At 43.3% G+C, this 72,089-nt stretch overlaps 2 protein-coding genes across 2 annotated transcripts; both read left to right on the forward strand.

The window, feature by feature from the left end:
- The first annotated feature begins 8,685 nt into the window (after nucleotides 1–8,685).
- Nucleotides 8,686–19,999, forward strand: LOC119655062 (sodium-coupled monocarboxylate transporter 1-like). Its single transcript, XM_038060755.1, has 10 exons — nucleotides 8,686–9,297; nucleotides 17,541–17,700; nucleotides 17,773–17,838; nucleotides 17,928–18,047; nucleotides 18,315–18,469; nucleotides 18,539–18,679; nucleotides 18,734–18,842; nucleotides 18,901–19,281; nucleotides 19,339–19,541; nucleotides 19,608–19,999. The coding sequence occupies exons 1-10, from the start codon at nucleotides 9,077–9,079 to the stop codon at nucleotides 19,915–19,917; spliced, it is 1,866 nt and encodes a 621-aa protein (XP_037916683.1). The 5' UTR covers nucleotides 8,686–9,076; the 3' UTR covers nucleotides 19,918–19,999.
- Nucleotides 20,000–29,420: 9,421 nt separating this feature from the next.
- Nucleotides 29,421–47,288, forward strand: LOC119655063 (sodium-coupled monocarboxylate transporter 1-like). The gene is made up of 10 exons (XM_038060756.1): nucleotides 29,421–30,027; nucleotides 45,058–45,217; nucleotides 45,273–45,338; nucleotides 45,396–45,515; nucleotides 45,601–45,755; nucleotides 45,816–45,956; nucleotides 46,016–46,124; nucleotides 46,197–46,577; nucleotides 46,635–46,837; nucleotides 46,897–47,288. Exons 1-10 carry the CDS (start codon nucleotides 29,807–29,809, stop codon nucleotides 47,183–47,185), a joined length of 1,845 nt encoding a protein of 614 aa, XP_037916684.1. The 5' UTR covers nucleotides 29,421–29,806; the 3' UTR covers nucleotides 47,186–47,288.
- The last annotated feature ends 24,801 nt before the right edge of the window (nucleotides 47,289–72,089 follow it).

The following is a 72,089-nucleotide window of genomic DNA, read 5'->3' on the forward strand; positions in this document are numbered from 1 at the left end:
TGTAGCAACCTAGGATTCGTAGTATATTTTCAACATATCGCTGGAATGTCTGAGCCAGATTTCTCAAGCCGCAACTAAACGTTGATGCAATGAGTGTTTGATATAACCTTTGAGATAGGTTGGTGTCTCATCCGACGCTATATTCAAGATGGTGCGGAGCGTAGAATTGATGCATTCCAGGCGGCGACGTTCTCTCTAGAAGCACTACTGAGACTTTAGCATCCGCATTGATAAGGAACCTCCAACCGGAACTCTTGTTAACATCCCCAGGTGTACGGCGGGTATCCATAGTTTTGATCCAGGCATTTGGGACGCCGAAAGTCATGAATCAGTCTTCGTTCTGGACTTTTGTTCCAAATCTATTAGGTAGTAGAAATTTCGACCACTCACTCGGATGTTTTGAATGCTATAGGCTTCCTTGCGCCGGATTGGTTTCAGCTCGTTGTTCATGTTCCTTGATGAGAGCTCACTTTTCGGTAGGTTGCTTTCACTGACAGTAACTATGCGGATCTTACCGGCATGTGTTATTGGAAAATTTTATGCATTATAGCTGCTTGTTTACAATATTCTATAAAAATCTATCTGTATTTTAGCTGTGAAAATAACCTTAAGTCGGCAAAGTAATAATTTTAGAGGATTATCTCCTCACACCTTGCATCGTTCTGCTCCAAAAAAAACGAAGATGGAACTGCTCTTAAAGTGCAGAAAATATAACTTCCTTCGAGCCTTAATCAAGGTTATTGATTCGGGAGTTATTTCCTGCTTTAGCGCATCTTCGTTACCAACAACCAGTACATATTAACTTTTCACGTCATATGATTCCCAAAATTGCCAAATCTATTTAACTTTCTAAGCACCTTCGCCTAAAGTTCATTCGCTTCTTTCGTAATGCAATTACTATTTCTTTCTTTGTTTTCTTTTTTGAGGTCGGAAATGTCTTTATTATACCAAAATGATAGACGTTTTCACCTTATGTTTTGGGTAGGAGAGTAAGTAAACAACTCTCAGATGACTTTCCAACCCCTCAACCTCGTTGCACAGGCTTGTTGAGCCAGCTCTATTCAATGTCTTATGGTAATTTTCTTCCCAATTACAATAGAGCATATTTTGTATGTCCTAGAGCTGGCTATTTGCTCTTTTTTCGAATTTGGCTGTAATTAGCTATTTGTCTTAAACCTTAGGAGATGCAGATCAAGGAAATCTGGGCTTCCTCCTCAGCAAGTTGACCTGCTCCTTGCTCGTTCCTGCCCTTTCGGAATCCATAATATTTTCAGTTTCTTCAGGGATTTCGAATGACTTTCCACTCAATGTATTCTCCGAAGGATCTTTCTGCGGTTTATCCTTGTGCGCGCGCATTGTTATTACTGAATCTTCATTGTTATGCTCAGTTATTATTTTTAGTTGCCTCCAACGGTTCCATCCCAATAGTTCGCAATTTTCTTTAACCCCCAACCTTCCCAACCTTCCCTTCATAATCGCTTATGCTCATTTTGTGTAATCAGGAGGTTTAGGTGTTCCTTTGTCCTTCATTGCAGCTTTCTGACGTTAGATTGTCACTTTTCATTCCCTTCCACCCTGGCTATTTAGAGTTCATTACCCCAAACCTTCTGCCGCGTCCTTCATCGTACAGTCTACCAGTATCAAACCTAGTCCCATAATGTATGTCGCAGAATAAAAGCTTAGCACACCATCCTTTACACATCTAATCCTTTTTTTCATATTTTAAAGTTTTCTAAACGTTTGTTCGAAGAGAAGATTGTGAACAATGAATAAATCTTTTGATTTCGGTGACCTGACTTTGGGCCAAAGCCTAAGCCAAATTAATTTATCGTTCTGTTCGGTGGAAATTGCAATAGACCTCTCCATTGCGCTCTGATGATGCCACAGTCATGATTTATATGATTTGCTCATTCCGCCAATTTCTTTCTCAACTAAGGGTATCTGCAGGTCGTTTTCAATGTTTTCGCTTTTGACGTATTAAAAGAATCCCTGCGGTCGTTGTAACTGTTTGGAATTACCAACATTGCAGGGTAAGGTTCTTAACTTCTCCGTCTTCCCCACTTCTGCTCCAAGAATGATCAGATTATAATAGTTAGACGAATATTACTGACCACAGTACCATAGCTGACGACGGGTCTCCTGAATCCTTCATTCGCCCTTAATCTAATCGAAGTTTCCTCCCTCTAGTTTTTGGGCTTGATTTTCCCAGGAACATTTCCCTCTTACCGGCTAATCTCCGAGCTTTCCTCTTCTCCCACTTTGCTTACGTTGCTTGTGAGCCACCTTAAAGACGTGAGGGTTGCAGGCTTGCTTTTATATATTGCGAACACTATTAAGTTTTGCACCACTGAAACACATTGGACATACTCTTACCCTTACTTCTCTGCCTGATTACTGACATTTGCTGGCTATAGTGGCAAGCCTAGGTTGAGCTTCACTCCGTTCTCTGACTTTTCATTTTTTCCTAGGACGTTGTTACTTGGTAATTAGTGCAAAAGAGATGTTCATTATATTTATTGACGTTTTGATCAGTTCCTTTATCCATTCCTTGACCCCTTAGTTTAAGCGGGCCAAAGTACCAAGTTTCTTAAAAAGACATTTGAATTAGGTTGTGTTTTCCGTCAACTCTTAAATGTGGCAAAAATGAAAAGGGGATGAAGACGGCTTACGGCTTCGTACTAGGGCAGAGACAACTTATCACATGCTGTCTCCCTCTGCCCCAGGAACAGTGCGACATAAGCAGTTTGCAGGTGTTATACGCTCCTTTTTAAGGTTTTGTGTGAAACAAAACCTTATAAGAATCGAGACGGTGTCTGTCTGTCCGTCTGTCTGTCTGTCTGTCTGTCTGTCTGTCTGTCTGTCTGTCTGTCTGTCTGTCACACCCGATTTATTCGGAAACGACTAGACCGATTGTCACGAAAATTGGTGAGAGTATGTAATCTGGTGATCCCTTCATATGCAGTAAGTGGCGCCATCTTGTGTTAAGTTTAAGGGGGGGCTCCCCATACATGTGAATGGAGGGTGCACATTTTTTTTCACAGAATGTAGCCATGTGGGGTATCAAATGAAAGGTCTCAATTAGTACTTTTCGAATCTGGTTCAATATTTGATATTAGATGAAACATAGGGGAGTGAGGGTTCAAAATATGACCCACAAAAAGTGTAACAGGTCTCGTTCTCCGAACTTATCCAACCGAAAAATCTGAAAAAAATCACAGTGGTGCATCTCTACGAAATCTAGGCCTCAAAATATATCCGGTTCCGATATATGCACAAATAAAGTTAATAATAGTATATTTCCACATTTTAGAAATTTACCCGGCAACCCCCCTTATGTTCATCCCAGAAGTACAAAATTTGGCATGCGTGTAGTGAAGAACATAATGCACAGTTTGGTTAAGTTTGAAGAAAATCCAACAATTATTAACAAAGTTATATGGGGTGAAACTTTACAATTTTTTGTGAATTTCGTGCACTCTACAACCTGCATGACGTCATCATCACATATCAATTCGTCAATACCACAACGAAATGAGTTCTTAGGAATTGGGTGGCTGAGAATTATTTTGTTTTAGTTTTTTAGTTATCTGTCAACCAGACATGTGTATATGTAGGTATATAATATATGCGTGCTAATGAACTTTGCGGGTAGTGCCTAATTCAAATAGATATAAGAAGAAAATCGGAAATATGGGTACGATCCATTTATATACGTGCATATATATGTACAGTATACGGAAATAGACAGTTTGTTTGTTTAGGGTGAGCGGAATATCTATGGATGTAATATGTACGTATGTCTCGTAGGTTGGAAAAATATATTTTGTAGTTATACACGGATAGAAAAATGTGCGTTGAAATTTTTTAGATAAGATGAACACAAAACCTTTATACCCGAAGCACGAGCTTCCGGTATTCCGACTTGTTATTATTTTGCAATATACAACATGGATACGAATTATATCGAACGTAAATCCGCCCACACTTCAGACCGAAGCTTGGCCAGAGCTAGAAAATTTTTGTTTAGGTATTGAGGAATGCTAAGTCCGCTTCCACTTAATGTCAGGCCGTGAAACAGCGTCGGATAAGTTGCCTCTGCTCTAGTACGAAGCCGTAACCTGTCTTTGTCCCCTTTTAATTTTTGATACTTGGGTGCTAAGCCCGAGAAGAGTCCGTGGACCAAAAAGAGTGGGATTAAGTTGCTCTCCTGTCAGTCATCAAGTGCATGCGTATGCCAGGATTCCTCAATCCCTAAACAAAAGCTTAAATGTGGCGAAATCATGTAACGAGGAAAAATCACTAAAAGAATCTTTACTTTTATAGTAAAGATGTTTCCTTTGGCTTCCTATTAAATCTGGGGACATTTAAATCACTTAACAACAATGAAGCCAATCTAAAGTGATGATATATGACCTCGATTCATTAGCATCTCTACTATGAGTACGTATTGGAAAATGAGAAATTGTTTTCACAGAATCCAATTTGCACTCTCGACTTCTCATCTGATAAAACTAAAACGACATCATCGAATTACCTCTGACACTTACAATTGCCATCAATTGTCTTTGTAAGATCCCCCAAGCCAGTCAATTAGATGAACCCCATAATGAAATCTTCCCTTTTTTCTTGCGGTTCTTTGTGATGCATGCATGTATCTATAGTATACATGTTCGGAAAAATGCTTATCCACTTAATCTTCAATCTACTGTATTGTCTGTACACCTTATCTAGTCAATTTGTAACGTTTTAGATACATGCATCTACGTTGACATCAGTCAGCGGACCATGCTTAGTATTAACACACATGCCTGTGACGAATCCATGAAATAATCACTTTTCAGATGGTCAAATGAAGGTTAATAAAATTTAATTTCACGGGCGGATGTAACTTGGCGAATTTTTAATCTTGCGTCACTAATCAGATATAAACGGAATGGGGGAATTTCGTATCCAAGAACTGAGAAGATCGGTGAAAGCGCTCTTGCAATGAAGGCCACCTACTACTTAAGATGTTATGGAGATAATCTCTGTTGAATGGTCCAAATTTTCATCAATTTTGTTCATAGGATGACGTTCAGAAAAAAAACAGGACAATATTTTAAGGTGGTTCCTTGCACAACTTTTCATATACCCTGAAAAATTGAATGTATCCTCACCATCTGGTGCAATTTCAGGTTTCAGGTTTCAGGTATGAAAGGTTTTGTTTGCTTCTTGTGTAAGTATATTTGAGTGTAGAACTACCCCATTTATAAATAGCCCATTAAGAATATGCATTTAACATGTCAGATTTAGTACTTCGGGTTGTAAATTTACACGGTAAAGACAACTTTGAGCTACTGTAACTTTGTTACTAATAGTATGATTTTGATTAAACTTGGATAATATGCTTCATATTATATTTTATACTACTATCAACTTTCATAACTCTGGGATAAACTTAAGGGGCTTTTATTCAATTTTTACAAACATATGGTAATATACTATTATTAACTTATTAGAACGGGTCCGTTAAAGAAATCATCACTTTCCACCCGTCCCACTCCCCGCCTTTTTAATAAATCTCAAAACTAATACCGCTCTTCCCCCCGGATAAAGGGGAGCGCAAACAACACAAGCAAGCATTTGACATCTACATCATACCTGCGGTAACTGAGGAGGAACTTACGCAAATTTGCCGGAGAATTGGTTATAACAAAGCACCCGGTCTGGATGCTGTTCCCAATAGAGCCCTTAAACTCGTTGTTAAGGCCAGACCCGACTGGTTTATCAGCGTGTTTGAAACATGTATGATAGAAGGAGTTTTCTCCGACCGGTGGAAGAGGCAAAAACTAGTTTTGCTTCTGAAGCCGAATAAGCACCCAGGGCACCCATCATTATACCAACCTATTTGCCTTATCGACACGACAGGAAAGATGTTCCAAAGGGTCATCTACAACAGACTGCTCCCTATCATCGAATATAACGATGGACTATCGGAGCGACAATTTGGATTTCGTCAAGCCCACTCAACGATCGACGCTGTAGACGTAGTTTTGAAGCTGGCTTGAGACGCGATGTCGTCTAAAAAATGCTGTGCCGTGCGTTCAATTCCGCAAGCTTGTAGTGGATCAAAAGCTCACTGGCTAAAACGGGTATCCCTAGTTATTTGAGTAAGCTCCTCAACAGTTACCTTTCGGAGAGGACACTTTGGTACGATACGGATGAGGGATCCAAGCAGTACACCATCACCGCAGGAGTACCACAGGGCTCAGTGTTGGGTCCTCTCCTGTGGAACGTCATGTACAATGGGGTCCTTGTCCTTCCCGCGCCAAAGGAGGCCACGATAATCGGTTTCGCAGATGTCGCGAAACAACCTGAAGACGTTGAAATGTACGCTAATTAAACCATTAGCGCCAAAAAAGTGAGGCTGGAGATGGTTCAGCTTGACCTTGCGGAACAAAAGACAGAGGCGGTCTTGATTACCAATCGTAGGGAGAGGAATACGGTTAATATTCGTGTTGGTGGTCACGTCATTACATCGAAACCGGTTATCAAATACCTAGGGGTGATGATTGACGCTAAAATAAATTTCAAGAGACATCTGGACTATGCCTATGAGAAAGCGGCAAATAACAGCGTATCATTAGCACGGATGATGCCTAACATTGGAGGCCTAAGATACAGTCGCAGATTACTTGTGGCCGAAGTGGTTCACTCCATACTATTCTACGCGGCACCAGTTTGGGAGGAACCACTAGTGTGTGAGAGTAATCGTAGGAAGGTAAATATGACTTACCGCTTAGTGGCGCTGGGGGGGTGCAGCGCCTTCAGAACAATATCAGCCGAGGCAGCGTGTATTATTGCGGGAATGATCCCGATAGACATTATGGCTAGTGAGACCCGCTGCCTGTACGAGACAGGGAAAATGAATACTCCTGAAAAGGATGCAGAATACCGAAAGGGCGGCAAGGCGAGAGTCGCTGGAGAAGTAACAGAAACGGTGGGACGACTCGCAGAGGGATCGCTGGACCTACACCTTGATTCCCCGTATTGAGGAGTGGATCCAGCGACGACACGGTAAAATTATTATAACTACCATCTGACGCAATCCCTGTCAGGACATGGTGGTTACAGGAAGTACCTGCACCAATTCAGGCTGGATGATTCTCCCTTATATCCTGAATGTGGTTGCACACCTGAGGACCCGGGGCATGTTATGTTCCACTGTCCACGATTTTTCTCAGAAAGAAGGAACCCACAGAACATCGTCGGGGAAATGTTGAAGTCAGAGGGAAACTGGTCTGCGGTGAACTCCGCAATCAAAAAATACAAGAGGAACTTGGAGGATCGGAGCGCGCAAGGAGGACGCAAAGAACGGAAGGCTTGGTCGCTTAAAGCGTAGTCCACCCGCGGAGTAATGCTTGCGGCGGTCCCGCGGAGGAGGAAAAAGGAAAAAGGAGAAAGTGGGGGTGGTTTTAGTAGGTGAGAATCCCACACGCTGCTGCAACCTGGCGCGCCGGTGTCTTTGTAAGATTTCCACCTCCCTCCATAAAAAAAAAGACAGACAGACAGGCAGACAGACAGACGGAAAGACAGACAGACATCGATTTTAATGTTGCAAACAAAACCTTAATAATACTCGGCAACTTTCACGATGAATCAGATGAGATCACGCTATAGATAAAGGCAATAAATGGATGTGCGTTTGTCATTATCCAAACAATTACCATATTGTGAAGTAATCAATCAATTTAAAAACCTCAGCACAATTGGAAAATGTATGTTTTGATCTAGAAACCGTTCTTTCTGCGCCTCTACTAAAGCTCTACCCCACATGTGGACAATAACCGAATGGTCGCTCGATCCTCAGTAAAGCTACAATGAAAGTAAACTCATGCATAAACTGGATAATGAGACCACGGGAAAACCTCCCCCATTCTTAGGCTCCATACGTAAACCATAACAAAGGAACCATGAGGCTGATTGCGTCATATATGCGATCAGTCTGATTTGTTTAGGTCGTCATCCAGCACTTGCTCGTTTTTGTCCCAACTACGTATGCACATACATCTAGGGTAGTTGCGTCGATCTGAATTACAACAAATTTAAAGATACTCCAATTATTCAATACAGGTTACTTAGGCAAATTTGTTGTTTATGGGTTGTATCTTCAATGAGCGCCCCTTGAATAATACAAGATACTAAATTTGAAACATAAAAACGTCTACCATACGCAATCTCTGGCATAACTTCTCAAAATCATCGAAGTAAGGCGTCCATTTCAAAGATACAAGTTATTCATGAATATTTTTTTAAATCGAATATTTGCATTTTAATAAGAAGATATCTTAACTTGAACCCCTGTTAACGTAAATTGTAAGAGAACAATTTTATGGGAAATATTACCTCATTTCCATCTAACAAAGTTGCTTCAATGAAAAGTATCTTCCTCTTGCATTTACTCTAATTAAAAGAAATTGTAAATGGGCACTAAATTAAGCCCCACTTGCTTTGATCGGCTCCACTCCAAGACAAAATTCTCACGGGATCACTACGTGCAATGCCATAAACGCATATGTAATAGACGAAACGCCTGGAAGAAAGGTTATCTGTTGTGCGAAAATAATAAAGATATCCACGTCTATCAACATGGCCATCAGATGCGCTTAACAAGATCGGTTGGGGTCTTGCTGAAGAAGGTACTCGACCATAGTGTCACAACTGTCCCAGCAGGTCTAGATAGCCAATAAGTGGATGGTTTGACACTCCACTAATTTAGTGAGCCGGGGATGGCTGACCAGTGACGATCTAGTAGTTCGCGAAAGGCTTACGCACAGAAATGCTGCAGTTGTTCGCAGTGTCCTATTCTACCAGATACAATGAAATCCTTTTAATTCTCACTTGAACTTAATAAAAATTGAAAAAAATTCAATTCTTAGTATTACATTTGCATCTGGTAGCCCATAAAAATCATCTAATTTCGTCGTCGACTATATCTTATAGATTAGTCCTGTGATAAATAACTCCTCAGTGATTTTCATCTTTACTTCCGATTTGTGTTTTTCCTTTTGATCTGTGAAAGTCAATAACAGTGAAAATGACGGGCCCGAATGTTGATGATGTGAAAGTATCCCTGCAGCGGTTCGGATGGCCCGATTATGTAGTTTTTGTGCTGATGTTGTGCAGTTGTGCCTTAATTGGTGTTTATTTTGGCTTCATAAAGAAGAATCCTAAGAAATGCAAGGAAGCTGAAGCGAACTACTTGGTTGGAGGAAGACAGATGAGTATATTTCCAGTGACGATGTCGTTGATAGCGAGGTAAGATGATTAGGGAATATTTGACCAATATAAACTATAGCTAAATAATTTGGATTAACGTTGGTTTCCATTAGTATTTTGTAATTCCTGTATCTAGAAATGAGACCGTGTTGACGAATTCTGGGGCTTCCCATAGCTCTTTAGATTTCCTTAACGGTGAGGCGTGCAATTTTCCACAAATTATGTTAAGAGCAAACAAATTTGAGAAAAATATTTATCTTTTTTTTAACACATCACCGTATTTTCGCTGCATCATCAGGATTTCCTGACATTTCGTCAGTCTAAACATTTTCCTTAATCTTTTGTTTTACTTCAAATCACTATGTTGAAGAAAATCAAAATAAAATTAACAACCTTTTACCCCAAAAAATACTCTTGCGAGTATGCTGGAGCTATCCATTCTATCTACTGGGTCTTCCGGAATTTTATTGTAATAGTTTTTGGTTCGTTATATATTCATCGTCTAAATTTTGACTCCTGTTATGACTCCTTATATATCCTTTCTTGGACTCTTATTAGGATTTCTTTAATGGGCGTCAGCAGTTTTCCGAATATTGTTTAAATACAGGACGTTCTTGTCTTGTACAACCGAGTATTACATTTTATCGGAAAACTATACCATTTGTTTTATTTTCTCCACCTCACATGTGCCTTTTTTTGTGTAAAACAAAATTTTATTAGAATTGTTTTATTGTTCTTTTTAATGGGGAGCAAAAGGCGCTCGAAGGCAGCAGTGGCTCCTTTTCCTTCCACTCTCTTTTCTTTCTGCCTTCTCCGGTTAATCTATTTTTCGACTTTGGTTTATATTCCCTTCGACTAAAATGTTTTGCTTCCTTTGTAATGATCAGCCATTCATATTTTCACTGGATGATTCACAGATACTGCACGGCCTATTCGTTGCTCCTACCCTGCTATTCAGCGATAGATTTGCTTCGTACCAACCGTCGCCAATTGACAGAAAATTCTCCGATGATACACTCGATAATAACGATGTTGTCCTTACATCAGAATATTATTCTGGATCGTGTTTGAGATGCTTTGGTGGTATGCAGTTTTTATTGATCTTCTGCTTGTGTTTTGTAAGATTTTGTGTAAACCAAAACCTTATTAAAATCTGGATACTGCCTGTTTGTCTGAGGAGATGGAAATTTTAAAAGACACTGGCGTGGACACATGCGGAATATTTAACCACTAAAACCACCGACGACTTCCACGACCCATACCGAAATACACGAATACACGAAAATACCATAAGGTATTATACCATGGGGTTCCCTTTAGCTTTGTCACCTTTGTTATCTACGTAACCACATTTCTCTCCTCCCCTCTGCCTTTCGCAATTTGCAGATTTTCTGGTAGCAACCCCTCTCCTGGAGTTTCCCCTATGTTCTTCCTTTTTCCACGAATTTTGAATAGTCGAAGAATATGTGCACGGGGTCCTCTAGGACAATTTGGACAATCGAGCGAGGTATCTAGTTTAAACGTGTACAGGTCCTACCAATGTATTCCATGCCCCGAGAAAAACTGGGAAAAACTGCAATTAATCTTACTATGCCGTCCCTCCAATCACTTCTTGATGACAGAGATAAGCCTGTGTGTCCACCGACCCTTTGCCCGGCGTCCCCAATGTCATCTGTTTATAGATCTCTCCCTTAAGACGTCTTTCGTCTGCGACAAAGGAGACACTGACTTCGTATTGTATATGTTCGCCATCCCATCCGCTAATCGGCATCATTCCGGAGATGACGCGGGCAGGATCACCTGAGACAGTCGTGAAGGTAAAGGCTCCGTCCATATTTCAAAGAGGATTCGCTGGTGGTCGCTGTGGGTGCAGTCCTCTCTGATGTACCAGGACCTACCACGTACCAGTGTAGGGCTGACGGAAGTTAGGTCTACGATTGAGGCAGCCCCTCCCTTCCGAAAGGTGTTTAAATCACTCTCTTTGGCCAGTACTACATCCAACTACGCAAAAGTCTCTAATAGACTGCACTTCTTCGCATTTGTTTTTTTGCTACCCCCCTCCCGTGCCCAAATATTGAAGTCACTGTCAATCACCTTTGGACTTCGTCCTTTTACGCGAAGAACAGATTTCAAGCATTTCCTCGAATTCAGGCAGTGTCTGGCTTGGTGGAGAGTAGCAACTGTAAACATATACACTACTAATTTTCGTCCGCAAAAACCCACTGGCTGCTTGATTCATAGTACCTTGTATGGCTTACTGACCGCAAGCCCAGATCGCCGCTCCACTAGTTAAATCTGTAGTCCATACGCCGCAGTGACGGTTTCTATAAGGTTCCCTTAGAATGACAATTTCTATCTTCGATTTGTAGGTGATCTGCTCAAGCGAACCCTGAGGGACTCCGCAATGAGAGGGATTTGTTTGAACAAACCTCATTTTCTTATTGCAGTCAATGTGTTCTGAATTAGTATCCGGCTCCTTCTTTTCTTCATACAACAGGCATTTGAGGTCACTATTACACTCCCTGACAATATGGCCTTCTCCCCATATCTGATTGGATCGATCAATTACGCCGGTGCATGTCTTCACGTGCTGTGCAAACATGAAACATTTAGAGCACTTCTCAAACGGCAATCAACCCATTCAATACGAATTTTACCAGCCGCCAATAACTTCTGCACTGCCTCCACTGGTGTGGTGGTTGTTTGAGCACTGGCATACGCTCTTGTCAAACTGACAATAGACTCCTCCGCAAGTTCTTGCAACTTGAATTGTTAAGGCACGCCAAATTTCACCTTTCGACGCATTTCATTGATATCCTTATATTGTATGTAGATCTATTGTTTCTGGGCATATACTGAAGCATTTTCCCCAAGTGATTTTCTAACTTGAGTGTGAAAGCTGTCAGTTTTGTCGATGCTAGATCTTTTCAGCTCGAACATGAGATCCCCTTTCTGGATTCTGCGGATTTTGTTGACATTTGCGCTCAAATCTTTTAGGTTGGGATCAACTTTGATTCAAAAACGTCAGACCGGGTATCTCTGCAGAGACAGTTTGCCCTTACTAGAGATAACTATAGTCTCTGAGCGCGAATTCGCCCTTTTGCGCTCCTCTTTCGTCTTTTTCCCTGTACTAGCCGACGATCGCACTTTAGCCATATGTTTTGCCCCTTCTGAGCTCTTTCGCTTTGTAGACTATTGATTTGGTGGTTCCCTCCTTTTCCCTTGCTTTCTTATTTGACCGTAATTCGATGGTAGTACGGTTAAGCGTCACTTGAGTCGCCTGTGACACTGTTGGACAGGAGGTTTAGACTGCCGTTATAAAAGGCGCTTCTTTATGTCTTGTTGCACGTTCTGTTTGTTCCTGATAAATTCGGACAGCTCAACTAGTTTTGCCCCGAGCTGGGTGAAGGGTAATTCCCCTGGACCAGGGCTCTATTCCGTATGTGCCCCGACGAGATTACTCCTTTTATTCGATCCTTTACTTTTGGCTTGTGTAGACCTTTCCTGTACTCTTTCTTTTACAGTCTTTGGCATTGGTGGAGATCTGAGAGTTGACAAGCTCCTCCTGAATGAGCCCTTTTCCTGGTTCTGAAGGACCTCCTGCTTTCACCTCACTTGAACAAATGCGGTGGATGCTGTTGTTGCGGTGGGAGTAGTCACTCTTCAGATAGGGAGCGGACTGCCGTGCCTTGGGCTATGTCTATTTGGTGACACTCTCGTGATCAGTGCTTCACTGTTATATACTTTTGTTTATTCAAACTTCAGATGTAGATTGAAATGTAGACTCTGGTTGACTATCACCATTACTATTTGGGGGCAGGCTGTGAAACCCATTAAATCTACGTAGCGATGCTATTTTTCCACTTAGTGATAAGAATTGCCATTCTGCCATTCGTTGCTGCATGGAATAAGTGTCAGTACAATATTATCCGCGCAATTAATGGTGATGACGCTGATATGGAGATCCAGCGTCAGTTTTCCGCGATACTTACATCATTAACCTCAGGAATAGGCCAAGGACTGATCCTTGAACGAGTAACCCTTGATAGCCTACTTTGAACACTTGAGAAATACATACGACACATTTTCACTGCACATACAATAAAACAAATAATTATATTTGAAATTGAAACAAAGGCCTACGCATTTTTTGCTCTAAAATATAGCTTCTGGCGGAGAAAGTATCCCCTCCACCAGGCACTTCACGAGCAGTTCGATAAACATCTTTTGCCTTGACTTGGCGGGCAAGACTTTGTTACACCGTCGCGGTCCCGGTCTGTGTTCTCTCTAATCGTGTTGCAAAATTCCAGTATTCCTTATCTTATTACCGTGGGAAGTATTTAGGTCCAGATCTCGCGCCTAATCGTCCAAGAGAACAACCTCTGAACCAACTTTAAGATTTTCGAATCTCATCGTAGACACTTCTTCACGTGTTTAAATCAGATTCTGCGGAATTGTTTGAAGCTGTACACTTTGCTTCGCAGAAGCTACATTGAGGTTCCAGTGTACTTCTTTTGATATGTTTTTTAGCTTCCTGGTCATCATCATCAATGGCGCAACAACCGGTATCTGGTCTAGGCCTGCCTTAATAAGGAACTCCAGACATTTCCGTTTTGCGCCGAGGTCCACCAATTCGATATTCCTAAAAGCTGTCTGGCGTCCTGACCTACGCCATCGCTTCATCTCAGGCAGGGTCTGCCTCGTCTTCTCTTTCTACCATAGATTATAGACTTTCCGGGTGGGATTTTCCTATCCATATGGATTAAGTGACCCATCGTAACCTATTGAGCCCGATTTTATCCACAACCGGACGATCATGGTATCGCTCATAGATTTCGTCATTGTGTAGGCTACGGAATCGTCCATCCTCATGTAGGGGGCAAAAAATTCTTCTGAGGATTCTTCTTTCGAACGCGACCAGGAGTTCGCAATTCTTCTCGATAAGAACCCAAGTCTCCGAGGAATACACGAGGACTAGCAAGATCATAGTCTTCTACAGTAAGAACTTTGACTCTATGGTGAAACGTTTCGAGTGGAACAGTTTTCGTAAGCTGAAATAGGCTCTGTTGGCTGACAACAACCGTGCGCGGATTTCATCATCGTAGCTGTTATCGGTTGTGATTTTCGACCCTAGATAGGAGAAATGCTAGTAGATACGCAAAAGTCGTGGTCTTCCCCATCACCAGATGCAACAACACTTAATAGTAGCAACAGATCACACGCCCATAAATACTTATGGTTGCAGGCAAGTAGACATGATGCTTGGCTTGCGTGGAATCTTTTCACGACGCTTTGTTTAGTGGACTTGGGTGTCCCGATATTTGGAGCAGACTTTATGTGTCACTGTTGACTGCTGGCGGCCATATGCTTATTTTTGGGGGACGTTGTTGATGCACGTACGCAAATCCACAGCAATACTGCGGAATGTAGTACCTGTGAGCCAGTTAAGCATGGTATTCAGCACCACATCATTAGTACTGACTCACCATTCTATTCGAAGGTGCGTCTTTAACCACGCCACAAGTACGTTGCTGCATGAAAGGAGTTTGAAAAATTTCCTTCAGAGGAGTATAATGGCGAATTACAGGCGCCTAAATGCGCAAACGACTTCGGCCCGGTACTTCATTACTCTCATTCAAGCCAGCCCATTATTTGGCAAACTGTTATATTTTTTTTACCTTGGATTTCATCAAGGCACAGCAATGCCTGTAACTCCCAAAGATACCCCAAATGCAACAATTTAGACATCTTTTGAATTTTTCTCGTTCACACGGATGACTTTTATCCTGTGCTACGCGGGGTAAACATTCTAGAGATTCGATTTCGATTTACTTTGGTTATTCAATATGTATCTGATAAAGATATCGTAGTCGGTTACTTTTCATCACGTATCTTAGAGGTCAAAATCCTAGCCACAGTTGATTTTTTGGCATTCGCTCCAGCTCGGAAAGATAACCCTGTCCTTCAGAGCCTGTAGTCAGAAATACACGTTCAAGGAGTTTTCTATTTTTGGTTCACCTACCTCTATTTGCTGCAAAATCTCTGAAAAGGGAACTTCGCCATATATTTCGGCCGCATTACTTATGCAAGTATTTAACTCAGTGCACGATCTTGCTCACCCCGACATTCGGAAAACGAAGCGGCTAGTCACATGCCAGAAATGTAAGGTCAGTACGTATGTTAAGAAGGAAGTAAGTGGATTCCCTAGATCAACAAAGTTCCAGCTAGCTCCACCCAATATATCTCAATATTGTAGTCCCTATGCGAACATCGTATTATAAATGTTACGTCACCATCATTGATCGGTTTATGTGGTGGCTTGTGGCAATACTTCTGGAGTCCATTAAAACGCAGTCCTGTGCTGGAGCCCTCTGTTGAAAGCGAATTCCGCGCTTTAGTATAACTGCCATAATAATCACAAACCAAAGAATGCAGTTCGAATCTTCTCTCTTTTCAGAGCTCTGAAAGTCACATACGAATCTGTGCCAACAATTGGGTAGCATTATTAGCGCTAATCTTATCAAGCCAATTGATGTCTAGTATTGTGGTTGCCGATAGGCCGGCTTTCCAAGTGTCTGAATCTAGAATGGTTGAACCGAAGACAGCATTTAGCATCGGCTACCCACTGTCAAGTCCACCCCGAAAAGTGAAATTGCAAGAATTCATTCAGTCAAATCGAGAAATCTGAATTCCTGCTAATGTGCTAAAATCTTTTTGAAACAACCTGGTAGGGTGGTATTTCCATTGTTCATTAAGAAGTGCCTCTGGTGAATGTATTCAAATAAGCGAAAGCCCGCAAGCCCCATAGACAGCAGGCTACTGATTAAGCGATTTTAGGGAATCGAATAATAAGGCTGACAAAAGGCCTGAGTCCTTAGAGCTGCGGCTCTTTCGATCAACTTAACTAACCCCATGGTAGAACAGAAATGGGGTTCTACCTCTTTCTCAGTTGGTGACTTACCCAAAGCCACTTCTGGAATCTAATCCGATGAACCGATGAATTGCTTTATTTGTTATTGCTTCAGACCAAAATGACGTAGACATGAGTTGATGAAAATTTGGAGTTGGCGAGTAAAATCAAGCCGGGCTCCACATTACATACCCTTCCTCCGAGATGTTACCTCGATGCAATACACGACAGTGAAGTGCCTCCCCCCTCATACGAAGTATATCTGATTGACCCCCTGTTGACGCTGTTTGTAGTTTTCTCCAAATCAATGAAAAGCTGTTGAAGGACATACTCCTGCACAATGATCCAAAGGATGTAGATGAAGTCAGTACAGGATGATTCAGAGTGAAAACTAGCCCCCTTTTTGCTGGCTATCTATTTTCTGATGCCTTTAAAAATGATTTTAGCAGTTATTCTCGCAATAATAGAAAGCACGAAAATACCCCTTGCTCCTACCCAAATCGATGTCAAATTGCTGGCATTTATTCATGTGCTGGTCATAGTAGATGGGAAGTCTGATCCTAACGTCAGTCACAGGATGATGGTCTTTTTTATGATCCGGGAGGCAGTAGTTTGAACGTTATTATTTGCAGTAGCTCTTGCTTCCCTGATCAACGCAGTGGCGTAATTCATTTTGCTACGACGTGTGCTACCCTGCACTTCTCGTACTTTGTCATTGTAATGCAGCTCTTGCACATGACGCTCATTCCTGCTCGCAGCGACCAACTGAGTTCTCAGTTTGTAAGCTACTTTCATCGATGTGCCTCCACGTTTCCTTTATTAGCCAGGTCGTCTGATGCCCTATTGGGATTTAACCGACAATTTCACCCGAGCCATAAATAATGGGCCTTTAGACGATCTGTCGGGCTGTTCAGAGTACATATATGTCATTCGTGCAGGGAGAAAAATATTCCCCTGCTGGATGACAGCCGGATCCAAGACCATGCATTTTAATCATACGGACGAGCAAGGTGCCACCAAAACCCACTTTGACAGTCAGATCGGCTAACACAACCAAAATGTTACCACCACGAAAACATCCTTTTAAAAACTGAAAATAGAATCAAAATTGTGTGCATAGGTGAGGAGCAGGGAGCAACGTCGTCTGTGATTATTTGGGCTAATTTCTATGGTAGTTTTTCCACTCACTAATTCCGGGAGACTACACTTAGAAAGCTGGCTGTATTTCAGATACCAGAGATGATGATTACCATTGATTTGATGATGAGATAAAGTCTATCTTTACAGGAAAAAAGTAAAAAATTGTTAAATTTTAAAAGTGTCTCCTATTAGGAAGTGTAGAAGGGATCAATTCATTATTCCGAAATGTTAGTTTCATTTCCGGTATAACCCTGCTTGGAACACCAACCGAGATTTATCTACATGGGACTCAGTACATGTTCATCATCGGAGGAGTCCTGATAATGGGGGTAGTTATGACTTACGTTTACTTGCCTGTCTTCCACGATTTGAAATTAACATCGACGTATCAGGTGAAATTTTGGAATCACACCGAACATGGTATCTGATTTACGAAAGTATTTTTTGTATTTGCTTGACTTTAGTATTTGGAAACAAGATTCGACAAAAGGATGCGACTTTTTGGGTCAATTTTATTTACATTTGGGACTGTAAGTACAGAGTTTCAGGTGAAATTAAAGTCTTCTTTCTGTCACTTAATCTGTCTTTGGATATCTTATCTTATTTATTCTATTTTTAGATGGCCTGGCTACCTATTGTAATTTACGTCCCTGCTCTAGCTTTTAACCAAGTTACAGGAGTCAATGTTCATTTGATAACACCCATAGTTTGCGTTGTGTGCATCTTCTATACTTGCGTTGTAAGTAAAAGTTTGTTTACCTTTTTTGAATTTTTGGATTACTCAAGGTGAAAATCTCATTTTGCCACTGTTATAATAAGTCGACCAAATAAAATTATAATTTTCGACAGCTATCCTAGCATTATTGCTAAGATATTTATTTTGTAGAGAAAGGTCCTGTAAAAACCCTCTTAATTGAAAGATTTCAAAAAGGATCCAAAAATTCAATATTTCCCAACCCCAAATTCCAAACCATTAATCGAAACCAAAATGAGATCTTTCCAATAGGGAGGTTTGAAGGCGGTCGTCTGGACCGACGTGGTGCAAACTATAATGATGTTCGGAGCAATGGGGTTGATCATAATCAAGGGAACTTTGGACATTGGCGGAATCGAAACTGTCTGGACAAGGTCATGGGAAAGTGGACGAATTGAAGGACCAGAGTAAATAAATACTTATAACACAGATCTCTCTGGAAAAGATATATTTTAATGGTCGATCTTAACTTGCAGTATGGAATTTGATTTAAAGTCGAGGCATACACTGTGGTCTGTCACATTTGGTGGATTTGCTTATTGGCTGAAAAGCAATGCAGTGAGTCAAAATATGATCCAACGATATTTGTCTTTGCCAACACTTCATAATGCTAGAAAGTAATTCCGCTATATAAAAAATTGGCAAAGCATCAACTTTTTCCCTCGTTGCAGAGCACTCTGGTTTTTCATATTAGGAGTACTTTTGCTGCTGGGAATATGCTGCTACAGCGGACTTCTGATCTATGCAACATATCATGATTGTGACCCTCTTTCTACTAAGGTACACTGCAGATATCCTTTTTGTGACATTGTAAATAGATGAAAATACATCCTTCCAGCTAGCGAAAGCCAAGGATCAACTATTACCTCTTCTTGTTATGCAAAGTCTAGGCGACTTTCCTGGTTTACCAGGATTATTTGTTGCAGGTGTTTTCAGTGCAGCTCTTAGTTCACTTTCAACTGGTCTCAACTCGATGTCAGCCGTTGTTTTGGAAGATTTCTTCAAAGGATTCAGCAATCGTCCCTTGAGTGATCGGCAAACTGCTTTTATAATGCGAGGAGTCGTGGTTGTTTTTGGAGCCATCTGTGTTGGTTTGGTATTCGTAGTGGAAAAACTAGGTGCTGTTCTGCAGTTATCTATGAGTTTGGGTGCTGTTTCGAATGGACCGCTACTGGGAATATTTACGATGGGAGTAATGATACCATGGGTTGAAGGAAGAGTAATTTAAGTTGATTTTACCTGAACGTTATAGAAAGTTAAAATTGAAATCTTGCAGGGAGCAATAATTGGAGGTTCAGCTGGACTTGCTATTATGGCATGGATATGCGCTAAAGCCCAGGCAGCAATTGCGATTGGAGAGCTGTCCTTCCCAAGTAAACCACTTTCAACAACTGGATGCAGTTATACTTTCATGCCATTTAAACCACTCAGCATGTTGGCTATTAACGCCACTGAACCGCCCACAATTCAGCCGGAGTTGTAAGACTTTTGTTTTCACCACATTACAGAGTGAAATTTTTATCACTTTACTATATCCTTTTCTAGTGACCCATCTGAATTCAAAATATACCATATCTCATATCTTTGGTACACACTGTTTGGAGCTGCTATCACGATCATCATCGCGCTCGCTACTTCATATATCTTGGGCCCTAACAAGCCAAGTGAGTTGAACCAAGATCTTTTGGCGCCGTTTGTAAGAAGGATTATCAGACGGATGAATAAGACAGAAGCGAGAAGTGAAAAACGTTTGGACCCTGTTGGAACTGAACAGGAGAACATCTTTTCGAGTTCAATGGACTTGAAAGAACTGCGGAAGATAGTTGGCGAAGAAGAGGATTGCGAGAATCTATAAGTTGCCTTAAGATACTCTTATTTATAAAATACATTTCTAAAACCAAAGAATTTTTACTAAATAAATAAAAGGAAGCAAAAGAGATAAGGTGTTTGCACAAATCTCGCTCATATGTTAGATAGTGAGGAAGTATTTCTGCCTTGAGGACACGAAGTAAAATCTGAGGAATTCCAAGGGAACTATTTTTTAGAGCAGGAATCCTATCGGCTCTTTTGTCGGATATTTCTCTTTCTTTTTTCTCCCCTGAAACACAAGGAAAAACAACACTGATCCGGTATTTTTAGCTGTTCAATTCATTTATACTGACTGAGATTGATTCCCTTTGCAATAACTGAAGGTGGTCGGACACCCAGTGCTTGGGGCCTTTGGATCTGGGCAAACATCGCTATATTCCTCGGTTGCAGGACCGATATCCTTCAACTACCAATATCCTTCGATTGCACTGTTGCTGTGGAAAAGAAGAAGCTGAAGGCAGGTAATCAGGTAAGTCCTCTGAGGTTGAACGAGCTCTGAAAGAGCCAGCAGGTAAGAATGTTCAGAGTAGCCCGAACGAGGAGACTGATGCATCTGGTGAGGAGGAGTTCGGAGTTAGTAGGGTGAACCTGAGAGATGGCTGAGGGCAATCAGATAACTGGGGAACGTGTTACAGTCTGATGGGGAGTGGAGCTTCAGCAGAAGTAATGGTTGAAATCGCTTGCTCACTAGGATGGCCAAAAAGGATGCCAGCTGAATGGCAAAATGGAGGCTTTTAGTGGCCGCCAAAAGTGCCCATATGACTCCTGCGTGGTTGCTCCAGTTGTGGCAGATGGTAATAGAGTTGGAGCAGAAGCCAGTATTCCACCCCTGGCACAGAAACTGACGGAAACGTGGTTGGTAGTGGTGAAGAACCGCAATCAAAAGAAGTCGTAGAGGTGATAATGCGTGAGGTACCTCCTGTACTGAGAGTTAAGGTTCACACTCTGAACCTATTAAACTTTGGTGGATGGCCTTATGGTTGCCATCCGAAAAGGGGCGGAAGAATGTATTGGAACACCCAAAGTTCTCCGAACTGTGGCTCGGAAGCTTGGACTGAGAGTCACACTGTATGACTATGTATGATTTGCTGATCAGATGTCCCCCGGACGGATTAGGAATGAGGGCAAGGTTGTTAGGCTCTGAGGCAGCTAGCCACGTTTTCATTTAGGGTACATTTTCAGTGATCGACAAGCTGGCGTCAACCAATAGGCTATATCCTTCCGGTAGTCAAATGGTTTAACTATAGGATCTGGTCGCACAATCTTTTCTCTGCTTGCTTTAGGTTTTTAAGGTTTGGTCACCGGGCAGCTGTCTGCTGTTTGCTCGCAGAGTGGCTACATGACCTCTTTATGCAGCAATGCTGATATGAATAGTGAGTCTACACTCAATATAAGCCATGACAGCTCTGTTAGATATGTCCGGGGTCTGATCGTGGTCTCCAAATCAATCCGAAAGATTGAATCAAGTGCTTCCAGAAATGTTTACGAACAGTATACAAGATAAGTATTCGCTGGCTTACGTTGGGGACTTGCCGAAAAATATCGGAGGTTGAGAGAAGTGCAGTAACTCTGCTTTTTCATAAGAGGCAACGATGGTAAAAGAGGAAAATCATGGGCACTTCCTGAAAACTAAATATGAAGGACAGAGAATAGAAAATACAATAGAGAGCATGAGTTCAGATGTGGACAGATCACTTTCCATTCTGTCGACAGGAAAATGATGAGGTTGCTCGGATTTAGCGTAGAAAATTACAATACGCAGGAGCTAATTCAAAAAGTAACTAGTGTTGTGAAATTCATTACGCAGCTGATCGACCTTAGTGACAAGGGAGAGGATCAAGACAGATGATCCATCAAATCTATGTAAATATAATGTTACCAACAAGATGGCCTTGTTCTGTAAGGACAACTTAGTCGATGACAATTTTTCTAGGATTTCCGAGATCAATATTCCAGCTGCAGTTGATTTTTCGGCAATCACTGTAGGTGAGAGGGAGGATGAAGTTCTGCAGAGCCTAAATTCCGACTCCAAATATAAGTTTAAGGAGTTCCACATCTCTGGCTCACCTTCCTTTTTTCTATGTACTGCGAAATCACCGAAAAGGGACCTAGACTGGAAGTATTTCGCTTCATGCAAAAACTTGCGCACCTCATCATTCGGATAATGAACCTGCTAGTCTCCAGCAAATATTTCTGGCCGTCCATGAATAAGCACGTGAATTCTTGAGCCAGAGAGTATAAGGTCGCTAGGTATTCTAGGGAGACAGTAGGTGTATTTCCTTAGTTAACAATGTGCTTCCACACCATACATTTCGACATTGTAGCCTTTTTGTGAGGCTCGCAGGGCTACAGGTATTGCCTAAAGATAATTGTTCGCGATTTACGTGGTGGCTTCAAACAATATCTCTCGAAGACCATTAAAACACAGTAATGTGCTGAGGACCTCTGTCGAGGGTGGCTTCCGCGCTCTTGAGTTCCCGGCGTAAGCATTCCAATTCGAATCTACCTACTTCTCAGAGTTCAGAAAACTCGTTGGATTAAAATGCCAGCGGAAAGTGTCCTACCATACGCATTCCAATGGTTAACGACAGCCATTATGGCTTGCTTGGATCTTGCCTCTCATTCTGCTTGGTCTCCATACATCCGTCCGAAAGGAGCTTGCCGCCAACCCTACTCATCTGGTATACGGGGAGAACCTACCTACCTCACCGGCTACCAGGTGCTTGATGAGAAAGACTTTCTTGTAGAGACCGGATTGTTACACCTGATACAGGAAGCCCAAATTCAAACCACCACCGCCATCTCGTCAGGCACAGCCAGTGGTCTAAGCTCCAATGGAGCTTGAAGTCTCGACCCATATTCTGATGAGATCCGGTGCTACCCGAAAGCCGCTGCAGCTACGATACAGAAGTCCCTATAAGGTCTTTTAGCGTGAGAAGCGTGAGATATTCCCACTAGACTACCATTATCGAGGTGTTTCCCAAAAAATCCGAGATTTCGTTTTCATTTTCAAGACTCAGAATTTATGAATATTGTTCAATTTTCGTTGGTTTTTTGTACACTCTTCGCAGTGCAGTTGCGTTACTATTCTTGCATTCCTTGAATCTCGGCCGTATCCCCCATTTGAGCAAGGTATCGCTAGCAAGAATTTGGTTTCTGCAGTAAATATGGGCCAAATTACCGAAGCCATTATTATGGGTCATCATCATTATTATTTATGTCTTTGAGGGAAGTTTTCAACATGTCTCATAAGTACGCACCTTTGCCACTGGAAGCTGAGAGATTGTGATTTCTGGGAACAGTCTTACCTTGCTTCTCTTTAAGAATATTTTCATAACCTTTGGCACTGGTTTATTGTTTTCTCCCTTTAAGAAGAAAGAAGCTAAGAGGTGTGTATTAGTTTGGCAGTTGGTAGCGAGGTGCTATCCTAGCGACCCCGAATACTTCATTATTTCATTACTCTCCTTGTTTTACTTCAAATAAGAAAGATTAAATTGATTCTCTTCGAGTGAGAGAGTGAATAATTTTAAAACACTTGGTTGACGGACTGGTGTCCCAGCGAGATACTGCATCCGCCCGTCCCTAATATTGAGTGGAAGAATGAATTCTCGGGTTTCTCTTTTTATAATAATAATCGTTGGCGCAACAATCCATGTTGGATCAGGGCCTTGAAGTGTGTTAGAGTACTTAATTCAAGACCGTAACGGTACACTAGCAGGCAATGCGGTCTGCATTGCGCTCGCCCGAGATTATTACCCTGATTTGACTCAGGTACTCATTCACAGCTGAGTCGACTGGTATCTAACGTCAAATCACGTTACAAATTCCACTACCACCAGTGAAATTTGAACCGCGACCTTCTGTACGACAGTCTTGTGCTCTAATCACTCAGCTATCTGGACACTATCCCTATCCTATCCCTTTTTGCATTTTCTTTAATTTGTTCCCTTATTCCGCGCAGTCCATTTTGCTCATGTTCTGTTTTCTGGTAGAACACTGTTTACTTACAAAATTACCACGCAGTCTAGTTATGGTATACTATGCAAAACGGTAGTGACAGATTATTCTGAGGCCAATGAGACATAGGTCAAAGCTTCTGACCTGAAATGGTCCTTGCTTATTTCCGAACTAAGGTCGCGTACACCCTCAGATAGTGCTCTCGGCCGGTTACCAGCTAGCCTAGTGATCAGTGACAATGACGGTTCACATGATATGAACATGACGGGCCTATTCTGAAAATGCAAGTTTGTTGGGAAAGCATACCAATTCTACAAACAGTTGGCAACGAAAGTTATCTCTAGAGAGGTTGTTTCTCACTTGGAGGGCAAAAGCAGGGGAAGAGAGGTTACTGTACAAGTGCAGAGCCATTTAGAAGAAAACGAAGACTGCCACCATCGTCCATCAATAGGTCAATATCTGTGGTAGGAAAGAAGACGTGGCGGATTCTGCGTAGGCGGTGACGTAGGCCAGGACAACAAACAGCTTTTAAAGATGTTAAATTGGTGGGCCTCGGCGCGCAACCGGGATATGTGGAGTTCCTTACTAAGGCAAGCCTAGACCGGATACCGGTTGCTCCGTCGTTGATGATGATGAAGTGTGGTAAACTTAACGATGAGGTGATGATTTGTGTACCAGAGGGATGGTGTGCTCTGCGCAAAAAGCATGGCATGAAGAGAGAAGACGCAGCTCACATTCCAGTTTTGTTTGTGCACAAACTGCCGGTCATGTTATCGCTCATAGATTTCGTCGTTATGTAGGCTACGGAATCGTCCATTCTCATGTAGGGGGCCAAAGATTCTTCTGAGGATTCCTCTCTCGAACGCGGCCAAGAGGTTGCAATTGTTCTTGCTAAGTTTGGACTATACCAAGTAAAAGAAGATGTTTCTTCTTTTTTGAATAAGGGAACCAATTTGCGAAAAATCTTTGCCAGCGATTACCTGGTACCAAATCAGCTGATACCTTTTTTTTGGAAAAGCTCAATATCTTGGAAGATCGGATCCATAATACGGAAAACAAAAGGGGACTTAAAGACGAGAATGCTTGAAAGTGGCATGACTCAATTGCAATCTCCTGGTATGCGAACCTTAGAGATCGCCGCCAGGATAGAACCTAATCGGTAGCATGTCATCTCTCTTGTTGCGAGGATACCCTCCATGATGTGGCCGTTGCAACAAAATCCATTGAGATCTTTTAGTGCCAATGGTCTTATACTAGAAAGCACGGTGAAGATTACATCGTCTGTAATTACCAGTACATTTTCTTCGAAAAGGTAAACTGTTCCTTACAAGGATAGGTTACGGAGGGCAACTAAAATTGTTAGTATTCGAAAGAACTGCCTCCAGTTAGATTCATAAAATACAGAACAGCGAAGAAGGAGCTATGTAATCAATTAGCAAAAGCGTCCTGCATGGCAGAGGGCAGTCAGTTATACTAGCAGGGACTCATGTAATCTTGGATATAAGTTAGCTACCCAAATATTTGGAGCTCATCTAACATCCTGTTTCGAGAAAGACGAAGAAATTGTGCGGATATTTGTCCCCCCTACTTAAGCCGAACTACTTGCGCGCGTTCGAAGCATATTTGGCAGTCGGTGTTTAACTCCAGAGGAAGGTTATGAAGTTGGAAATGGGGAATCTGAATTGTAGTTATCATAGCGTGGTTTCAGTATGTCGCGTGCAATTTTCAAACCGTTGTAGAAGGACACTTTCCGCCAAAACTCCATGATGTCAGAGTGGGATTCTAAAAGTGGTCCACGCCACCAGAAGACTAGAAGTGCAAAGTTGTCAATGCCGACGAGTGACGCTTCCCGTAATGCGAGTGAAAGAAACGCGTTCTAACGTACTCCTCTGTTTAGATTTCTGGAATATTGAGTTATTTAATATTGAGTTAACTATTGAGCATAAGTGGTAGTCCTATCTAAAAGTATAATCCTCGCAGTCCTTCCTATACAAATCGGTGATAGCGCAATCGAACACAAGTCGAAGGTGTTTAGAGGAACCCATCTTAGTCCATCCTTCTCCGTCACTCTGAAGTGTGGAATGATTTCTTTGGTAATCAGCTGTGTTGCAAGCGCTTAACGTATATGCAAGGTCCTCAAGTCTTGTAAGTAGCATCCGCCCACCCCACTGTTTTATAGCCAGTGGTATTGCTGTTAACAGAAGTTATTTTATTGTATTACACGCTAAACGGCGAGTGAGCTCAAACCTTGGAAGACCGAGTCGTTTATTAGGCACAACTAATAAGGGACGTGGGACCATGCTTCGGCCAAAAGCACAGTGATATTGATTACTACGCAATTCAACTACTTGGGCAGTGGTGTTTTGGGTCTTACGTTACGGTTTGCTCAAGATGCCATATACCCCCTTCCTTTTCTGTAAGTGTCAGTGGATAGAGAAGACTTTTTCTTGAACCAGAGGTTGCGTCCTTCTCAACAGGATGGGCCTAGCCAGATATAATGTATTAAATGATTCCAAATCAGTATCCTAGGACCAACAATAAAACCGGTAGCGCTGATACTTCAGCACTTATAACACTCCCCGTAGAAAAGTATATCACCTACTTTTCACAAAAAATATGCGTCTTTTTGGCGACTGTTATGAAGAAATCGGAGTTTGATTTCGTTAGACCGAAATCTACTAAATAGATCCTCTAACCAGCCACAGCCGCCTCCTTTGACAATGTTCACCTTAACTTATCCTGGTACGTGACAGTTGAAGAGGCAGATTTCAAAAAATGTTAAGTTGGTGCAGATCATAGCTTATCAATAGATTTAAAGTTAATTATAATTTATTTGGATCATTGAATTACTTCTGCTATTTGGCTTTCGCTGGTTCAAAGTGGCTGCAATTTGTAATCGTTTATTTGTTGGCGAGCTGTATACTCCGCCAGGAAGGGTAAGATGGACGTTATTGAACCCTTGATTCGCTGTTTGAGCAATCCTGTCCTTGCTTTCCGAGTAAAACACAATTTTTCCGAGTAAAACACAATTTATTGTTGTCAAAACTTAAACTAACAGAGGAAAAACGCGGAAGGTGATTAAAAGAAGACAGACAGGAAGGAAGACTTAACGTGCTAAAACTTATCTAAGTATAAGATAAACTAGTCTAATTAAGAATACATGTATAACCTAAAGCAAAAAGAAGAAAAGAGGAAAGATCACTAAAACCTCTTATGGCTAAAAGTCCTTAAAATCTAATTGCTGGCCTTACCATGGTAAGGCCAGGTAATTAACTCCTGATCAGGAGTCGTTAGTAGACTGCTAATGAGGGTTCAATCTTTGCAGATTGACACCACAAAAGCAATCATTGGCAGCCTTTGTTCCCAGATGCCCTTGGAACTGGACAGGGATGGAAGAAAAGTTTTAAGTTGGCGACTGAGTTCCGGCAGGGTGCACTTAAAGAGCTTCTGCACCTTGCTGTTAATTACATCATGTGCGTTTGAGGGTGGTGTTTGACGCACTTCACACACCTATAGGGCATGCTACAATTAATCGTTGCTTGGCCGACTCGTTGGCAGTTCTTACACTGCGTCACCTCCTTGTTGCAAACAGGCTCGAATTTAACGAGCGTGTTCAGGAGTGCCTTGACATGGGCGAGCTTCACCGTGTTGAAGCCTGGTTGGAACGTGACTAACCAGAGGTCGAGCGATCGATTTTCTCGTAGAGAGCGTTTCGTTGCGTATTCTCTGACGTCTGTGGCCTCGGATAAGCTGGCCTGCGCGATGGCAGTCATCACGTCGGTTCTTGGATGGAACCTGTGCAAGTCCCGGATAACCATATTAACCGGTTTTAGCTCTTCTCCTTTCTTGCCAGATAATCGCTGGTCTTATTGAAATCATTTAGTGAATTCACGAGTACTTTGGTTTTGGCGCCACTTTTCTTGAGGATATATTTATCTGGGAGCGACTTGAGGTGCTACGAGATAATGGTGGGAAGTTCTGCTTCATCCTCACACAGGATGATGGGCGGAATTCTTACCATCTTGTTGGTTGATGTGGATGCTCGATTCGGCAGCGGTGTTCGTTGACGTAGACTTAGAGGTGCACGGTGCGTTGTGGTCAGGATGATGGGTAGATGGAGTAGTCCGATCCGTAGCGTTCGTTGCCGGTTGTTCTTCCTTTTCCATGGTGTCGATGTACTCCGTTGCGTCATTTTCAAGCGGCGCAGTTGCGCGCTTCTTCAGCTTCACTGTCACCCAGTTCGACATTCTGGGGAAAAATAAAAAACAATATATGAAAAATTGCCCTTCCGACTAACGTCGGCCGATAGCGTTGAATTCCGTTGGGCACGTGGAAGTCCACTGGTTGCTGCGGCTTACTGCCGACCGAGTCGGCTCCAGTTACTAAGGACTCAGTCGATGTTATTTTTCTTCTTAGTCTCGAAGAGTCACGTTCGCACGTGACTGCTGCTGCGACTGAACTGATCTTGGGTCCTTCTTTTCCGTTAGGTGTTTAAACCACATATAGTGTGTACTCGATCTCAATCCAGGACGAATAGCACCTTTGCGGGAAAGCACAGCATAAAAACCGGAGGAGAAGGTTGCACACCACGCCCCTCTAGGTTTTCAATTAATTTCTCTCAACATGTCTATACCCTGCATTTTAAAAGGATAGGGGATGTTAGAAAGAAATTGTCATACAGCACTTGTGTTGGCCTTTGGACAGAATATAAAAGCAGGTAAAATTAGTATCAAAATAAAGATCTTTTCACCCAGAAATTTCACCTCATATCGAGAGTTGTCCCTTGTAAGTTTGATCCTTGCTTTGATTCCGGTGCGAACTGAATTCATGCGAGATTTTCAGAGTAAAAGCATAAAATTAAATTGGCTGTACTAATTAGTTCAACTGATCTCCAACCAACTTTTATGTAGGCATCTGTAACCAACTTTTATGGAGGTACTACGTTCGTTTCAAGCTTGTGTCCAATTCCATCTTTGATTGGACAATAAACGAAATTTGAAGATTAAATTAATGCGCGTTTATAGCTACTTTAACAATTACCATATTGCGCGGTAAGCAATCAATTTAGCAATTTCAGTTTATATACGAACGTCTGTACCTTTGGAACCACCGAGCATACATTTATTACGACATGAATGCAATTGTCCCGATTCATGCCGAATGTATTATAACCATACAACACTCCATCCAATAAAAAGATTTAGAATGGTGCCAAAAATAGAACATCCATTGTGTCTTCACAGAACGGATCGGAAAAAACCGCCCTCACGCTAAATACAGCCAAGAAACCCGGTAGATACAACAAATTACTTATTGCGGCAGACATACGCGTCCATGGTCTTTGTCCGCAGACCACGGATAATCATTGTTTGCATGCCCTGGACACTGGGGTCTTCTCCGAACCTCCATACGTAGCAGCCAATTATCCAATAGAGGTCTGATGTTACTAATTTGATAGCTTACTCGTGTAATCATGAGCTATGATATATTTGCATACAAGGAAGCTGGATGTCTGTGGACACTGATTTTGCTGTAAAAATCAAGACGGTTCTCTCGGAGCTACTGGCCAACACGGGTACGGTTAATATGCTTAAGTGATCTTGCTAAAGATGCTATTTAAGTTAATTTCACCACCCCCTGGAGAAGCTCAAATGGGAAATGCATAAGTATTCAGATCAGTTGTTTGCTGGATCAGTGTGGCGTGAAGTGCGAGGAATAGTGTTTGGCATGGTTGAATTGTGATAAGGATCGAAGTCTGCTGGACGTTTTATATCCTGTTCAGGATCGTGATCGGGATCCAAAAATTGGAGTGTGAAGTATCTAAAGAAGAGCTAAGATAAAAGGCTCCGCTGGTAGCCACTCATTCGAGAAAGTATATATTTTTACAGTGAAGTGTGAAGAGTTGATCCTTTCTCAAAATGGGGGGACTTAATGTGGACGATGTGAAAATATCCCTGCAGCGTTTCGGCTGGCCTGATTATGTTGTGTTTGTGATGATGTTAATAAGTTGTGCAATGATTGGTATATATTTTGGTTTTGTGAAAAAGAATCCAAAAAAGTGCAAGGAAGCTGAGGCTGATTATCTGGTTGGTGGTAGGAAGATGAAAGTATTCCCAGTAGCAATGTCGCTGATAGCAAGGTGAGTATTCTTTTTCAATTTATCCAAGTAACCATATCGTAATATAAAGACACAATTTACGGGATTACCAAAGCACTTGAGTATTCGCTTACCTAATAGATAGTGTTCTGACTCTGGTCCTTCGAAACAAATATCGCGGAAAGGCTCATTTTGACATTAATTGGATTTTGGAAGAATTGGATCAAAATCACAAATTTTTGTGATTTCATCGTTCAATCTTTTTTCATGTGGTGTAAAAACAGCTCCTGAGTGAGTTTAGTACAGTTACCGCTAATAATTGAAATTAATATACATAATACGAGTTCTAGCAACCTTTTCACTCGGACCTCCTTTCAAATACTTTTCTTCATTATTTCATATTGTCAGCTTTCTTGGACTTGGACGTATTATCGTTCGCCTTTCTGCTCAAACAAAGATAGCTTTCGAATGCCTGAAGTAAGGCTAATACATGTCCTGTGCTGTATTTTCCGTTGATTTTAAGGAGGATAGCGAAGTAGGCTCCAGTTCTCCATGGAAAATCTATTTAGCAAAAAAAGCAAGAACATCTTATCCTTCATGAAAAAATTAAGGTCTCATCCTTACGTTTTCTGAACGGACACCAATCTGACCTGATTAGTTTAGTTTCAGAGACCTGAGGCAGAATTTCGACCGCATCTTGCCTAGCATAACCCGAAGAGGTGCGATTGTTCTGGAATCGCTAGTTAACTTCTTTCAGTTGACACCGTGACATGCTCATTGTGGTATCCTGGTAATCCATGGCTCTCGTTGTAAAAATTGTTGTCAGATCTTTCACACAGAATATGTGCTTAGCCCCTGCTTCCACCACTTGAATGATTGCAAAGGATTGAACACTGTGAAACATTGTTCAACACAATGGACCTCGTAAGCAGAAACTAAGCTTTGGCGGACGTCGGTAGTGTATAGGTCTATGTCAATTTTTAGACTGAAGTAATGCTCCGCACATATTTGTCAAATTATTCTGCCTATTTAAGGATTAGCATCAAGCCCTTGGTTGAGTTCCTTGAAAACGAGATCGTATACTGTAAAGCGAACAATTTTACCTAAATATCATGGAAATAAACCATCCCAATACTGGATCTTTTGATCTTTGATCTTTTTGAGTGATTGATGGGGGTAAAAAAATTAAGCATAAAATGGATGTCACCTGTACCAATAACCCGCCTTTGCATCTCCACTGTTCGTATTTCCATTTCCATCGGCAGCGGAAGGACGATCCTATAGACCGCTCAGTGAGCGCGGTCTCTGTTGGCAGTTTTAAATCTAATCTAGTAACACCTTCATTGAACCGCGCTCCCGCCACGAGTAAGTGTAAGTGTGCTGGCTTCAGTACCTAAAGATGTCATTTATCTGATAGGGGATACAACGTTATACAATAAAGAATGATTTTCCAAGAATATTCTGTGATATTTAAGTCCGCATAAGTCAAGCTCCCTATGGATGACAAGCAAGGTGCTTTTTCCTTGGTGGATGGTGCTGTTAAATAATACGCTGTTGAATCAGTCTTAGATGATGATCCTAGCTACCAAGTTTTCCTCAAAATTCCGGCTATTCTGAACAAATTAGCGTCGTTATCTAAGCGTACTGTCTTTGGTTTGGTTTGGTTTGGTTGGTTGGTTTGGTTCCCTGGCGAACCCAAACCCTTTGAAAGGCACTTAGGTTCGCAATGGAACTTAAGTCAAAGCAAATGTTTAGATGAAAGCCCTTGTCATTCTCAAACACTACATAAACGTTTTTCACTTGGACAAATGATCCCTCTATGATTTGGAATGGACCGCATAAGTCAGTGCCAATATTTCTTAACACGGAATTTGATAATACTCATTCCTAGGATGCATTACCAACAAATCCTGATCAACTTCTTTACCCTCTATTGCAATATCACAATTATAACAAGCGCATACCCCATAATGGGCACTTCCTTCATATATTTGCCGGATAAGCAGATTTGGTAGGATGTATTTCACTAGGATGCTAGGATGTATCTGGCTATAAGGAATTAGTGTCTGAGCATGCCATCTTCCCACTAGCAGCGGAGTACTAAAATACTCGTTAAAACAATTGAGATTGTTCAACCAATGACACGTTTGCAGGCAGACGTACTCGGTCTATTGCAATAGCAGGACTATTTAGGGTACTGAAATTGTCGTTTTCGACCTTAGACACCTAACAATAGTGTTTATCAGCTGCCTTAATGACAATAATCGGATAATGAATCCTCACCACCATGAACATACTCCGCAATGTAGTTTCTACCGTAGCAAACGGAGCCATTAGGAGTTCTTCCTAAAAAAACACAGTTCATAATCCCTTACTTGCAATCAAACGTTGACTTTCACCCTGTCATAAATTACTGCGGAAGGTTCATAATGTCGGTAGGATTGCTACATTTGATCCGTTTTAAAATTCACATTTCGTTTAGATACCTTAAAAAGAACACAGCTTCGTAAACACCTCTTGAATGCTTTATTCTTTCTGCTGGGGCCTCTTAATTGCAATACGAAGCTTTATAATGGGGTAGTAACCATCCGATGGGAAGCTCCCATACCTCTAAAACGTCAAAGAGGGTTATATCCTTTTTCGCTTACAACAGATCTATGAAAGTATTTATATCCTTGAAACCGGTGATCCAGCTAAACAAGGGCAGACTTGTCCATCCAAAAGCATTGTTCGTAGTCGCCTGATAAAACGTCCTTGTAGCCTGCCAGGGGGAGCAAACTACATCCTAATGGTGGTTTTCAGAAAGTATTTTTTGATAGGTTAATAATAATAATAATAATCGTTGGCACAACAATCCATATTGGATCAGGGCCTTGAGGTGTGTTAGAGCACTTCATTCAAGACCGTAACGGTACACTGCAGTACACTGTAGGAGGTAATGTGGTCAGCATTGCGCTCGCCCGAGATTATTACCCTGATTTGACTCAGGTACTCATTCACAGCTGAGTCGACTGGTATCCGACGTCAAATCACGATACAAATCCCACTGCCACCAGCGAGATTTGAACCGAGACCTTCCGTACGACAACCTTGCGCTCTAACTACTCAGCTATCCGGACACGGATTGATAGGTTCCTTGGTGTTAACTTTTCACAAAATACGCATTTTGAACTGATCCTGCTGTAGAGAATTCGCCGATATTGTTTTGTTATGTCATGCTTAAATTCATGGATGCGGAATTCCCTGGGTAAGGCTTCGTAGCTTCGATCTCTTCCATCGATTCATTTGGCTCTGTCTTAAATTGTGATTCATCGTCTGTCACTTGCGCCTACAACCGCTGGCACATCAATCTCAGCTTGGTGTTAGTGCTGAGATATCTGCAATTTCAAATTTATGGCAAAAAGAGACTTGGGGTGATGCGAATATGAACAGAAATAAAACTATCCAGTAAACCAATTGACCAATGATCAATGCAGATGGGAAAAGTACGATAACCGGTCAAGCTCAAAACCTGTCTGTTTCTCCAAATCTAGAGTCACTTGGTCAAGATTCGTAATTTGGTGGAAGAACAAGGAGATCTCATCAGTGTAGTCGAAGTGCTTGAGTAAGTGTGTCATGATCCATTGAATTCCTTCATGTATTCCAAACAAACCAGCATGAAGAATGCCACTAATAGCGATACGGAATAGATCAATGACAGAATACAAGTTTGTCGCATTCGCCTTTCGGCTATGAACTTTTTCGAAATTTTATCGTGATACAGCACAGCAGTAAATGTTCTCCCAGATGCCTCGACCTACTTCGCACAAGTGCCGGACACTGTCCCAAGACGTGTATAGAGGTTTCGTTCTCCTCCTCACACAACCTGCAGGCAGTGTCCGCAGATATCCCTAGCTTCCCTAGGTGATAGTTCAGCCAACAATGACCACTGAGAATTTCCACTATGATTCGGAGGTTCTTTTTGGTGAGGTTTAAGCAATCCTTTGTGCGTATGGGTTCGTATCCCCCAATAAACACCCTGGACTGCTGCATCCCTGGTAGGCCCGCCCAGTATAGTTCCCTCAACCGTTCCTCTTCATTTCTTAGATTGATAGCCATGAAACCGTTTCCGATTCCACAGAAGGGTTCTGGCCCGTGTAAAGGTGTTCGCCCGCTGTCTTGTTGCCTTCCGACCCAGCATGGCCTGGAACCCAAAGTATCCAGACCTTGTTGGACGAGCCGAGTGTATTCAGTCTCTCAAGGCATTCCCATACAAGTTTAGAGTTCACCTGGTTGGACCTAAGTGCCTTGATCGCTGCTTGGCTATCCGTGAGAATAGCTATGTTCTGCCCCCTATAGTTCCTTTGCAGATTAAAGGAGGCACATTTGTCTATGGCGTATATTTCCGCCTGGAATATGCTAGTGTACCTGCGCATTGGCTCAAAGTACATTTTCCTTGAACGAATGACACCGGCACCCGCTCCCTCTGCTGTGAGGGATCCGTCAGTGTACCAAGTAATCAGTTGCTGGTTTAAGCCGTATGCCGCAGCCACGCTCTCCCAGTTTGCTTTGTTACTCCAACGTGTTTCAAACTTCTTATCGAAGTGAAACCTCGTTGTCATGTTATCCCTTGGTATCAGTAATTCGGGATACCGTCTAGAAAGAATATTGATCTTCCTTCGATTTAGACAGCTCCCCGCCTCACTCATACTACCGGTCATCCTGAATATTGATCTCCTTGCCTGCATCTGTATGTGCAGATGGAGAGGGGTTAATCCCAGAAGGACCTCCAGGGATGCCGTTGAGCGTGTCCTCCTTGCCCCACTGATACACACGCAAGCCAGCCTTTGAAGCTTATGTAATTCCCTGGCTTGTGTGCTGAGAGAATACTGCCTCAAAAGTGAGAGCAGTACCCCCGTAGTGAGTCTCGATGTCGTCGTCAAACAAGCAGGATTTTGACCAAAATATAGTGAACTGAACTAGTTAGCACCGTGAACTATTTGCAGTGTAGTTCAAGAATTATTCTTGCTGGAGATTTCACTCTTCCATCATCTGATCATGCATTTTCTTTTCTCCAGCATTGGTACCCTAATATCGCTTCGGTGGTAAATTTTATGTTGTTTTGTTTGTGATACTCCTCAGAACCAATCTAAGGTGAACTTTTAAACTTTTGTTTCAGAATTGAGATTTAATTTGTTTTCTCTGTGGAAATATTCAATTTTGCTACGTCCACCTTCAGAATCCAACTCCTGGTGCAAGATAGTGATTAGTGTCAGAATTGCGAATATTCGAAAGGCATGTTGAGCTTACAATCAGTCGCTTAGTGGTGACAAAGTCGATAATAAGCCTTTGATCATTGTAGCGGGAATTGTCCCCTCTATTAACTTTTCAGAATGCAACTTTTGCGATAAAGTACTCAGTTAAGTTTTTGATGTCATTAGAGAGGAGCACATTGAAAATTGTCTTAAATCTTCCAGTGTGAAGGGGCCTACGCAACCACGTTTTAAGGTTTTGCGTAAAACAAAACCTTATTAAAATCAGTTTCCTGTCCTTGCCGAAGGTGAAAATCTTCCAAAAACACTGGTACACATGTTTCATCGTGGTAGATTTTCACCCATTGAAACCACTCCCGTATTACCAATTATAACAGTAGCACGTTCCTCTCAATGTTTCCTCTAGACTTTTTCTTTCCTCTGCGAATCTTGGATAATGAAAGAAAACATGCTCCGAGTCCTCCGGAATACCGTCGCAGTTGGGTGAGCTCTCCAGTTTAAACGTAAAGAGGGATTTACTTATTGTTTATCTCATCATGAGTCTGTGAATCTATCGATCCTTTCCCACCGGTCCCTACAGTTGTTACTATTATGTCCATTATAGATATGCGTCATCTCATCAGCCAAAATATAGTTCGGCAATATTCCGGCTACCGCGTAAGTACTTCGTCTGAGATGGTTCTAAAATCACATCACAATTTTAAGGCAGTTCTTCTATGAGTTGTGCTGATGACACGCCCACGGAATACCAGGCAATCCAATATTCCTCCTTCTATGGGGAAAGAATAGCGTCTTGATATGGATTAATCGCATGCCTCGCAATACACTCCGTGATATGAAGGACTCTCTCTGAGGATGTGCTTCGTATAGTGTCCTGGTCTTTTTTTTTTTTTTTTTTTTGTTGAGGAGGTGGAAATCTTCAAAAAGACACTGGTCTGGACACACCAGCGTGTGGGATTTTTACCCACTAAAACCACCCCCGACTCCCTCCCTGCCCCGCGGAACCACCATAAGGTATTACATCACGGGGCGGAGTCAGCTCACTCTAGCTTTGTCACCTTTCTTCTATACGCGGCGCACGTGACCGCGTTTTTCTCCTCTCCTCTGCTTTTCGCAGTTTATTTTGGATAGATGCGATCATGGAGTTTACCGCATCCCAATTCTCTTGATGTGCTAGCATTTTCGGAACCAGATTTTCTGGTACCAGCACCTCCCCTAGAGTCTCCTCTAGATTCCTCCTTTCTTCCACAAATCTCGGACAGTGGAAGAATACATGCTCTGGGTCCTCTGGGACTCCATTGCAATTTGGACAATCGGGTGAGGTCTCCAATTTAAACCTGTGAAGGTATTGGAGATATCCTCCGTGCCCCGTGAGAAACTGGGTGAGATTATAATTAATCTCACCGTGTCGTCTCTCCAACCACTCCTTGATGGCAGGAATGAGCCTGTGCGTCCACCGGCCCTTTCCCGAGCGTTCCCACCGCTCTTGCCATCTATTTATGGATCTCTCCCTTTCAGTCTTCCTCGTCCGCGATGAGGAAGAGGTTGGCTTTGCATTGTATATGTTCGCCATCTCATCTGCCAAGATGTCAATCGGCATCATTCCAGAGATGACGAATGCTGCATCATCTGAGACAGTCCTGAAGGCAGAGCATACCCTCAGGGCTGTCCTCCTGTAGACTGAACTCAGTTTGGTAGCGTTCCCTGACATCCACAACGCCTCCCTCCAAACTGGGGTCGCATAGAGCATGATCGAGGTCACCACCCTGGCTATAAGCAACCTAGAGGTATGCCGTGGCCCTCCAATGTTCGGCATCATCCTTGCCAGGGCCATACTTGCAGTGGATGATTTGTCGCAAACATACCGCACATGTTGCTTATAGCTAAGCTTCCTGTCTATCACCACTCCCAAGTATTTGATGGTCGGCTTGGAAGTGACGATATGATTCCCGATTCTAATACAGGCGTAATCTCTCTTCCGGCGCTTAGTGATGAGGACCGCTTCCGTTTTTTCCTCCGCAAGTGTCAGACCAGAGCTCTTTAGCCAACTTTTAACAGCACCGATTGCCTCACTTGAGTATAACTCAGCATCTTCAAGATGCTTTGCGACAACAACCAACGCAATGTCGTCAGCGTAACCCACCACTGTGGCTTCCCCCGGAAGGGGAAGATTAAATACATCGTTGTACATGATGTTCCACAGTAGTGGGCCCAATACGGAGCCCTGCGGGACACCCGCGGAAACAACGTACTCCTGCGGTCCGTCATCGGTGTCATACCAGAGCCTCCTTTCAGTTAAATAACTATCGACGATAGCAGCGAGATAGGCGGGAATACCAACCTTCGCTAAAGATTTCCGTATTAGATTCCAATTGGCCGAATTGAATGCATTTTTCACATCCAGGGTTACTACCACGCAATATTTGCTGGTACTACCCTTTCCGTGAATTGCATCTTCGGCCAAGCCAGTAACCAATTTGATGGCATCAATGGTTGATCTGGCTTTACGGAACCCATACTGCCGATCCGAAAGGCCGCTTTGGCTCTCAACAACCGGGAGTAATCTATTGTAGATTACCCGCTCTAGCATTTTCCCCACCGTGTCCAGGAGACATATGGGTCGATATGACGACGGTTCACCTGGAGGTTTACCTGGTTTAGGCAGAAGTACCAACTTCTGCCGCTTCCATGCCATTGGAAATATCCCCTCGGACATGCACGCTTCGAACAACTCAGCGAACATGTCCGGTCTGGATTTCACGGCAAGCTTAAGGGCCTTATTCGGTACTCCGTCCAGGCCCGGCGCTTTGTTGTCTCCTATTCTACCGCAGATATCCAACAGCTCGTCTCTGGTGACTGGCGGAATTGCCGCCACATTCAGAGGTGGTTGGAATGTGTCGGTGCTCTCCTCTTGCTGGGGGAATAACCCCTGGATGATTTTTAGCAAGAGGGTGGGGCACGTGATCTGCGGAGGTGAACGGCCTCTGAATCGTCCCATCACGATTCTGTAGGCATTCCCCCACGGGTTTATGTTCGCTTCTGAGCAGAGCTCCTTAAAGCACTCCCTCTTGCTTCGCTGGATGGCGAGCTTGAGGTTTTTGCGGGCTGCCTTATAGGCGCGCTCCTTTTGTCCCTGTTCGACTCTACCTACCGCCCTCTGAGCCGCTCTTCTGGCTCGGTGGCAGGCTGATCGAAGGCCGGTCAGTTCATCATTCCACCAGTAGTTTGGTCTTCTACTGGGGAATGAACACCTTCTAGGCATGGACGCGTCACACGCTTTGGCAATGCATTGAGCCAGATGGACGGCTCTTTCCGTAGAGGTGCCTGCTTTATCAGGCTGATCTAACCACACCTCTATGAAGGTCTCCTCATCCAAAGATTTTGCAGACCAGCCTGAAATCTTTCTCGGTTTCGGGCATGATAGCTCTTTGGCCTGTTGCTCGACACATGTCTCAAAGAAGATTGCCTGGTGATCGCTGTGGGTGTAGCGTTCACTGACGCACCAGGACATACCACGCGCCAGCGAAGGGCTGACAAAGGTCAGGTCTACAACCGAGCCTGACCCCCCTTTCTGGAAGGTGTTTACAGCACCTTCGTTGGCCAGAACCATGTCCATCTGCGCAAAAGCTTCTAATAAACTGCGCCCCCTAGCATTTGATTCCCTACTACCCCACTCTAGGGCCCAAGCATTGAAATCACCAGCAATCACCTTTGGACTACGTCCCCTCGCGTCGAGAACAAGATTATCAAGCATTTGCTCGAATTCAGACAGTGTCAAACTTGGTGGGGCGTAGCAGCTGTATACATATACACCACTTATTTTCGCCCACACGAAGCCACTGCCTGCTTGACTTGCAGTACATTGTATGGCCTGTCGACCGCAAGCCCATATCACCGCTCCCCCAGTCGAATCTTTGACCCATATGCCACCGTGACGGTGTCTATACGGTTCGCTTATGATGGCGATTTCCATCTCAGATTCGAACGTGGCCTGCTCAAGTAAATCCTGAGCGACCCTGCAATGATTGAGGTTTATTTGGATAAACCTCATTTTCTCATTGCAGTGAGCGCCTTCCTAAATTCCGGACATTTACCACTTCCGGCAATATGCCGGTTATCTTGTCCCTCTTTTACTTCGCACAATAGGCATTTGGGGTCCCTATTGCACTCTCTGGCAATATGACCTTTCTCCCCACACCTTCTGCATCGATCGGATCGATCAATGCTGCTGGTGCATGCCTTCGCGAAGTGCCCAAACATAAGGCATTTAAAGCACCTCTTCAGTGAAATTTGTTCCCTTAAACGGCAAACAACCCATCCAATCCGAACCCTTCCGGCAGCCAACAACATCTGTGCCGCCTCCGCTGGTACTCGTATTGTGGCCGTTTGAGTACCACCATAGGCTTTTCGCAAGCCCACAACTGACTCCTCGGTGAGTTCTTTCAACTTGAATTGCTCCTTCAGAGCAGTACAAATTTCTTCTTTCGATGTTACCTCATCGAGATCCTTGCACTGAAGATAGATCTCATGTTTTTGGGCACGCACTGCAGCATTCTCCCCAAGTGAGTTTTTCACTTGAGTGCGAAAGTCATCAGTTTTGCCACCGCTGGATCTTTTCAGCTCGAACATGAGATCCCCTTTCTGGGTTCTTCGGATTCGGTTTACATTTCCGCTCAGATCTTTCAGGTCGGGATCCGCTTTGACCTTTTTGAGTATCTCCGCGTAGGACAGATTGCCCTTACTGGAGATAACAATTACATCTGGACGAGTTCGCACTTTTGCTTTTCGTTCCGCTTTTTTGTTGGTAACTTTAGTCCATCCATCGTTTTCGCTGGTCTTGGGCTTCGCAACGCTGGTCGAGTTTCCCAGATTCGCTGTACGGTTTCCTCCTTCTGGCCTGTTGGTGTTGGTTTTCAGGATGTCCTGTCCTCCTTTTTTTCTCTTAGGCGCCTGCTGATTATTTACAGGATCCCCCTCTTTTTCACGTACTCGCTTATTTCGCTGGAATTGGATGGTAGTACGGTTAGGCGTCACTTGGGTCGCTTGTGATACTGTTGGCACAGCGGGGTTCGGCGTGTCCTTATTATTCTTTTCCTCCTGTGATCTATTGTAGAGCACTCTAATAGCCCTCACCATATTCTTTATGGCTTGGTGCACGTTGTGCTTGTCCTTGATAAACTCGGACAGCTCAACTATTTTTGCCCCAAGCTGGGTGAAGGGTAATTCCTCCAGATCAGGACTCTGTTCCCTATGAGTCCCGGCAGGGTTACCCCTTTTACACGGTCCTTCACTTTTGGCGTTTGTTGACCTTGCCTGTACTTTGTCCTTCATCGTCTTTGGCATTGGTGGAGATCTCAAAGTTGATGAGCTTCTTTTGAATGGATCCTTATCTTGTTCCTGGAGCACCTCTTGCTGTCGCGCATCTTGAACATATGCGGTGGGTGTTGTTACAGTTTTTGTCGTCCAACGATCCATCTTCAGTTCATCCTTGGTTGTTCTTGCTACTGGTGTTCTCGACAAGGTCGTACTTCGCTTGAACACTTCCTTCTCCAGATCCAAATTACTTGTAACATTATATGCCAAGGTGGCCAAGTTGTCCACCACCGAGGCACTGCGGTCGAGGGATATCGACGACCGGGAGCCCGCTTGCTCACTCCCAAAAGCCGCCGGTACTGGGGTTCCGAGCCCCTGCACCGTAAGTATAGTGTCCTGGTCTAACCACACATCTATGAATGTTTGCTCGTCAATTGCTTTCATAGACCAATCTAACGCTCGCCTCATTCTTGGACGAGTTATCACCCGCTTTACTTCCTCTTCAGGTCAAAGACGATTGTCTGGTGATCACTGTGGGTGTGGGTGGTGTTCACTAGCGTTCTAGGGCATATCATGAGCTAGTGAAGGACTAACAATAGCCAGATGCACAACCGGCACGAACCCCTTTCCTGTAAATACTAACCTCATATATTCCTGTATGGCGTGGTGCCCGCAGGCCCACAAAGTCGCCCCACCAATAAAAGGGTTCGCTTACTATAACCACTTGGTCCTCTGATTTGGGGGTTTTTTGCGAGAGCAGATCTTCAGCGGCCCTACAGTGATTGAAGTTGATTTAGATCGACCTCATTTTCCCACTGCATTAAGCGCCTTTTTGAACTCGGGGCACTTGCTTCTGGGAATATGCCCGCTGTTTAGGAACTCCTTTTCATTACAGACATACATTTGGGATTCCTATTACATTCCCGATCGATGTAACCTGTTTCTCCACAGCATCTGCGTCGGTCAGACCGACAAACCGCACATGCGCTTAATCTTGGCAGACGTCCGTATAAGAGGCACTTGAAGCATCTTTTCAATGAGGGTTGCTCTCTAAAGCGACAGACTACCCATCAAATCAAAGGACATTCCCGGCATCCAGTAGGTGGCTCGCAGTTTCTGCTGGTAGCCGAATGGTCGCCGTTTGTGTTCCTGCATACGATTTTCTAAGGTTTACAACGAATCCATGCTGCAAGTCGTGCTCCGGAACCTGTTCGCATTTCCCCCAAGCCTTTAGGATCAGGCTCTTTCACTACCAAAACATCTTCGATTTTTCCTTCCTTTGCTTTCAATGCAAGGAAAGAGTGTCTAGCCGAAGAATCGCTTTAGGCATACTTGTAGTTCTCACTAAACCATCCGACTAGCCTCTCAATCGGCTGATGTTACTGATGTTTTTCAGGTCAATCATCAAACCTAATTTTCTACTTCGGAAGATGGCCATCCATTCAACGTTTGCTAGTACCTATTTGACCATATTGACCATATTAGTACCTGGTTGTCCATATACACTATATTTCTCACGCAAGCGCCACATTAATATACGATTCTGGAATCATTGACGAAAGTAGGTCCTGAGTGGTCTCGCATATGGTTCAGGGTCATTTATATCATCCAAATTTTTCTGCAGCCCCCTTCTGCATGCTGGGCATTTCCTCTACCTGTAGCATGCTGGTGGTCCACACCTCCTTGTCCTTTGCAAAACATACACCGTGGATCTTTGTTGTAGGCTTTGATAAGACGTTTGCCCCCGTGCTTCCAGCAACTTTACGACAAACCTTGATCACTAGTGCAAAGCAGCCGAATTTATGACATCCAAAGCATCTGCTTGCCCTTTTGAGCAGCATATAATGTAATACATCTTTATTTAACTAGTTTAAGCGCTGATTTGGCTGATAATATTAGTATGAGCTATTTTTTCTTATTCTTTAGCCTTTTCTCCTATTCACAAGCGGGGTAGGCTTGTCGTGATCGGTCACGCCACGCTTACCATCGACTTTGATGTTGAGACCAATCTTAGCGAGTGAATTTTTGTTAGCGCGAAATACATGAACCTACCATCGAAGACGTCTCTCTCGAAATTTTTCCACGATCAATATAACCCCATATCGATCGTGGATATACTCACTTCGGATGTGATGAAGGTGTGTCACGCCACTAGTTCAATGTAACATCTTCGTCTTCATTGCCGCAAGACGCCGTTCATTATCCTTTATAATCGGCCAACACTGACAACAATAAAGGGCGACAGGAGGGATGATATTGCGATAAATTTTAAATTTAAGAGATCCGTTGATCACAAAGAACGCTAAATGTGGATCTCCACTTCATCCAGGTTGCGTTAACGTGGGAAGCAATTTCATAATGCAGTTCTTCATTCACTGATAGCATTGACCCAAGATTTTTAAATCGCTCAGTTCTGGACAGGTCATTGCCATAGATAGTAATAGCGCTTGTTTTATGGGGATTGGTCGACAAAAAATCAGTTTTATTCAAACCTAATCTGACACCGTGTTGCATGATGCATTTCATTTTTGAATAAGTTGCTCGAGATCAGTTTTGCTATTAGACACCTGGAAAACATCATCTACAAGCAGTGTTTAGGTCGCTGAACATTGAATATCCCGTGTGACGGTGTCCATAACAAGAACAAAGCGGAGTGGTGAGAGGACGTTCCCTTGATGGACACCGACAGAGACACGAAACGGGTTTGTTACACCAGCCACACTTTGAGTAACCGCGCAATCGTAGTTCTGCAGTTCTTGACAAACCCTACTTGATTCACGGTTATTTTAACGATTTCGCGAGTACGGTTGTCATAGTTGATGGTATGATACAGCTACCGGATCGGATAGTAATCTGAACATTCTGTTGGGCTACCTTTCTTTAGCATCCGCGGGCCATAGATGGCGAAGGCTTACCACCTATTCACGAGTCTGCACGGGGGGATGTGCACGGGGCACTGACCCATGGGAGACAATGCCGCCAGGCTCGGCATACCCTACAATTCGCATTGCCGAAGCTGCAGAGAAGGGAGGGGAAACCCTCATGCACTTTCTTTGCGATTTTCCAGCTCTAGCTAGAGCCTGGCTACGGACACTGGGTAAACCATTCTTTGGGGACCTCAGAGATTTTTAGCTACAGGGTGCGAGAGCTGCTTTCCTTCGTGAATACTATGGGGTGGCTTTCAAGATCTGAACCGGCTGGAGTCTGCCTCCCTGCGCTCATAACAGCAGTCACGGTCTTAGAAGTTTATCGCATCAAAACGGCGCATCACAGCGCTAATTCGGCTCCTCGGAGCGGCTACTGATGCCTACCTTCTTATCTTTCTTTTTTCATATTGGAACGGTGGTACTTTCTTGCCAATCAGACGGTGTTCTCCTTTCCTCAATAACCCGATTGAAGAATTCACTGAGCCAGTCCTAGCTTTGCGATTTCTAGAGGTCAGTTGCGATATCGGCATTTTAATTTAATTCGTTTTATTATTTGCTCGACTTCAGGCTCAATGGCTCTTATGAATTTTTGTTTCGCACCACTAAGGCTAAATTACACTTAGAATGTAGGTGACGTATTCTCCTGCCAGATGATCCAATCCAAGTTCTTGCATTCCACTGTCAAATCATGCCTTCGAGCTCCTACCTTAGCTAACTAATCCTGCATATATTCTTAATGTCTGTTTATATATTCTGTCACCAAACCTGTCTGCCGTTTGATACAGCTCACACTATTGCTCTTCAGCTTTCGATCGGTCTCCACTTTTTTTAGGAATTTTTATTCATTATTTTTCCCGCCAATGCCGATTCAGTTTTCGATAACTGGATTACCTATCGATACTGGAGATAACATTGGTATGTTCTCAGTTTTTGTAGATACTTTCGTCTGCTCATTTTTGTGCATAACGTGCCTTTCTTTTCGACAGTTTGTTGGTATCGCAAGGAGGCATTGGATTTATCGTTATTTGTCTTAATCCGTTTCTCTTCTATATTTCCCACTTGTTGCTTAGGCATTTCGCCCCCCAAATGCCTTAATGCAGAATTTTTTTTTTCCTATCCTACTGTATAGTCCCTCTATGAAGTCCCACAGTTCATTGATCTTCTCGCAATGGGGGAAAACACTGCTCCTGTCCTGGCCCTCATTTCATTCCATCTCTCACTAAATGCGTTCGTCGGGACTATTTATGCTTTTTGACTCTCACAGCAAAGTTTGTCAAAAGGAGGGGACAACTTACACCATTCTATAAGGCACGACTAGTGACAATCTTTACAACGTCACAATTGCTGAACGGCGCTAATAACTCAAATGAGTCAAGCATTTAGAAATTTTTTTTCTAGACCTTGATTGTTCCTTCATTCAGCTTCATCTTTCCATTCAAAGCTGTTTGGTTCGTAGAATCCACGTTGTTTTTTTTACAGATCTTTGCTTTTTCATTAAATACAGCTCGTTCATATCTAGGCTGCATGATACTGAATTATTTAGGAAGATATATTCGTTAATGCATCCGTTTCGATTCTAGCTTCATATCCGGCATTACTCTTCTCGGAACACCAACGGAAATTTATTTGTACGGCACCCAGTATATGTTTATCGTTTTTGGGGTGATCATGATGGGGGTTATAATGATGTACGTTTACCTGCCAGTCTTCCACGATTTAAAACTTACATCAACCTATCAGGTAAAGTATATTTCCAAAAAGATAGCTTCCCAAAGCTTATCAATTTTTTCAATAGTATTTAGAAACCCGATTCGACAAGAGGATGCGATTGTTTGGTTCAATTCTATTCACACTAGGCACGGTGTGTATCCTTTATAAATTCCTGCTGATGTTTGCATAAAATTGAATAATTTTTCAGCTCGTTTGGTTACCAATTGTGATCTATGTTCCTGCGCTTGCCTTCAATCAAGTCACTGGAGTCAATGTTCATCTTATTACTCCCATAGTTTGCCTTGTTTGCATCTTCTATACGTGTGTGGTAAGTCAGATAATTTTTCAGGATAAAAGTTCTGAATCTCTCGAAAAAAGATGGATAACAAATAATCCTTTCGTCATTTTCAAAGGGTGGTCTCAAAGCAGTCGTGTGGACCGATGTTGTTCAGACCTTAATTATGTTTGGCGCAATGATCCTTATCATTGTTAAAGGTACCTTGGATGTTGGTGGAATAGGAAATGTGTGGAGTCGAGCATGGGACAGTGGTAGAATTGAAGCTCCAGAGTAAGTAAAATAAACAGATTCTTCAGGAAAATTATATTCAAGGATATTTTTTTATTGCAGCCTAGCCTTTGACTTAAAATCCAGGCACACAGTATGGTCAGTCACCTTGGGAGCTTCCGCACAATGGCTCAAAAGCAATGCAGTAAGTCAAAATATGATCCAGAGGTATTTGTCACTCCCTACAATACGTAGTGCAAGAAGGTGAGTTTGGATGCAGTCGGTTATTGCTGAATGATTATTCCTGTTTTTATCAATTGCAGAGCTCTTTGGTTCTTCATCGTTGGAGTTTTGCTGATGGTCGCTACTTGCTCTTACTGCGGGTTATTGATTTATGCCACATATTTTGATTGCGATCCCTTAGTTACTAAGGTATTAAGTCTAGTATTTGGTTCGTTGTTAGTGGATTATAATTTCTTTTTTAAATTTTCTACGAAACAACAGCTTGCCAGTGCCAAAGACCAGCTATTGCCTCTACTAGTTACCCAAAGTTTAGGCGACTACCCAGGTTTACCAGGACTCTTCGTCGCAGGAGTGTTTAGTGCAGCACTGAGTTCATTATCTACAGGGCTGAATTCAATGTCCGCTGTTGTTCTGGAAGATTTCTTCAAGAGTTTCTGCAAACATCCTTTGAGTCAACGTCAAACTGCCTTCATCATGAGAGCAGTTGTAGTCGTCTTTGGAGCAATATGCGTCTGCCTAGTTTTCGTTGTGGAAAAACTAGGAACCGTATTGCAATTATCGATCAGTCTAAGTGCAGTATCTAATGGGCCTTTGTTAGGAATATTTACAATGGGAGTGATGGTACCATGGGTAGAAGGAAAGGTATGGAATCATAGATAATGAAAATCTAAATATAATTTTATAAGTAATTTAATTTAGGGCGCGATGATCGGAGGTGCTACAGGATTAGCAATAGCAGCGTGGATATGTGCAAAGGCTCAGGCCGCAATTGCGATCGGCGAACTTGCATTCCAACCCAAACCTATCTCAACAACTGGATGCAGCTACACTTTCATGCCTACAAACCCGATGAGTATGCTAGCGATCAATGTCACTGAACCTCCAATTTTAGAGCCAGAGTTGTAAGTTTCACTAAATCCTCTTCAAAAATGTCCTCCTATTTAATTACAAATGTTTCCAGCGATTCATCTGAATTTAAGTTTTACCACATTTCCTACCTGTGGTACACATTATTTGGTTGCCTGATAACGATTGCAGTTTCCCTGATTGCGTCATATTTCATTGGACCAAATAAACCAAGTGAAATGAATCAGGATCTTTTTGCACCGTTTGTGCGAAGCATTATTCGAAGAACGAACGATCATGTTTCCAATGAGGGTCACTTTAAGCCGATCGAGAGAGAAAAGGACATGTTTTCGAATACAATAGGTTTAAAGGTTCTCAATGATAGGATAGAGTGTGAAGCATGACTAAGAACAACTTAAGTTAATGTTACGTTATTTATGTTAGATTGTAAGATATACTTAAGATAAATCTAATTGAACTACTTTGAATAAATTTACAAATCTGAAACCTGTGTATGACAGAGTGTAGAACTTAAGAAAAATAAAGAAGTCACCCGCTGAGAGAGGGAAACGAGAACGAATTGAGGGGTAGATGAACTGCATACTCAGAGGCGTACGGCTGGACGAGGTCCTGGTATTTTTGGACTTACCTATACAAAATCGAGAAATCAGGGCCTCCCGACTATATATTTATTAAAAAGGGTTGTTCACGTTGCAATAGTTCTGGTTGAAGTTGGTTGTACTATCCTCACCTATTCGAGGTGTTGGCCAAGTATTTCGAAATACTTTAATTAAAACTATGATGTAAATTGATAGCATATAGTGCCGGGTTATACGTTGCATTCAAGGCGTTTATAAGGCGGAGATGGATGGTTAGGAAACTGAACGAAAACATGGGTAGCGCCGTGTATCAAACGGTTCCAGGCTAGTGTCTTAGAAACAACGAAGGTTTTTGTAGTCAGTGTTCTCTACTAGAACGGGAGTACGGCACTATATGTAAAGATGTATTTCAACTCCTTACTTACTAAAACTTGCATATTTGGTATCCGAAGAGGTGAAATATTGAAGACCGTCAGGCGCAGTCTGGCACTACTTTCTCCCCCTCATTTTCGTTCCTTTTATTTCATCATCTAAGCACAGAGCGAGAGGGGCTTTATTTTGATAGCAAAGCGCTATTAAAACCTTATATTCCATTGTTTGGGTCCAGAAAACTGACGGCAAGCGGAAAATTGGAGGCACTCGGGCACAGAGTTTCAATACATGTCCTTGTGATCCATAGAAGATGATACCTGCAGAGTTTAGAATGTCAAATTGCAACACTGTTAGCAATAAAGAAAAGGCGTAGCCGGTAGTAACATACAACACCAAATATCATATTCTGAATGACCCCTTTGCGATGCATTTGACTTGATCATGGTGGGGACTGAATACAAAACACACTTACTGAAAGTGAGGAGACTTCGGTACATTGTGTTTTTTGTTTCTAAGGAATAAAGCTTGAGCTTAGGATGAAACAACCACATATGCAGCTTAATTCAGGCTGATATTAGCTCCTTTTGATAATCATCATCAACAGCGCATCAATCGGTATCCGGTCTAGGCCCGCCTTAATAAGGAACTCTAGACATCCCGGTTTTGCGCCGAGGTCCACCAATTCGATATCCCTAAAAGCTGTCTGGCGTCCTGACCTACGTCATCGCTCCATCTTAGGCAGGGTCTGCCTCGTCTTCTTTTTCTACCATAGATATTGCCCTTATAGACTTTCCGGGTGGGATCATCCTCATCCATACGGATTAAGTGACCCGCCCACCGTAACCTATTGAGCCGGATTTTTTCTACAACCGGACGGTCATGGTATCGCTCATAGATTTCGTCATTATGTAGGCTACGGGATCGTCCATCCTCATGTAGGGGGCCAAAAATTCTTCAGAGGATTCTTCTTTCGAACGCGGCCAAGAGTTCGCAATTTTTCTTGCTAAGAGCCCAAGTTTCCGAGGAATACATGAGGACTGGCAAGATCATAGTCTTGTACAGTAAGAGCTTTGACCCTAGGTTGAGACGTTTCGAGCGGAACAGTCTTTGTAAGCTGAAATAGGCTCTGTTGGTTGCCAAGAACCGCGCGCGGATTTCATCATCGTAGTTGTTATCGGTTGTGATTTTCGACCCTATATAGGAGAAATTGTCAATGGTCTCAAAGTTGTATTCTCCTATCTTTATTCTTCTTTGTGTTTGACCAGTGCGGTTTGATCTTGTTGGTTGATTCGTCTTCGGTGTTGACGTTGCCACCATATATTTTGTCTTGCCTTCATTGATGTGCAACCCAAGATCTCGCGCCGCCTGCTCGATCTGGATGAAGGCAGTTTGTACGTCTCGGGTGGTTCTTCCCATGATGTCGATATCGTTGGCATAGGCCAGTAGTTGGGTGGACTTGAAGAGGATCGTACCTCTGGCATTTACCTCAGCATCACGGATCACTTTCTCGAGGGCCAAGTTAAAGAGGATGATAGCGCATCCCCTTGTCGTAGACCGTTGTTGATGTGGAATGTGTTGAGAGTGATCCTGCTGCTTTCATTTTGCCTCGCACATTGGTCAGGGTCTGCCTAGTCAGTCTTATTAATTTCGTCGGGATACCGAATTCTCTCATGGCCGCGTTAAAGTTTTAGCCTGGCTATGCTATTATGGGCGGCTTTAAAGTCGATGAACAGATGGTGCAACTGTTGTCCATATTCCAACAGTTTTTCCCTCGCTTGCCGCAGAGACAAAATCTGATCTGCTGCTGATTTGCCTGGGGCCCCTTTGGTATGGGCCAATGATGTTGTGGGCGTATGGGACTATCCGGCCTAGCAAGATAGAGGAGAATATCTTATAGATGGTACTCAGCAACGTGATACCTCTATTATTACTGCACTGAGTGATATCTTCCTTTTTATGTATGAGACAGATAATGCCACTTTGCCAATCGTCAGTCATTGATTCGCTGTCCCATACCTTGAGCACAAGTTGATGAACCACTTGGTGTAATTGGTCGCCTCCATATTTAACCAAATCGGCTGTAATTCCATCGGCTCCTGGCGACTTATGATTTTTTAGCCGATGAATTGCACGGACTGTTTCTCCTAAACTTGGTGGTGGCAGTATTTGTCCGTCGTCTTCAGTTGGCGGGACCTCCAACTCGCCGATGTTCTGGTTGTTCAGTAGCTTATCAAAGTACTCAACCCATCGCTCTAATCTGCCCATTCTGTCGGAAATCAGATTTCCCTCTTTGTCTCGGCAGGATGAGCATCGAGGTGTATAAGGCTTGATCCTGCTAACTTGTTGGTAAAACTTCCGCACCTGGCGCGGTGGCCCCCTGTACTTTTCTAGTTCACAGACTTGTTGGTTCTCCCAGGCTTCCTTTTTCCGTCTGTGAAGTAGCTTCTCCGCTCGACGGAGTTCGTGATAAGTCTCTGCGCGTGCCTGCGTTCTTTGAGAATGCAAAATTACTCGGTATGCGGCATTCTTTGGTTCCGTTGCTAGCTTACATTCATCGTCAAACCAGCCGTTCCGACTTCTTTTGCGGTTGGGGCCAAGTATATTTGTGGCCGTATCCATGATAACGTTCTTCAGGTGATTGTGAAGATCATTTGTTGATGCTTCTTCTCCAGGTCCTCTGTTGACTACGGTTATTGCAGCGTCCTTTTCCCTCTTATAGGTGTTGCGGAGAGCGTGTGTTGTGGATGGCTTCAGTGTTCGCTCTCACCTGATTGTCAGAGGGGATTCTGAGTTGTGTTGTTATTCGAGCTCGGAGCACCATTCCAACGAAATAGTGATATGAGTCTATATTGGCCCCCCTATATGTTCTGACATTCATCAAGGCTGAGATGTGGCGGCGTTTGATCAGCACGTGGTTTGATTGAAAGTGGTCCCATCTGGTGGGGCCCACGTATGTTTGTGGACCGCTTTTCGCGCAATGAGGCTTATATTTCTAAACTTGCCTCGCAAGCGCTGAGTGCATAGCCGTTCGCTTATGTTTTCAAAGCCGATAACAGCAGGTTTCATTTTTTGACTGACTAAGAAACCTACTCCGAGCATATGGTTTACTGGATGGCCACTATAATATGTAGTGTAGTGGCTCTTCTCCAGGAAACCGGTCCCTGTCCATCGCATCTCTTGTAACGCTGTTATATGATATCAGCCCAATATTGGGACAGGGTATCGGCTAGCTACTCATCACCTTTATCTCTGTACACGGAGCGCATGTTCCATGAGAAAATGCGCAAATCGTTAATCCGTTGTCGTTGCCGGGTTCGTCGTTGTAAAATCGATCCTGTCCAAGGCTCCTTTCGTGGCTCCGTAACATCGGTTTTCCATGTAGGGTTGTCAGCCCTACCCAACCTCCAACCTGGAGGACCAGTTGGTACAGTTTGTCCCGTTTTTAGGCGCCTTCATCCTTCTCCGTCTGCAGCTTTTCGTTACGAAAGAGCTCCCAGCGGTCACCACGTGGAGGTGGAGATAGAGTTTGGTAGTAGAGCTGTTGGTGTTGGTTCAGCAGGCATTTCCCAGGTTTTATGCTCCGTCGTGGGTACCAATCCACGTTTCGCCCTGGGACCTATACCTTTGACTACCTTCTTTTGATAGTACGATAGGAAAGTGAGTCAGAACGGGCTATTTTTTTGAGTTTTACATCTGTAATGATTCAGGTGCCACATGTTGGGGGTCGTTTATACTAATGACAAGGATAAAAGGACGGTAAATTGACTATTATTATCGTTTACCTTACCTACTTCAATCAAGAATCTCGGACAATGGAACATAATATGTTCCGGATACTCGGGTGTAGTAGGGCATTTTGGAAAGTTTGGTTACTCGTCCAGTCTGAAGCGATGCAAGTACCTCTAGGTCGAAATTCAATTCTCTGTGTTTTCACTCGGCCCATCCCCCAAAACGCGGAAACAGCGTATGGGTCCAGCGGCTTTTTTAGAATTATCCCACCCTTGCTGCCATCTTTTGTTCAGTTTTTTGGAAGTCAGTAGTGACTTCAGCCAGATTCGCCCTCCTTCTTTGGTAGGTGGTTAGGTAGTAGGCTAGAAAAAAAGAGTCGTTCCTCAATGGCAGACGATGCAGTTCTACATGCGCTACATACCCTCAGTGCGATTGGCTGGTGTGCCAAACTGACCCTTCCCTGGTTCACCATGCTGTTCAATGTTTCCGGTCAGACAGGAGCAGTGTATAGCAGGACCGATTTCACCACCCTTGCGATAAGCAGCCGGTGGTAAGATTTTGGCCCCTCCAATATTAGGAATCATCCTTTCCAGAGATGAACTAGCGTTTGCTGTCTTTCTTTCACGTTCTTCAAAATCAATTCGGCATCGTTCATTAACCCCAAGTATCTAATAATCGATTTTGAAACGAGCTCCAGTTTAACCATTTGGAACTTTGCTTTGGTGACATGAATGGTTTCACTTCCCGAAGGCCCAGCACAACGTCATATATTATGTTCCACAACAGGGGCCCCAATACGGAGCCTTAGGGAACACCTGCTGTCACAACATATTCTTCCGACCCGTCATCTGTTTCGTATCAAAGAAGTCTCTCCACTACGCAACAGCGGATGCCCCCGGAGTCAGATTCACGACGATTGCTATTGTATCGGCCGTAGAACACGTTCTCCGAAATCCATACTAGCGCTCCGACAGATGACCCACTAGCTCGACGAACAGAGGCAACCTGTTGTATATAACCCTCCCCAACACTTTCTTTATAGTGTTTAAAAGACAAGGCGATATGTGGTGGCAGTAGAATTTGCATCGTCGGATACCAGGTGTGAAGCTGTGAATGAGTACCTGAGTCAAATCAATCAATCGGGAAATAATATATATTAGGATTGTTTAGGATAAGTGAAGGATCCTAAGTCCACAACCACTTGTTGTTGGACCGGACCAAATGGAGAGCAACTTACTCCCACGTTTATTTGGTCCGCGGATCCCTCGTTTGGGGCATGGCACCCAAGCATTAAAAATTGTAGGACAAACGGTTTCGTCCAGGGCAGAGGCAACTCTTCAGACGCTGCCTCACCTCTGCCCTGGGAGCAGCGTGACCGTGAGTGGCATCGGATGGAAAACGCTCCATTTATATGTTTAGGAAAACACGCCAAGGGTGCGAATTATATCCAGTAGAAACCGATAGTTTGAGCCTGAGCTGGCTAAAGCTAAATTAATTGTTTAGGATAAGTGAAGGATCCTAAGTCCACAACCACTTGTTGTTGGACCGGACCAAGTTTGACAATCAAGTTGGACCAGTTTGACAATATATCAATTATACATACGCTCGAGCATAAGATTCTTAACTTTGCTATCATCATCATCAACGGCTCAACAAGCGACATCCGGTCTATGCTTTTCTTAGTAAGGAACTCCAGACACCCTGGTTTTGCGCCGAGGTCCACCAATTCGATATCACTAAAAGCCGTCTGGCGTCCTCACCTACGTCATCACTCCAACTCAGGTAGGGTCTGTCTCGTCTTCTTTCTCTACCATAGATATTGCCCTTACAGACTTTCCAGGCTTGATCATCCTCATCCATAGGGACTAGGTGGCCCGCCTACCACAATCTATTGAGCAGGATTTTATCCACAACCTGATAGATAGATAGATAGATAGATAGATCTCACCAATTTCGTTGTTATGTAGGTTACGGAATTTTCCATCCTCACGCAGGGGGCCAAACATTTTTCTAAGGATTTTTCGCAGCTTTTTTTGCTAAGAACCCCGGTTTCCGAGGAATACATAAGGGCTGGCAATATCATAGACTTGTACATTAAGAGCTTTGACCCTATGTTGAGACGTTTCGTGCCAAACAGTTTTTGCAAGCTAAAATATACTCTGTTAGCAGCCAACAACCGTTTACAGATTTCATCATCATAGCTGTTATCGGTCGTAACTTTCGACCCTAGATAGGAGAAACTTTCAACGGTGTCAATGTTGTAGCCTCCTGTCTTTATTGTTTTCGCTTGACCAGTGCGGTTCGATGTTGTTCGTTCTTTGAATTTTGGAACTGACGTTGTCACCATGAACTTGGTCTTGTCATCATTAAAGTGCCGCCCAAGATCTCGCGCCGCCTGCTCGATCTGGGTGATGGTAGAATGCAGATATCGGGTTGTTCTTCCCATAATGCCAACATCGTCAACGTAGACCAGTAGTTGGATGGACGCCTCCCGCATTTACCTCTGCATTGCGAATCATTTTCTATGATATAAGGTCAGGTGAAAGGGAATGTTCGATAGGGCATCCCATTGTCGTAGACTGTTGTTGATGTCGGATGGTTTTGAGGGTGATCGTGCTGCTTTCCTCTGGACTCGCACATAGGTCCGAGTCAGTCATCAATTTCGTTGGGATACAGAATTCTCAAGACAGTGTAAAATTTTAACTTGGCTATGCAGTCTTAGGCGGCATTAAGGTCGCTGAAACGATGGTGCAACTTATGTCCATATTCCAGCAGATTTTCCATCGCTTGTCGCAGAGAGAAAGTCTGATCTGTTGCTGATTTTCCTGAGTGAAGCCTCCTTGGTAATGGCCGATAGTATTCTATGTGTATGGGGCAATCCGGCTTACCAAGATAGCGGGGGATATCTTATAGATGATACTCAGCAACGTGATACCTCTATGACTGCTGCACTGCGCGATATCCCCCTTTCTATGTGGGTTTAGCTGGGGGTAGAATAACCAGTCTAAAACTCTAGACTTGACAAGCATAGCAACTGTGTGTCTTTTGACTACTAGCTTCGCTCCTAGCTAACATGTGGTTTCCTCTTTCTTGGATTCGGGTTGTGGGAGCGTCCCCACTTTGTGTGTTGTCCTCTACTGCTCTCTTCTGCTCCAACTCCAATTTTTAAATGATCTTTTCTTTTTGAATGCGTAAAGTGGTAGCCAGGATTGAGAAGAAAACAAACTGAAAAGGACTCAATTTCTTTTTCAAGTTTGAAATCAATTCACTTGGTTTATAGAACAATCAATAAAATTGGCTTGACATAGGCGAAATGTAAACAATTCAGTGAAGATAATAAAGACGAGTAATTGTAAATATTTCGTATTTTCTTAAGAAATATTGAAAGGGGAAAGTTCAAACGAAACGTATCAACCCCTCCAGGAGACTATTCAATTAAAACAAAGTAATAAATTTGAAAGCAAAGGTGAGCGAAGTGAAAATATTTCCTTATACCGCGCTGAACAATATCCATACGGAATTCCTCCGAATTCCTTGAATACCTATAGGAGACAATGGAAGCAAAAGGAAGAGGTATAAATATGTTGTTCTATGCTTTCATACGGATATGCTTGTAGTACTTGTACTCTCCCTGGAAACATACGAAGTACAATCCTCTATTGAATCTCATTTTCCCTGCCCTTACGGACGAAGATATATTTGCGTACAACCACGCGTACATAAATATTTAATGGCATTAACTTTGAATTTTTTGTTTTTGTTACAATTCGTACCCCGTTCCAAACTTCCCTTATACGTGTTCAATGCGTACACCCTGCCAACCTCCCAAATTGCTGATCATTTCACTCGTGAACATAATTTCATCCCCGTAACGCCATTATTTTCACGTTTCAGGGAAGAAAATTGTGGAGAATCCCGTTCGGTGCTTTTCTAAACCCACCCCGCCCATATGTTTGTCCCAGTGAAGCGAATAAAACACTACCCGAGCACAAAACATCAACTAGAATAACAAACAATACACGGTTTTTGTAGTCCTTACTCATTCAGTCCCGATCACATGGAAATTCTCTCCTGTCCTTCGAGTTTCTGCTCCTTTCGCCCCTGTTCACTTGCCCTCTTTTTAGAGTCTTTATCCTTGTGTCGAACATTTCAAAAATTCACACACACCCAGCACGCATGAAAAATTCCTCTCGATTTCTTGATGTCCTTATGGTATGTTTTGGCGAAGGGTTGCAGAGTTGTGTGCAGCCACGAAAATTTTCGGCGAACATCCCTTTTTTGTTGAAATGGAAGCTAAAAAGTTGTGAGGAGATGAACAATATATAGTGGAATTTTTCACATACGACTAGGGTTTCGTTCAGCCAGGATTCAACGAGAGGATGGTGGTAAGCAAGAAAGGACTCTAAACCTTGTCAGCGTTCGCCGCAACCGATAAAAGGATAACTGAAAAATTACCGACAACATTTTAAACAGATCCGGAGATTACTGACTGAACGGGAGTTCCGGGAGAGGTTGCTAAGGGTGGCTTGCTGCTGATACCCGAAGTTTTGGTGAAGATAAATATTTGAAAATCAATCAATTTGATGTTGTTGCCACTTGGATGGCGGCAAGGATTCGTTGGATGGTTAACTAGATAAATAAGGATAGTGTGTTAAGTGAGATGTTCAAATCAAGAGGAATTTAAAGGATTTGATTGAAATTTAGAGATATCCGCTTGGCAAATACTTTGAGGTTGGACAAGTCAATTTGCTGGATTTTCAGGACTATTCGGTAAATAGGGCTGAATGAAGTGCATGAATTGAGGTAATTTTCAAATTAATTTTAGTTGCCAGTAATATGTAATGTTGAGAAAAAATTTGTATGAAGGAAGGCAAAGAAAATGATGATACCCCTAATTATAAATTGTAATGACTTGTCTGATTAATTATCTTTTTCTACGGATTTTTGGGGTTCAAAATAATGTTGCATTATCAAGAACCTTCCAGAAATAATCAGCGCCGCCCTCGTCCTACTTTACCGCCAGGTCATTCGGGCTCTGCTGAGATTGACCTTCCGATGGCCCGAGACCACAAAGAGTCGGCTGTGTTAGTCTTACCATGCAGGATGCAAGGATGACGTACGTATACGTCGCTTCACGGGCTGAAAGACTGGTATGAGAGCGATTGTTTGCCCTTCGATCTTCGAAACCAAACATGTGCATCAGATATATCAACATCAGCCTCCCTCAACTCGTGTCGCGCTTATAAATGACAGACGAAACTATGGACATGCTTTTGAAAAATTTTTAGGAACAAGACGATGAACCGAATGTAAATTTTCACAGATTTGACGACAGGTCCCGATCCGATAACCTATATGGACTTAACGACACATTCAGTCCTGACTATATGCCAAATTATGACGACGCCATATGGTTTCCAAGCACGACCGCTTAATATCGGAACTACCTATGAATGAATTCTTATTTCACGTGGTAGCTTTGACTCAACCCAACACTAAAGGAGAAATTTTGGTCTGCCCTGTACTCATACTCGCACCCTTTTCAGAGATGCAGCAGCAAATTGGTCCTTGGACTACCGCCAATCTGTCGGACACATTGAGTAGACCTCTCTCCGTCGGTCTCTTATCCAGCAGTTCAAGGGCTTTTTGGACTGCTGATACTAGACTGCACCCAAGGTCCATCTGCAGATTTCGAGAGCTCCTATAAAGCTGTGCCTTTACTAACCAACACGCTAGAAAATTCCATAACGGACGACCAATTTGAAGAATCTCTAAATTGTGGGCTGAAACCCAATATTCAGTGACAACTTCTTTACTTTCCGGCTGATATGGTTGGCGAATTACGTAAATTTAGTTTAGTTTAATGTGGGAGGTCGCAGTTCCAAGCACTCAGGCGTGTGTTAAGCCCATTATACAATCCGTGTAAATCGCCTATTGAATGGATTTCCGCCTACCGCCTTCGCAGATTTTTGCGATTCTGAGCACATTCTCCAGAGGTAGAGTTCACAGATTCTTGAAGAAAACCTTACCGAGGTGTATTCGGCTGAGATCAAGGAGGCCGGGGGCTATATATGAAATATAGGATCGTCTCATCCTCCTTGTCACATTGACTGCATACAACCGAAACCACCATCCCAATCTTTTAACGAGAAGTGTCCCGTTAAAAGCCGGACTAGGGTGTTCATGTCGCACTTCCTTAAGGACCAGCAGCTCTACTGGTTGCGGGTTCTTTCGCACGGATTTTCGCCTGCTGGCAAGAGTTCAAATTTCACGCTCGGCTGTATGAATCGTTGCTATTTCACCCTTCAGAGTAGTGGATGACCAGATCGCAAAAACTGGTTGTGGTCTCACCATTGTGGATTCATCGCAAGCCAGTATGTCAGTTTCCTTATTACCAGCGATGTTTTGGTGCTCAGGCACCCACGTCAGAAATGTTTCGTTAGTTGGTTAAATGTCAGCAGCAAACTGGTGGCAACCCCACACCAACTGACTTGATATGTTGCTGCTGTTTAGTACCGAAATGGTGCAATGGCGACCCCTCCATTTTTGTCACAGACATCCCTCCGCTGCCAATAAAATTGCATATATCTCCGCCTGAAAGATGGTCGTTATTTTTCTGCGGGGTCAAGGCAGTTCCATAATAGAATTTCCCGAAAACACCTCTGCAATCGATCCGTCTTCCATGACCGACTCTTCGGTAAATACTATTAAGTCTGTAATTCGAAGAGACTCGTGCCCATTTATCAACTACTCTTCTCTTTTGGTGATTGCTACGGAGTATATATTTCAAAAACGAATTTGCAAACCGTAGACCGGGCGCCATCAGAACCGCCTGATATTTCCCAACGAATTTCTAGATGAAAGCACGACCATATGATTGCCCGCCTTACTATGCACCAATGATATCAAGCTTATATGCATCTTTAGCTGCTTTCCGTTCTACCTCCAAATCAATGGAGGGAGATTTAGGATAGCTCCGAGTGCCGCGGTCAGCGTGCTACTCATTGCTGGAACAATATTTTAGCAACCAAGCCTTTGTATCTGTGTCAGCTTCTTCCTGCTGTTAGCAAAGTTCAGTCTCGGCCACCAGACAGGGCATGCATACATAAAAAAGGGGCTTTAATTGAGATGTATACATTTTTAACTAAAATGGTCCATTTCTTTGCAAACCACAATTTTTAGGTACACCGGAACATAGACTAGGTTTTTACAATCAATACTCGATAGACGAAATTATTATAATTTATTAATTTTAATGAATGTAAGAACCAACGACTCGTTAGAGACAGAAGAGAATCCTCTCGCTTCGTGTGTTTCTTTCTGCCCTTAACTCATGGCACACTTTCCTCACTAGTCCTCCACTCCCGTGGCGAGCTCTACAAAGTGGATAGTTCCGCGCCATCTATATATATATAATAAATTTCGAATGCTGCGAATCCTGCCGCGCCACATCACTCCGCCCCCAGATGAAACCTAGGGGTTTCGGCGACTGATCCCGAAACTTCGTTCACCGTCAATCCACAAAGCGGACACGACGCTGCTTCGGGCGGACACGGGTTTCAGCCTGGGCAGAGAGACCGCCTTTTTGTGTCCACCGATCTTGAGCTGGAAGAAATGTTCTCCTCGCTCGAGAACGCGGTACGGGCCCTCATATGGAGCGGCTTCCGGACGGCATCCGTCCTGACCAGAACGTGCGTGCACGTGTCCAGTTCCTTGGGCGAACAGGCAGGTGTGGATGAGTGTCGGGTGGGTGGTGTGGCTTTTATGCGTCGGAGATTGTCCCTCAGCAGACGCACCAACCCCGACTCTGTGAGACCCGATCTCTTGTCGAAGACCGGATCGCTTGGGAGTCTCGGGTTCTCCCCGTATACTAGCTCTGCGGGGCTGACAGCAAATTCCTCTCGTCGGGTTGTACGTAGGCCGAGTAGGACGAGAGGCAAAACTTGGGACCAGGACGGATCGTCGTGTGCCATAATGGCGGCTTTCAGCGTCCGGTGCCAACGTTCTAGCATCCCATTGGATTGCGGGTGGTGTGCAGTAGTCCGCTGGCGTTTAAAACCAAGGAGTTTGCCTAACTCGTACGCAAATGTTTGGGCGAAGAACTTTTTGTCCCCATGGAGTTATAACAAGGTGTCCATTATCAGAATCTATAACAGAGGGGAAAGAGCCCCTCCCTATGTGCAGACCTTAAGACATCTTGTCTCAATCGACTTTTAGCGGACCAGTATGTGCATTTTTCTCCTCTCCTCCTGCCGCGTTAAAAATTGCCGTGAACTAGGCATAATGGAAAGCATCTTCTATGCCCATGAATGCGCTTAAGGCGTATTCTTTTACGGACATCGCTTTCTCAATTTTTCCCGTTAGCTCATGGAGTTTTACCTCCATGGATTTTCGCTTCTGGTAGGCGTGTTCCCTATAGTGGAATATCTTGTCTTTCTTGTGCTTGATAGGAAGTAAGACTGCTCGGTCGGAAACTTTTTGCCTCTATACAGGTTTCTCTGGTTTGGGGATAGATGTCACCTTCACATCACGCCAGTTAATTGGAATATAAGCTTGTGCTAGGCATGCACCGTATGTATTCCGAATATGCAGACCCAGGACATCCATTCCCTCTATTACTAGGACAGGAATGATGCCATCCGGACCTGCAGACCTATATCTTTGGAAGTAAGGTAAGATTTTGGATGATGCCTGGGAAGTGCAATTCAAGCAAATGGTTTGCCGTTTCCACATCGCTTTCTGTGTACCTCCCACTCAGTTTAACTGAACTTATACTCTTCTTTAAAAATGTATGTGCCCAGCAGCTTAATAAGACTTCAGAGCACGATGGGGGACCACCGCTGCGGTTCTCCTCTGTTTTGCCAAATCCGAGTGCCAACATAGTCGTTTACCCTTCCTTGGCGCCTTGAGTGGTCAAGTCTCTTCGAAAGCTTCTCGCGAAGTCGTAATTCGGGGGCCCAATCTGTCTTCCGTGGATTCCGCAATGGAATGGTCAGAGGTGGTTCCATGCCCGTTACAAAATTAATGCGCCTGTGGTTCGAGAATGTGAATTCGTTTGATACTATCCACTCTTCGGCAAGCGGCCCAATGTGAGAGGATACCACCGTGATGTCGATGACCTCTGGCTTGACTAGCTTGAAGACAGTAGGTTCATTATCCAAATTGAGTATCTGCAGATTGGTTATACTCTAGTAGTTTAGATCTTCTTTCGTTGATGTTGGAAATTCCCCAGCGTATATTCTAAGTGTTAATATCACATCCTGCTTTACTTTTGGAGTATTGGTTGGCTTTGGTGAATGTTCCATTGCGAAATTCGTCTAAGTCATAAGGGAAATAAGCAGCGCACCATAGAATCTCCTTATCTCACTGTTGATGTTCTATGATCAGTTTGACCGTTGTGATGTCGTCATAACATAGGTCGTTAATTAAGATAGTTTGGAGGTCTTTTGAAACCATCATGCAGGAGCAGGGTCTATCACTTCAATTGACATACAACAATCCAGCTTGTCGGAAGTTTAAACCCCTAATTCCCCCACTAACAACCCATGGTTCTTGTATGAGGTATAAATACGCCTCGCAGGCTATTGATCTGAAGTTTGATAAGTACAGTCGCCATTCTACAATGCTGCCTTTGAGTGATTTTGATGAAGATGCAGTGGGCTTCATGTCCCCTTGGATGGTTTTAGGAGCCGATACTTGATGGTCCCAATTCCATAGTAGAGTTGGCAGCCCGGTTTAGAAACTCTGCTGACGAACAACCTCCCGGTGGAGATGTTGAAGTAATTGTGGACAGCTAGTTGCAGGAGTTCAGCATCATTATACTGCTCTCTTGGTAGGCATAGAAAGCACCTTTCTATCGATGGCAGTTCGGAAATCCTCTGCAAAGTCAGTTGGGCCCCCACCCACACATCGTTGAAAGAGGAGCAATACTGTCTGAACCACTCATTCGTGCTTTTGTCGTCAAAGTTTATCCGTAACATATTATGGAGCACACCTACTGACTCAAAGCGTAGTATAATCCCTGGCTTAGATGTAGTCCGCACAGCTAGGAGGAGTTTCCTTCTAAAATGCTGGCACTGCTTGGCATCGTAATGGGATGGCTTGGAGTCATTATCTTATATGGGTCTTGCAATCTATCGCATCAGATAGTCTTGGCTCTGAAGACTTAGCTGGCCACGTCCTCTTCGCAGCTATTTGAGTTGAAGAGTTGGGATCGTCAGAAGACCGCTGCCACTTTGGTTTGCCCGTAGCCGCAGACGCTTCGGACGATCCCTTTCCTTTAACATTGGCGTAACCAGCCGTTTGTGTTTTTGCCCGGAGACGGTTTGCGCTGAGTCGGTTTGCGTGGAGGCTTTTCGCCCGGAGGCAATGCTTTGCTCGAAGGTCGTTTACCCGGGGGCTGCTTGTTGTCCGACGAAACATACTAACGCGTAGGAAAAAACTAAACTGGAGCCCGGGGTCAAGAGTGCTTACAGAACAGGATTACTTCTGCTCGTCTTTCGCGGACCTGGTCCTATTTGATTTGGTTCCCAGTTGAATAAGTGGAGGATCTGAGTATTTTCCGAGACAAGTCTGGTTGAAACCGTAGGTCGCCTGATACCCAGGGTTCACCGTTCATGGCCACATCTTAACATTTAGCAACTATTGGTTTGGGGCTTTGATTACCGCTTAGTTTCAGCTGTTATTTCGGGTTTCCTGAAGGATCCTTCTTACTGATCTTCCTCACCAAGACGAGATAGCGAAGCGTTGAAGGTAGTGCAGATCTCCATTGAAAGTCAGTTCAACGACATTCTTTTTGTTCATGGCGTCCCTTTGTGTCCGTCAGAGGATCCTCCTCTTTTCTAGCGCCCTTCTTTTGCTGTAAGTAGGTGGTAGAGAAGTCAGGTAGGTTCGGCGTCACCTATGTCACTGCTTGGTGTTCGTAGTATCTTTGTGCTTCATTTGAATAGTTTTTTAACGTTTTGTTTACTGTCTGTCTGTCTATTTATCTGTCTTTACTTTTGTTTAAAGGGTTTGCAAGCTAGATAGGCTCGAAAACTACACAAAGCGTAGAGATATTTGCGATACCATGTCCACTTAGGAATTGGGTTAGATCGCAGCTAACCTCTCCATGACGTCGTTTAGTCCTCTTTGTGGCATCTGGGATAATTTTATAAGTTCAGCGTTTTCTAAAAGAATCGTCCCATCTCTTCTGCCGCTCCAGTATTGCTTCAGTTGGCGCCAACTGTCGACGATATTGGTAGGATTGATTGATTGCCGACGATAGGTGTAGAATTCGGTGATTATCGTTCGCTAAGATGTCAATGGGGACTATGACTGCTATTACGCAAGCTGTTTCGTCAGATGTTGTACTGTAGGTGCACGATGTCCGCAATGCATAAACTTTCAGGATGTAGCTGTTTTTAATTTGTTTTGTCAAGTATGACTCCCAAATATTTGCGCGTTGGTGGCGAGTGAATGGTTTTTTCGCCATTCCTAATTGTCGTCGACGTCTGCCTCCTTCGTTTGATGATGAGAACTACCTCCGTTTTTACTCTGCTAGCGCCAGATCAGCGCCTACTAACCAAGATCTCACATTCCAAATTGTCTCGTTTATCAGAATCTCGTTCTCTTTAATGCCTTGTGCCACGATAGTCACATCGATATCATCTACGAAACCAACAACGGTCACCTCTTTTGGGAACTGTTGCCTCAAAATTTCATCGTATATTATTATCTAAAGAAATGAACTGCAGTGACTGATCCTTGTGAAACACCACAGGTTATCCGATGTGTCTTAAGTCCATGGTCTGAATCGTAACACAATAGCCTTTCGCGGAAAAATTCTGTGACGACGCGCACCAGGTATTTGAGAGTGCCTAATTTGGGTAAAGCCTCAAGTTTACAGAATTGAAACAGGATTTATTTGCCTCCATTGCTGCGTCCATTTTTCCGGAAAAATGCCTTCTTTGAACGATGCCTAACAGCGACTTGTTCGGGATACCGTCAAAGCCTGGAGTTTTATTTTCGATAATTATCGCGGCATCAAAAACCACCTATATGGTTACTCCGGGAATTTTATGTGGATCTAGTTGGACAGTGGGTAGGTTCGATTTACTTGGGACCTGTGGGAAAAGAGTGCTAACGATATCTCACAGCAAATGAGGGTTCGGTTTTAGTGGTGAGCGTTCATCCTTGATCGATGCCATGACTGCCATGTATGTACGTTCCCATGGGTTGGAGTCCGCTTCCTTGCGTAACCTTTTAAAGTGTTTGGTTTTACTTCATGCTACGTCTGCTTATAGTTCTTTCCTCACCTTTCTCTGTCGGTTGTGCAATTCTTCGGAGTCAGGCCGGCTCCTGCTACGTTGACTATGTCTCGTGGCTTTAAGGTAGATTTTAGGACATTTATCAATTTTGGAATTCTACCAGAACTTGGCTATTCGTTTCTAAAATACAGTGCGGCGGTGTGGCATGCAAGCATCGCATGCTTCTGTATCTTTTCAACAACTTGTGTCACCCTTTCTTCCGCGTTTCTCATCGACATTGTCTCCTGTCCAACCAGGCACTGTAGCTTTTTTACTATTATTTTTTCCTCTCGTTCAACGCTCCACCACCGTCTGTCTATCCGTCTGAAACGCGAAATATTCTTACATAAAAAATCAACAAAACTTTTAGTGAATAAAGGGCCGAGTTTCCAGTTTCCAACTTGTTTGAGGTTTTGTTAAAAAAAAACCCAATTAATATCGACTCAATGCCCGTTTGTCTGTCTGTCACACCCGTTTTACTCAACGATGGGTGAACTAATTGGCAGGAAATTTGATTTGAATGTGTATTCTTTGGATTCCTCCACGTAGTAGCAGCAAGTAGTGCTAGTTTATTGTCTGTTTTTGGAATCCAACTGGGGCTGCCCTCGGTAAGAATAAGCTATTTTCCTAACAGCCTTATGACGAACAGGTTTTTGATTTGTTCCTATAAAATTTTCCAACTGTCATTCTCTTCAGTGCAATATGCCCCAACCTATCTAAGATTTCCTTTGGGAAATAATTTCTGCTATTCAATTGAGTCTGAAATGAAAAAGCAGTTCCAACTCTCAAAATCCACATACGATGTCCTTACCTCCGGCCCTAAAAATTCCAAAGGGGAGGAAATAAACACCATTAACATTTGAACTCTCAAAATTTAAAGGTTTTCCAAAATTGATGTTTCGGAAGATATGGCCTTAAATCGGTATGTTACCAATTTAATTAAAGAATTAATTAAATTAATAGCATTGAAATGGAGGAGTGAGTATGTAAAATGCTGGATCAAGAAAAGTCCTTTACTTCATGGTATTCCCTCGAGTTCTTTGCTCGGTCCCCTCGTCCGCTCTGCGGGCATGTATGCATATGTGTTTTTGGCTATAGACTACAAATTCACATTATTTCAAACCGTGGCTGACATAAATGGCTTTTAGTCGAACTTAATGACTTCAACGACCGAAATTTCACCATACCATATATCGAAAGATTTCTCAGATGCGGGGGTGTGTGGAACAACAATTAATGTTTGCTGGGTACATTTATTTTCTTATCTCAGGAGAGACGAATGCATTGGTTAACATGGTGGATTGCAAGGATTTAATCATCGTATTTTCTTCTTTTTATTTAAAATTTTGTTCGATGGTGGGTCTAAAATAGCCAACAAGGCAAACGATTTCCAATAAAAAACTGTTAACCATATTAATCTGCTCCAAAATTCGTGCTGGATTTGTATATGACCATGAACTTGGTATGATTTGCTATTTTTCTGCGCAATGGATTTAAAGCTAAATCTGGCGTCTTTAGATACTTGAAAAGATACTCTTCAAAGGTTCACGAAAATTTGGCCAAAACAAAGTAAGATCGGATATCAGGACTTCGCATGCCTAATTTTGTTTATGCTGAACTATAGGTTCACGAGGAAGCAAGTAGATGCCATCTGTCTAATTAAAGCATTTATCTGATGACCTCAGTTTTCATCTGTAGATATTTGCTGGCCGTGTTGGAGGCGATGATTTTTTCTATAACTTTCACTAAGATAGTGTAGTTCTTTCTGCTGTTTAGAACCATGGTTGCTTTCATCTCTTCTTGTTTTTGCCCTTTTTTCCACGCTTCGGGCTGATTCCAGTTAACCCATTGGGGAGTTCCGTCCTCACGTACTCGAGGAGGGCGATCAGACGAGGAGGTCGATCTGGTACCATGGGAACCGGGTTGGCCCTCTGAGATCATATGCTCCACGAGAATTCCTGGAGGATGTGTTCTCGGCCCGGTTATTTTTGGTTGGCCCCCTAGTGGGATTTTCTTGGTGGTTGTGATTATGCCTACATCGCGGGCAGAGTTCTTCGGAGCTCAAGCATGGAGTTGCGCTGTACAACTCGGGTGCCGTACCCCTTAGTGGCGGCAGAGGTGTTAGAAAGGGCTCGCATCCACTGGTATGAATGCTGAGCCTGCACTCAGTATAAACCAGGACCGCTGTGCTTGCATGGCGGGGCTCTGATTGTGGTCCCAAAATTAATCCGTGTCCGAAGAGGACCGTGGGATTATGCCTACACGGCAAGTACTCACGTTAAACCCCCAGGACTTTCATGCCCTTTTTTCCAACCAATGATTGTTTGTCGGCGACAAACAAACTAAAGTGTTTTCTGAGACGCGGAACAGTTCTACATGATTTTCCATGAAAAAGAGCTTGTTCAGAATGCTGTGATATCCCCGTTGTAATATCTTTTTTCAGAGCCTTCACCTCATGATAAGAATGTAAGGTCTTACATTTGTAAGGTTGTATTAATTCCTTCTTTAAGCCTGAACAAGAAATATATTTTTTTAAAGACCTCTTGGAAGCTTTCCGTAATTACATCGAACCTAGTCGTTAAAATAATATCATCAAGGAATGTCCTACCCTGTCCTAAAAGAACTATTGTCCTACTTTACTGGTTATGGTATACTTATAAACTAAAGTATGCCATCTAAACTTATAACTGCAAACTTTATTATGTCCCATACTTCCAAGTGTTTTCTCCCAGGTGCCTGAACCGACTTTGCACAAATGCCGGACAGTGGCCCAGGATATGCGTGGAAGTTTCATCACTGTCAACAGAAAATCTACAGAGAGTGTCCGCAAATATCTCCAGTTTCTCCAGGTGATAGTCTAGCCTGCAGTGACCAGTGAGTCCCCCCCCCCCCGGATCATAATCCGGAGGCTCTTCTTTGTGAGGTTTATCTTCCGAGCGCTGGAGTTCGTATACTCCCTTGAGCACCCTCGACTGTTCCATTCCTTGCAAGTTCACCCAGTAAAGTTCCCCCGGCTATTCTTCTTCCTCTTTCAATCCGACTCCACAGGTCAGCTTTGTCCACTGCTTCCTTCCCTTCGAACCCAATGTGACCTGGAACCCAGACCATTCAGAGGTTATTGAGTGAGCCGAGCATGTTCGGTCTGTTAAAGCATTTCCATACCAGTTTGGAATTTAACTGTTGGTACTTAAGTGCCTTGATAGCCGCTTGACCGTCGGTTAGAATAGCAATGTTCCGCCCCCCAGTGCCCTTCGAGTATGAAAGAGGCACATCTGTCTATGGTGTATGTTTCTGTTTGAAATACGCTGGTACCCATTGGCTCAAATTGCGTTTTCCCTGAATCAATGACCCCAGCGCCTGAACTCTCTGTCTTAAGGGTCACTAAGCTGAAAGTTAATGCCACGCGAAACTTGTTGCCCACAAGGGTTTCAAACTTTTTATCGAAATAACACCTCGTTGTCATATTATCGCTTGGTAATTCGGGTTGCTGCCTAGAAAGAAAATCAATTTTGCTTCGATTTAGCAGCATTTCTGGACATTCTGAAGATCGCGTCGCGTTAATCCCAGAAGGCCCTCTGGGGATGTCGTTCGCAAGTTCTCCTTGCCCCAGTCTTTGAACTCCCTGGCTGTTGCGCTGAGTTCAGTTCTTTCCGCAAAGATTACCACCCCATAGGTAATCATTGGCCTTGCTATTACCAAGTACATCCACTACAACATTTTCGGGGTGATTCCCCTTTGTTTCTCTGCTATGGGCCTGCAAGTCAGCTGAGCCCTTTGCTTCCGACATATGTTTCCGTCAGGTGTTATGAGACAATTTCGAGTGACCGCCCGGCCCGGTAAGTGTGCTGGCATGGAGGTGAAGGATTGCGTATTAGACCGTATTTCTAATATAGTTGCCTATGACCTTCTTCATCGTCTTCAGTACGAACTATGTCAGGCAAATTGGTCTGAAAGATCTATGTTGAAAAGGATCCTTTTTACCCGCTTTTGAAATAAAGTTCATTCTCAAAAGTCTACTCTGGGTAATTTCAGAGGTTTAAAGGTCCCTTATTCTAGCTTCCGAGCATACCCCTTTCGCTAGTTTCCAATTTACTTTTTCTCCCTTCTGTCCGTTGTTGGGGTGTCAAGCAGAATGATATTGCCTTCCGCCATCGAGTAAGATCTCAAGAAATGTGTTCTGCGAAGCAAATGTATCCTATCCTTTTTATTCTTAGTAAATAGCTCATCTTCCTTCGTCAGACAGACCTTGCCTTGTCCTTGGTTGTAGCTTTTGTTCTCCTCGTTTACAGAATTCCTTGAAGCTGTTTTGGTTTGCATCCCCGATTCAGCCATGGTTTGTTTCACGCGGTTGCAAGCAGTCCTTTCTCATGGTGGCCAGGCTCCTGCCCTACCAGGAAACATCCTTTGATGACTTGACTATCATAGCCGCACAGCTAGCCTCATAAACGTCAATAACGACTCTGTTGGGGCCATTGACCATTGTTTCTGACTCTATTTGGCTCCTGATGTTACACCTCACTTGTTGTTATCACTCATAAGGGATCTCGGGAGAACAGATTGGAACTGCCGCATAAATGTCGGCAATGATTGTGGAAATAGGGAATGAGCAAATTCATCAGTTGAAATCTGCTCGAGTGTCCAGTTTATCGTAAAGATTTTTGTAATGGTCCGCTCGGGTGACAGCGACCGCTTACTTTGGTTCCCGGTTGGCATTCTTATAAATTTTCCAAATGGCCAGCGTTTTATCGTCGAGAAATTCGGGGTAAAGGCGTTTCTTTTCACAGACCTTCATTTCAACATCGTCATTCCTAAGTCAAATATCTCGATTGATGTACCGCTTACCTGGCTTGGTGGCCCGGAGTGTTGCAGAGGGTCGTGTCCCTCATTTGTTTTCATAATTCTTTCACATTCGCAATGGTTAGTAATTGCGTAAGTGAGATCATTTCTTCTTTTTTGTCACGAAATCGCCACCATTAAAGACCCACATATGAAGAAGTTACGCCCCCCAGCTCTTTTCCTCTTTGCTGCTATTAGGAGAACCGGTTTTTGTATGTTTTGGGTAACTTTTTCACATTTGTTCTCCCGAGATCCCTTATTATTGAATTTATTTCTGAGTTGCCTTCAATTTCGAATTTGATAATTTTGTGATCCGATCCAAAGCGCTTGCCAGAGTGTTCCCTAGAGTTATGTTTTCTGTCTCCTGTCTGGTGCTGGTCACGAATGTTGATATGTTTTGGGTGTCGCCTCGTGGGAAGCATCCTAATGCCATGACTGCTTCTCGAGTTCTTCCCCCGATTTCCAGTGCAAATTGGACAGCCACTAGGTCTCCCGTTAGAAATTCTGAAAAACATAAGCATATTAAGTTCCTTTTGAGAGTGTTGTAATCTCTTGGTTCTTCATAAGAGGAATCCCAAATTATATGCACATTTCCTCCTTTCAGACCGCGAAACTGTCCTCCGTACACCCGTTCCAATGTTATCTCTGGAACTAACCCTTGTAATTACTACAGATGCAGCTTTTGCATGGTGGAGGTTTACCTGGGCTACACTAGTGCTGCCCATCAACTTTGTTGGTGCTTGGAGTTCTTCTTCAAGATCGGAGCATTATGTTCCTCCTCCGATATAGCATTTCATTGTGTTTCCCTGTTTGACTAGAGCTCTAGAAGGCCTATATCAAGGTGGTCCAGCTTCTCCTCTTCTGTGGGTAGCAGATAAACTTCCCTGTGCAAATATAATAGATGAGACAGTCACGACGTTTAATTGCCATAACCGCGTGAGGAGATCTATGCTTCGAGTGATGGGGAGACGTAGAAGCTTTCTAGTCTCAATCGCTGCGGCTTTGGGGTAGACCATTACTATGTCCGCCCCTAGTAAGCTGTTCTACTCCCTTCCATCCTGGCGCTTTAAGGACTATAGTCCTGAGCCAGTCCACCGTGTCCTCCGTCATACAATCTACCAGTATAATACCTGGTCGAAAGCGTACGCCAGTGAAAACGAGCTCCTCATTCCATTCCTCACACGTTTTCATCATGATTAGGTTCTCTTGCTCCTCACGAGTGAGTATTTCTCCCGGAAATACTCTTGCCACGTTATGTCGACGATGGGGTTTAACTCACTTCCATCGAACTTAACGCTCTCTGTGGAAAATAGTCACGAATTTGGCATATCTAACAACAAGTCTAACTCCGAAATTTTGAATATGTCAGAAACCGGAAACTCGCCATTTTGTAGATATTTTGTTTAAAAATATGTGGGTGTATGATGGTTCAAATGACACATAGCTCGAGCGATTTTCACCAAACTTTCCAGTATAGCTCATATTAAAGCCTACTATCATCAACGGCGCAACAACCGGTATCCGGTATAGGCCTGCCTTAATAAGGAACTCCAGGCATCCCGGTTTTACGCCGAGGTCCACCATTTTGATATCCCTAAAAGCTGTCGGGCAGCTTGGCCTACGGCATCGCTTCTTCTGAAGCAAAGTCTGTTTCGTCTTCTTTTCCTACCATACCTAGTGCCTTTATAGATATTCCATTTGACCAGTGCAGGTGACGTTTTTGGTTCAGCCTTCCTTTTACCGTCCGTGAAGTTGCTTCGGTGCTAGCTTACATTCATAGTCGAACCAGTCTTTCTTGTGACTGGGGCCAAATATGTCAGTGGTCGTATCAATTATAATTTTCTTGAGGGGTTGTGAAGACCATTTGTTGATGCTTCATCTCCAGGACCTCTGTTGACTGCAGTTAATGCAGCATTTGTTTGAGATAGTGTCAGGCCAAGAAACTCCTATGATACGAATGACGAAAGTTTAAAGCTTTTCGGTAACAGTAGAATTCACTTTAAGTGTGCTACTCTCATATAGCAACACAGGAAGAACACTACCCCAGAATAGTCTCAACTTGATCTTCGTGTTGAGATAACTCCATTCACAGATTATAGGCAGCTCAGCGAAAGCGGATCTAGCGCTGTTAACGAATCTTGCAACATCCAGTTCGGTACCATCATCCGCGGAAACCATGCTTCCTAGATATACAAATTGATCGAGGCTTTCGATACTCCGTCCATTAATGCAGAGACTGAGAGTGTTTTCGCCCGTCAGACTGAGAGAGAACCTAGGTTTTGTTAATGTTTATCTTCAGTTCCATTCTACTTTCCTCTGGCAAGCTTAGAGGAACTGCCCGTATTTCCATGTTACGGTACTAGCCATATCATCCTCCAGAGAAGGAACATCACCGGATGTGATACGGTTAAGAATCATGGTGAAGTGTTCTTCTCACTTCTTCACTTGTTCTTCATCGTTGACGAGGAGCCGGCCGTTGACATCCTTCTCAAGACAATCGAAAGATTTGCGACCACATGCAAGCTCTTTCGTGATGCGGTATATATTTCTGAAATCAATGCGATCTGCAACATCTTCCGCTTCCCAAACCAGTGCAATAACTTCTCGGGATTTCGTTTGGTATTGAGTTCGAGCGTGTCACTTCCGTCATCACTCGCAGCTGTAAGTAGAACCTTCAACTCCTTTCCCTCATCGAGCCGCTTTAGGCAGTCAGGGAGACCTTATGACGCCCCTTCAGGACGTGGCCGGTGACCCGTGTAGCACCCGAAAAAGAACATTTGTAATCGCGTAGTATATCTGCCGTTCAATTAGTATGATAGCTCTCTCACTGTCGAGTGACAGGTGGGTCATACAAGCGGTTGATAATGAACTTAGGGCGTCGCAGTTTCCCAGCCTTGCGGCAAGTGGCTAAGCGACCATCAGATGGTGATTAATTTCGGGGCCGATTTTAGTTCCTCTCTTGTTACGCTCATCCAGAACCCAACTCCTAAATCTACTGCTGATCTCGAAGTGGTCGATCTAGTCTTCTTGTACGGCGCTGGCTAAGGCCGTGTGTCTCCATCACAGGCCCGAGCAAGGTGTGGTCAGATCCCATCTTGGCACTCAAATCACCATCACGATTCCAATGTCACCTTTAGGAAGCCTCCCCCTAAATTACGATTAACTATTCGTAAAAAGGATCCTTCTCCACTATATCGGAGTCTCGGAGTAGCACTTCTTAACCTGGACCGGAATCTTTCAATCAGAAGTCTGTCAGATTCCGGCTCCCAGGTCAAGACAAGACATGCGAGATATAAGTCTGAAGTAATCCGACACCGGATTCGATTCTGTCATCACATGGCTCTCCAGAGTACAAAAGCACAATGCTCTAAGTGCGGCAAGGCGGAAAGGAGTGTTCTCCAGAGTCCCAGAATGTCTAGCTCATTTCGCTGGAATTCCCGCTTAAGTTGGAGAAAGCGAGCATTCTGAGGACACTCGCTACCGAA

The sequence above is a fragment of the Hermetia illucens genome, chromosome 4 (genome assembly GCF_905115235.1).
Source record: "Hermetia illucens chromosome 4, iHerIll2.2.curated.20191125, whole genome shotgun sequence".
Taxonomy (NCBI): Eukaryota; Metazoa; Arthropoda; class Insecta; order Diptera; family Stratiomyidae; genus Hermetia; species Hermetia illucens.

Bases quoted from the DNA above. Each gene is read 5' to 3' on its own strand.
- LOC119655063 (XM_038060756.1), top strand. From the start codon at position 29,807: ATGGGGGGACTTAATGTGGACGATGTGAAAATATCCCTGCAGCGTTTC. The intron at 30,028-45,057 runs GTGAGTATTCTT...TTTCGATTCTAG, and splicing joins GCAATGTCGCTGATAGCAAG to CTTCATATCCGGCATTACTC. The intron at 45,339-45,395 runs GTGTGTATCCTT...ATAATTTTTCAG, and splicing joins TTCTATTCACACTAGGCACG to CTCGTTTGGTTACCAATTGT.
- LOC119655062 (XM_038060755.1), top strand. From the start codon at position 9,077: ATGACGGGCCCGAATGTTGATGATGTGAAAGTATCCCTGCAGCGGTTC. The intron at 18,470-18,538 runs GTAAATAAATAC...CTTAACTTGCAG, and splicing joins GGACGAATTGAAGGACCAGA to TATGGAATTTGATTTAAAGT. The intron at 18,680-18,733 runs GTAATTCCGCTA...CCCTCGTTGCAG, and splicing joins ACACTTCATAATGCTAGAAA to AGCACTCTGGTTTTTCATAT.